The sequence below is a fragment of the Watersipora subatra genome, chromosome 6 (assembly GCF_963576615.1).
Source record: "Watersipora subatra chromosome 6, tzWatSuba1.1, whole genome shotgun sequence".
NCBI classification, from domain to species: domain Eukaryota; kingdom Metazoa; phylum Bryozoa; class Gymnolaemata; order Cheilostomatida; family Watersiporidae; genus Watersipora; species Watersipora subatra.
In genome coordinates this window covers 28,031,839-28,103,927 of record NC_088713.1, presented here as the reverse complement: position 1 = coordinate 28,103,927, position 72,089 = coordinate 28,031,839, and the positions used below count along the sequence as shown (strand labels likewise).

The 72,089-nt window shown below is 36.2% G+C and overlaps 2 protein-coding genes and 1 long non-coding RNA gene across 5 annotated transcripts; 1 reads left to right on the top strand and 2 right to left on the bottom strand.

The window, feature by feature from the left end:
* Nucleotides 1–28,228: 28,228 nt before the first annotated feature.
* LOC137398561 (uncharacterized) lies at nucleotides 28,229–42,284 on the bottom strand. Its single transcript, XM_068084696.1, has 8 exons — nucleotides 42,182–42,284; nucleotides 33,674–33,824; nucleotides 32,495–32,669; nucleotides 31,249–31,347; nucleotides 30,593–30,667; nucleotides 30,300–30,363; nucleotides 29,836–29,892; nucleotides 28,229–28,344 (listed from the first exon to the last, which is right to left on the bottom strand). Exons 1-4 carry the CDS (start codon nucleotides 42,198–42,200, stop codon nucleotides 31,252–31,254), a joined length of 441 nt encoding a protein of 146 aa, XP_067940797.1. The 5' UTR covers nucleotides 42,201–42,284; the 3' UTR covers nucleotides 28,229–28,344; nucleotides 29,836–29,892; nucleotides 30,300–30,363; nucleotides 30,593–30,667; nucleotides 31,249–31,251.
* Nucleotides 42,285–50,524: 8,240 nt separating this feature from the next.
* LOC137398470 (uncharacterized) lies at nucleotides 50,525–59,360 on the top strand. Of its 3 annotated transcripts, XR_010978936.1 has the most exons (6): nucleotides 50,525–50,579; nucleotides 52,468–52,621; nucleotides 54,914–55,008; nucleotides 56,423–56,576; nucleotides 57,047–57,266; nucleotides 59,144–59,360. XR_010978936.1 is itself a non-coding variant. In XM_068084590.1 (5 exons), exons 1-5 carry the CDS (start codon nucleotides 52,563–52,565, stop codon nucleotides 59,181–59,183), a joined length of 459 nt encoding a protein of 152 aa, XP_067940691.1. In that variant the 5' UTR covers nucleotides 52,485–52,562; the 3' UTR covers nucleotides 59,184–59,360. The 3 variants fall into 3 exon arrangements, 1 of the variants encoding a protein (XP_067940691.1); XM_068084590.1 differs by lacking the exons at nucleotides 50,525–50,579; nucleotides 57,047–57,266 and adding an exon at nucleotides 54,097–54,206 and having other exon boundaries at nucleotides 52,485–52,622; XR_010978937.1 differs by lacking the exons at nucleotides 56,423–56,576; nucleotides 57,047–57,266.
* A 4,232-nt stretch (nucleotides 59,361–63,592) lies between these two features.
* Nucleotides 63,593–67,988, bottom strand: LOC137398613 (uncharacterized). Its single transcript, XR_010978978.1, has 3 exons — nucleotides 66,028–67,988; nucleotides 65,803–65,932; nucleotides 63,593–64,614 (listed from the first exon to the last, which is right to left on the bottom strand). It is a non-coding gene; the product is annotated as an uncharacterized lncRNA (long non-coding RNA).
* Nucleotides 67,989–72,089: the final 4,101 nt, after the last annotated feature.

Here is a 72,089-nt window from a genome sequence, read left to right as displayed (position 1 = left end):
GGTAGTCAATAACTATAATATAACAGTGTATAGTGGTAGTCAATAACTACAATAGAGCAGTGTATAGTGGTAGTCAATAACTACAATATAGCAGTGTATAGTGGTAGTCAATAACTATAATATAGCAGTGTATAGTGGTATTCGATAACTACAATATAGCAGTGTATAGTGGTAGTCAATAACTATAATGTAGCAGTGTATAGTGGCAGTCAATTACTATAATATAGCGGTGTATAGTGGTAGTCAATAACTATAATATAGCGGTGTATAGTGGTAGTCAATAACTATAATATTGCAGTGTATAGTGGTAGTCAATAACTATAATATAGCAGTGTATAGTGGTAGTCAATAACTATAATATAGCAGTGTATAGTGGTAGTCATTAACTATAATATAGCAGTGTATAGTGGTAGTCAGTAACTACAATATAGCAGTGTATAGTGGTAGTCAATAACTACAATAAAGCAGTGTATAGTGGTAGTCACTAACTATAATATAGCAGTGTATAGTGGTAGTCAATAACTACAATATAGCAGTGTATAACGGTAGTCAATAACTACCACTATGCAACATAACTACCACTTTTGTTGTCATAAACAAATGTAGAGTCCTTCACATGCACATGCGTGGGTTCATCCAAACATGTGTGGGTTGATTAACACAAGCTCATGTGGTTTTTTTCTCATACTGGTTGTTTTATTGCCACCTGCACATGTCAGTTCCAGTTAACGAGTGATTAAAATTAGCATCAGGCCAGATCACAGCACTGACTTCTTTCGAAATGAAAAGCGACGAGAGCATTAGATGATGAGTAGCTCTATGAGGCTAGTTACATTTGGGGATACCTAGTTAGTTTGTACATAGGATGCTATCGCAGCAAGCTGTTGATGCTTTCCCATTTTAGGAAGAGTTGTCCTCTCTTTGATTGAGTGGTAATAACTCCGATATTTTTAGGAAGCAAGCTAGGTTCACTTTGTGTTCACATAAATTTCAGAAAGGTGGCCAACATCATAGCAGGTGTTTTTACAAACTGTGAGTACAAGATTATAGTTTTTAAATTCAGCTTAAATAAATGCATGCAATAAGTAGCCGGTTAACTCAAAACAACAGAACTTAACTTTTTGCGATAAGTTTTTAAAAATATCAACTCTTTAACTGACAGAAGGCTGTACATACCCTGACATACCCTTTAACTGACTGAATACAGTAACCTGTACACTAGTACAGCAAATCTTCAAAAGATTGTCATATTCCTATTTAAAATTGATGGGCGTACAACAAACAGTTTGAAAAGATATTTGTCTCTATTTATGATCTAATATCTAATCAGTTCTGGAGAACAGCAAGTTCTCTAAGCATTGATGTTTTGTAAATCAGTATATTTGTACATACAGTAACTCTTTCTCATATAGTATATCACATCGTTGTATTTTATTTTTAATACGATCTAAGGAAAAATAGTGCAAGTGGTGGTCATGTAAAAATGAGATAAGGTTTTTAAAACTTAAAAATTTAAAAAGACAAATAATAGAAAAAGCACAAACAAAAATCTTTGTTTATACATGTAACAATCCATTAAAGCACATCAATTACATAAGTGCTGTTTCAGCTTATTCAGGTTCTTCAATATCTTGGCTTTCAATTGAGCCATTGTTTGACATGGAGAGACAGACATTGGTTGGTGTTTATAGGAATTCCCAAAGTTCTACCGCAGAAATGTTCAATGTTATAGGCTCGGAAATTATGACGTCACAATTTTTATATTTGGTATTGTCTGCTCTTACCGCTTATTGATCAACTACAATAATGATGTTAGTTGCAGGCGAAGGTAGGATAACTTCAGAGAACCCATGAAGATGACAAAGGAATCAGTGTCATTAGCTCTATATGTACAGATTATTTTCATGATAAATAACTCAGACTCCAAAAACCATACTATATTTTCCCGATGATATTATGCACTAGCTCTTTATTTTTATTGTGATGTTGAGGGGCGTGACTGAAGCTAATTAATTTCGAGCATTGCGTGATCTCGCGAAGGAGCAATTTACATATAGGACTAGGGTCATGCCACTGCAGGTCACAACTTAATGTGATTTCATTACCTTTATCAACGACAGTATATTTATTGAAGAATAATCATATTTAGAAAGCATTTAGAATCATATATATGAAACGATGTGAAATTACTATAAATGTTTAAAATGAACGAAGGATGAAAAAGCAAAATCTAACAATCACCCAAAATCTATTAACCCAGAAAATTTGTTTGTATTGGTCGGGCGTTACCCCGACCAATACCTAGATGTTATCTAGGTTATCGAGCAATGCCCGATCTCCGGGCATTGCTGATTATCTAGAATCCTAGTTTATTATTTGCGCTCACTGGGTTTAAGAGCTCCGATTGTCACAGAAAAGTGCAGCTTCCATGGCAGAAAATTGATGACCTAAGGTTAAATGATCATTATGTCATCACATTGTGGGAACCACAACCAAGTGTTCTTTTATTGCAGGACATACTTTTGACCCCCCTGCTTTTCATAATTCTATTATTCTTTGTGTATTAAATATAGACTCATTCGAAAGCCTCTGATGTACTAAAATATATAATAACGTTACTGATGTACTGAAAATAATGAGAGAAAGGAAACTGGCCAAAAGATGAATTGAAATGACTTGAGACAAAAGAGAGTATTGTAATAGTAAATTAAGTTAATTCAAGTCATATTAGCTTCATACCTCTATTGCAATACAAAGATAAACTCAAATAAACTTCTATCTTACAGTCTTCAATTCAAATTTCTAGTTGAAACAAAAGCAAGCGGAAAATCGAGAGTCCGAATCACTCAACCACAGCCACTTATTCAAGTCACAATCATGATCAATTATTATGCTGTAAATATTCACTTTTTTATGAGTCTTGTCACCAAAAAGAACTGCTCAGGAAATTCTGAAGTTTACTTTTTGCTATTACAAACAATCAAAGCCAACAAGTAAAGCATTTAGTAGTAGAAGTTGGTGTGAGCCTTAAAAAAAACTTGAACATCTGTTGCATATTCATTGCTTCATTATTTCATTTCATCAACTCATCAACACTCCCTAACTGTTCCCTCAACTCATCAATATTCCCTGAACTGTTCCATCAACTCATCAACACTCCCTGAATTGTTTCATCAACTGATCAACACTCCCTGAACTGTTCAATCAACTCATCAACACTCTTTGAACTGTTCCATCAACTCATCAATACTCCTTGAACTGTTTCCTCAACCCATCAACACTCCCTGAACTGTTCAATCAACTCACCAACACTCTTTGAACTGTTCTATCAACTAATCAACACTCCCTGAACTGTTCTATCAACACATCGCCAATCCTTGAACTGTTATATCAACTCATCAACACTCCCTGAACTGTTCCCTCAACTCATCAATATTCTCTGAACTGTTCCATCAACTCATCAACACTCCCTGAATTGTTTCATCAACTGATCAACACTCCCTGAACTGTTCAATCAACTCATCAACACTCTTTGAACTGTTCTATCAACCAATCAACACTCCCTGAACTGTTCTATCAACTCATCAACACTGTTTGAACTGTTCCATCAACCCATCAACACTCCCTGAACTGTTCTATCAACTCATCAACACTCTTTGAACTGTTCCATCAGCTCATCAACACTCCCTGTACTGCAACTGCATATTAGTATAAAGTTGATACAGTCGATCAACTGACACTGCTGGCTTACCAAGTGTCTGTTCTGCATTGTACAGACACCTGTATAATAGTGTCAGATACTATTTTTAGCAAACTCATGAACTTCAGCTATAATTTCTTCATAATTTCAAAATAGAGAGTCAGGCATTATTACCATTGAGCCATTTCTACGAAACCGCAACGGGGTAGCCGTATTATTTGAAAGCTGTAACAGATTTTTATTTAAATCATTTACAATGTGGTAATTGTGATCAATTTTTTCGCCTTCTTATAATCAAGTTTTGAGCAGCATTTACATCTTGCAATTGTGTTGGGGTTGTGTAAAAGTCAACTCATTACTTAATTCTGTGATGAATTCTTCCAAAAATGTGCAGCACATGTTTGTACATTGTAATGCTAAAGTTCTCACTGCATTTAAAATTGCAAGATGTACTACGAGCAACACTCTCATTGTATCCAACATTGCACACTGTGCAGTAGCCAATATTGTCACTGCGCTAATACTGCTTACTGCGCATTAGAAATAGTCGTACTGCATGTATAATTCACACTGCACAGTAGTAAAAGTACCTAATGCAATTATAATGCATACTGCATGGCTGTGACATGCTTACTACTGCTGCTGCCCTGCTAATGTAACTAGATAGATATCCAGGCAATAATTTATTTCAACAGCAATGCCTTCTACATCTTGGCTTCAGGGAGTTCTTATTAATACACATTTATGGTTCTTCCATAATAGCCACAACCCTATCAGAGAAAAAACATCTCACACTCTTCTACTGTTGTAGTTAGCTGTTTAAACTAATATTAACTAAAGGCCCATGCACACTATCACTCAAATCAACTTTTAGTTGTGTGGTAGAGTGCAACGAGTAGCTGTTTTGACATCATACCAACAATTAGGTGTACACACTACCAACCTAACCTAACCAACCATCATTGCGTAGAAATTTGTGATATCGTGAACAAAGAAAACAAATGTTAAAGGTTGACTTGCAATAAAATTCACATTACAGTTATTTGGTATCAAAAGATTCACCATGTCTTACTCTGTTGTGTAGTCGGTGCAAAACATGTGAAAATGTGATTACAAGCTCTTAAAAGCTCAAAACGAACAGTTAATCGCAGCCAGGCGAGACCGACGTAGTTTGGATTCTTTTTCCAAATCGGCTCAAATGTGACGCAGTTGTGAGAGATGGTTTCTGTTTACTCTTTCATGCAACCTTATTCGTTGAAATATTTTCACAAATATACTTCACGCATTCAATAAAACGATGTTTATAGTTCTTACGCATCTATTTTATCGTCATTGTAATGCTGTCACTTTTAGCAGTGATATCTTATCTTACAGTAAAAATTCATTTAACTTTTCCACTTTACCTCGAAGGAGTACATATCTGTTGTCTGATAATCATGATGAGCCTGTTGGTCATCTGTGATAATCAAAAAGTGCTGCAAAAATTATTTGCGAAGTATTGGGTCACATGATCAGATTACGACTTCCCTATTAGACCAGGCCAAAACAAAACTGTAAAGTAGCGAGCATCTATATTTGATACGGGGTCTTCGGTAAAACCCGAAGTGTTTGTCATAAACTAGTACTACGATAAGTATTATATTGAGCTTTTTATTGGCCTTTCAATTTATGTGAGAACATCACATGACAAGACAATGGCCAAATTTCATGGCTACGTCATCGAAATAAAGATATTCCAATCTACGGCGGCTTTTCATTTTTGAGCTTTTAAGAGCTTGTAATCACATTTCCACATATTTGGCACTTACAACACAACAGAGTAAAACATGGTGAATATTTTGATACCAAACAACTGTAATGTGAATTTTGTTGCAATTCAACCTTTAAACATAGTAGCCACAATTTTTATAGTTCCACGATACAGCAAAACCGGGGAGTGGGGGGTAGTCAAAGCCACAAACTAGAAGCGATTACTATATATAGGTTACTGAGATCACTATAAAAATGCAATCAAACTAATTACAGTAACTGTGGTATCTTGTATCTTGACTAGAAAGCAAATATGTTTTAGCAAATAAATATTTTGTGTATTCAGTACATACATTGACATGTTTAGTTGCTGATGCAGGTGCACAGTGGACTTTGAGGTCTGATTACATGTACATATAGACTTTTCACCCCCTACAAGCAAAGGAATGTTGAATAAACAGTGCTTGTCCCTATTTCATAATTAGTAATACACTTGTAATGCCCTATTGGTGTCAGATCTGGTTGTTAATAAAGAGAGAAGGTAACTCCCTCTGTGCAAGGAAGAATCTAACCTGTCATTAAACTGAGCTGAGAAAAGTTCCTGTAAATCAAAACAGTGAAATACAATAAAATTACCTCTTTTTGTTCATGCTTCATCGACTGATTCTTTAGCACGCAGGCAACTGCTAGATACATCTTTGTAAATGTCTCTACTAAGTGAATGCCTGGTGTTGCACCAGTATTAAAAACAGCTTATAAACATTACCTTACTTGGATTACTTTACGGCATTACCTTTACACCAAATTACCTGCAACTGTTTTTAAGATGTTTTTATTACCCGTGGTAATCGTAGCGGGTGATGCAACATCGTTATGTATATTTAAATCGATGTAATGAATACCTTTGCTATTATTATTCTCCGTGCTCAGTTAAATGCGTTGTTTAGTAGTTAAGCTTGACAGCTCTAAAACTGGAGGTTCTGTGATCAAATCCACTATGAAACGGATTTTTCATTCCCAAAACTTTATCACTATAACTGGACATACGAATTACAGATGACAGACAGACAAACGCTGAGGTTTAATTATATATAGAATATGTATATTATAACTTCAAACTCCAACCATATACCACCATTAGGTGGTATATGGTTTGAGTAAGTAGTAAAAAGTGGGTATAGGTTGTCAAACACAGATGGTTGATTGGAGCTCAGAAATTACCAAAAAGTATCTTGTAGGCTTTTGTGAGAGAGGTTTGTTATAGTCTCCTTTAGTTTTTATTTTATATTTATGATATACTTTGATATATAATTCTATATTGAAATAATAACTATTGCTGTTAATTATATTTGGATAAATATCAGTTCAGCTAAATCATTTAGTTCAAGACATTGTTGAACCTAAAGAGTCTCTTAAAATATTGTGGATTTTTAAGAGAGGTACTGAAAGCCTGAGGATTGTGAAAAACACTTGAATGCCAACGCATCAAGACTTATCACCGTTACTATGTACTTAGTAACTAGCTATCAAATTGTCAACAAAGGCTCAAGTATTATAGCCTTCATCTCCACTGATATGACATAAGCTGTTGAGGGTTTACTTCAATGTGCTGCCTTATCTTTGACCGAGATCAAACTAATTCCATTAGCTCATCAACTTCCTCTCTAACCCTTCTCTGACTAAAATGTTTGACCCTACTACACAGCAGTTATTCAAACGATTAGGCAAGCCTTCAAAATAAATGAAAGAAAACGCAATTCTTGTAAATAGGGAGAACCCTAAAAAGGTCAACAAATGATACAGGATATCTGAAGGAGGCATTATCTATACAGGTATATATATACCATTATTATCTTTATCTATATATTTCTCAAAGTCCGTGTGTTGGAAATCCGTCTGTTGGAAATCCGGCTATAGCTATTATTAGAACAGCTGAGCTGGACAACAATACAGACTCAAAGTCATGGCTTACCGTCATTGGAAGCCTAACCTTATTAACTAGCTTAGTGGAGTTTTCCATTGGCAATATGCCAGGCTACTAGCTTGAAAGGTACAGTTGCTTGACAAAGTTTTAAAACCTTAAAAATTGTTTTTATTTTTCTCTTAATTTATTTCAACTACACAAAACACTTCTCTCATGATATGTACTTTGAAAGTTATAATGGCAAATGTTGTTATATGTTAAATACAAACCAATTTTCTGTTCAAAGATTCTTCTATTACACGGGCAATGCCGGGTGGCACAGCTAGTACTAGTTATAAAAACAGCATTTTTTTTTATAAATATTTTGTATAAAAATTTCTGTGTAGGCAAGAAATATATGACAAATAACTAATGTACAAATAAATGAAGCGTCTAACAAATCAAAATCAGCTCTTTGCTATTTTAACTTATCTTTAAGAGCCCTTAAACTTACCAATCCGTCATCTCTAGGAATATATAGAGTGTAGAAAAGAAACTAGTTAGCATTGCTGAATAAAGGTAATGTACCCTCCATCTCATTGCTGTCGAAAGGAACTGTAGGTGTCACGGAAAATAGTTCAACTAATGAGTTGGTCCATACTTTTGTATAAACCAAACTGTTAATCAAAGTTAGAAGATGTCGACCTCTCTAATGTGAGTACATCTAACTAGTAGGCAATGTTATATTACAGAAAGTGCAAAATCAGGTAGCTCATGTACTGCTAAAAATGAAATTGCTCTAAGTTAAAAACTGCCAGAAAATGCTTTTACTATATATGGCAGTTTTTATAGTAGATGGTGCATATGTACATTTGAATAGGAGACTGTTGTTTAAACCAAAAAAACTTTTATCAGTCAGTGTACAAGATTACTAATAAATGATTAACAACAAGTAGTATTACTATGACATAAAACTAGTTCTTCATCTGCTAGTTTATATAACTTGAAGGACACTAGGTGTATCTACTGATAAATACAGTATTTTCCTTACCATATAGTTCATCATATCACAGGGCGCAGTCTCAATTCCATGGTACTATTATGAGTACTATTATCCCTGGTCCCTATTATAAGATGCATTTTAAAAAACTAAAATTCCCCAGTCATACAGCCTACGACCTGATAATGGAATGAGTGATAATGGAAAACAGAAAGGGTAGTGCTGGTTGTTGAAAAAGTGGCTGTCAGCAGGAATTGACAGAGACTACCAGGCCTGTATTCACTGGTTGCAAGTTGGGGCGGCTAATGTTAGGCGACTAGTTATGAACACCTGGGGGTGTGAAGGGGGCGGTGTAAACCCCCAACCGGTTTCTCTTATGTAGGGCCTCTGCCGGGCCGCTCATGTAAAGTTTTAAAAAATTTTATCGGAAAGTATCAACAATTTTCTATATTTTGAGATTTGTTTTGTTTTAGGTAATGTGACTGACGAGACGTTTTTAAATTAAAATAGGCAAAACTTGACCGCAGTTAAAACGCTCAGAAAAAGACATATTTTTCTTTTGAGCGTTTTAACAATGATCAATTTTGCAGATTTTATTTTAAGTTCATTTGGAGGTTTCCACGCTTTTGATGGGACATGGCCAAGCTAATGTTTGGTAAAACTTGATATTTTCAAACCTTTATAAAAGTCGTTAACAAGAATATTTTGCCACTGATGATGATAATAATTACGCCTAAGAACTACTAAAAGTTGATGTTTGTCTCTATGGCTTAGAATAAAGTGATATTCTACATCGATAAAAATTGTCTCTGTAGCCGTTGGGCAAATAACCTTTCGAATAAATGATGTTGAGGTCGAGTTATCTGAAGCAATTTATCATTGCGTGCGAACGAACCAAACAAATCCGTTCGAGTTAACCTTATGTTTGAGATGAAATGGTACATTTTATCTGAGGATGAGTTATCAGAGTTTGACTGTACTTAGCCGCGAAAAGTTCCTAAAAAGTTGGGGCAGCTCAGCCGGCCAGCTGCCCACGGGAATACGGGCTTGGAGACAACTATCCTATATACTACTACCTATGTTTTACAACAGTAAAATAAATATTAATTAAAGCTGTAGGCCTAACCCACCGTAATGTATGTAATTTAACAACAGCAATAAGGAAATATGTTTATTATATCTCTGAAAGGCAATAATAGAAGCAATTCCCTGGTATTATAAGTATTATTATCCCTGGTCCCTGTTATAAGATGCATTTAAAAACAACAAGTTAAGCAAAACCGTAAACTTCATTGAATAAAATATTCACTCTTCTTTCAACATTCTGTCCAACATTCTGGGTTACTTCTCACCATTGTCTGAGTCAGACTCGATGGTTGGTTGTGGTTCAACATTAATGCCGGCTTTCTCTAAAACTCTGACAATTGAGGCTGGCTTTACCTTAGCCCATGCACCAACAATCCACCCACATATGGTGGCGTAACTTGCTCGCCGCTGCCCCAAGTTTAAGCTGAGCTTCATTTGTGTGTCCCTTTATGGATGCCATTTTAGATGGCTTATTAAACAGTATATAGCAATTAGCAGCACACCTGCGCTGTATACTTAGCAGGAGTTTGATTGTTTTGTCGAGAATTGGTTCGCAAAGTAGTGACCTCGATACAATTACTAAAGTCACCCAACAGATTTTAGAACTCAATCCCCACATGGGGAACACCATATTAAAGGGCAAAGCATCGATTAGGTAGTAAATATTAGGCTTTTCACTGTTCTTTATGGTACAAGAAATACAGTACATGTACCTGCTGTAACTAACAGTATTAGTTGTTGATTAAAACTAAAAAAAAAATTCAAAACAATACAAAAGTCAAGTAAATACCTTGAAGTGAGTCCTATTTCATGCCAAAACAGAGTGGTTGAGGTAGAAAGAGAACATCAGGCAGTAGAGAAACGATCTACCAAATGTAAGCAATTGAAGTGAGCATAAACAAGTGCCTGTCAGTTAAGGCAGATACAAATCAGTTAGGGAGTGCGCCATCTCTTTCTGATTGGCTGTCACACTTGACCCAGTGGAGCATTAGTTTATTCCTATGACAGCATCATCACGTATCCAGTATAGAATTGACAGTGGCATACGAAGACAATCTCCATATTGAAGCAATACTCACAACTGATGAAGACAGCCAGATGACTGTTAATTTCAATTTAGAACATCAGATGATAATAATTTCAAATGCCCAATGATTGTGACATCAACACCTGCACATGCAAACTTCAATATTGATCTACTTCCTGACATTGTTCCATGTTCAGACTGAGTAGTTACTATATGAGACCTATAAGAGTTACTGCCACACTTACATTCAATGAAGTTTAGTCAATTGCTGTATTTGAACAAAGTGTTTATAACTTGTGTATCTCTCAAAGCTCGTGTACTGATCAGTATTACTATTATAGTAGGTGATATGTATCAGAGGTGACTGACACTCTCTGTATGCTCTGTACAATGTGGCTGTATAATGGTAACTGTATACTATATGTTCATATTAGAATTCTCATGTGGCAACCTTATACCTACCTTTATATGATCCCGTCTGTCATATAGCAAAAGGTCGGTAGATATAACCTACCAACCTAAACTACGAACACAGACCTCAGGCTACAGTTATATTTGTGTATCAAAAGGCAGGCACTCATCTAATGCTGTCTATTAGTAGAGTGTTAGTAACAAATCAGGTGATACCCGGAGATGCCGAGCGATAGCCCACAGATGGACGTCGACGAGGCTGGTTTTCAAGAAGCGGATTGATTTTACAAACCAAGTATTTTGGGTAGTCTGGTAGAAGACAAGCAGCATATCCATAGAAGGTTTGGATCAAGTCGGCCAAAAACTGCAGAAATTTAGATGGTTTACAAAGACTAACAGATGCGCGTACATACACACATGCACATACACACATGCGCACATACACAAATGTGAATGGTGATGAAGTGGGATTTATTAATTTAACATTATAGATTTGTTATTCTGATAATAACTATCTCACAGAGTTGCTGGACATCGTTATGTTAGTATTGTAATAGAACTTCATTGAAAACATTATAAAAGCTCGTAGCATATTATACCGACAATCTTTACTATAATAAAGGTTGTTTCTGTTCGTCTATCCAAAATCCCGGTAATAGTATCAGCAGAAAAAGGTGCCTCTCATAGGGCTTGAACTCAGAAACCTTGTTTTACAGACCAGGGAGCTATCCATTAGACTACTCAATTACCTTGTAATTACACAGCCGCCAGATAATTACATGCTGATACATGTATAAGGATATTACTGTTTACTCATGACAATCTCTCATGGTGCTTGGGACTGGCAAGGGTACTAGTAAGGTCATGGTGTAGCTACTCATTATTCCAGTGTCATTCTCATAATGTTCTCAACTGAATAAAGTCAGTCTGTAGGCGCATTGTGATATAGCCAACAGAGTCAAAAGTGTTGTTTCTCATAATGACCAAGAACTGTTGGCAGTATTTTTACACAGCAAAATAATAATGCTTTACACCCACTGCGCATTTAGGGAAAGTTTGGTCAACTGGCATTGCAAAATTTGAACAATTCGTACCCTAACTGCTGTTATCTACGGCAGCATTAAAATCATAGGCCACCATTTAATCACCACACTAATGTAAACAGTTCTTATGCATCAATTATAGTGGTATGATCTACTGATTATGAAAGAGCAGGGTTCACAACAGTGACACTGCCTTATCTTTGGTAGAAAGTCCACTACAGCTCATCAACTAGCTAAGCATGTGTCTGGGCTGAGTCAGCGATTCCCAGAAGCCAATTATGATTTACCTCCTAGTAAGACTCTAGACTGCTACTAAACTATCAACTGTGAGCAGCAACAGAAGTTCACAATAAAGGAGCTGTCATAGAGCTGTTATGGTTGAGATTGTCATGGATGAGTTGTTCTATGTAATGACGAGTATAATATTGTAAAGGATCTGACTCCGGTAGCTGAGTCAGCTTTACTTCCTAACAAGGAAGACGCAACCTGAGCTACTGGCCTGCCTTGTCCGAGGCCTGATTGTCTCGCCAAGAGCAGTCAAGTCAGTCCAAGACAAGAACCTGGTAGTCAGGCTTGCTCTGAAACCAAACCCCGCCTGCCCTCTGGATCTCTATCTCAGGCTAGTCTGAATCCACTAGCGGCTTGCCTTAGGACTTAATTTCTTATGCCGTGGCACACCCGATCAAGTCTAGACAAAGCCGTGGATCAACTCCTAGCCTTATAGAGCCACCCTGGCAGTTCCGTCTGATGGTCTAGACGTCTAGCTCTATAGATGTCTATATATATAGACGTCTAGCTCTATATACATGTATATAGACGGTCTAGCTCCTCCCACCAGTCTATTTATAACACAAAGGATGCACAGGATATAATATGATTTGCACACAGGATAAGCATACGATTATATAATAGAAAGGCAGCTCGGGAATACGATTACATAATGGAAAGGAAGTTCAGGAAATTTAGGCAAGTGCTAGTGAGGATATATATATGTGCGTAATAATCGGTATATGTCCCAGTCTTCCACACTCTCCCCGCCCCAATTGTTTGGCCTAGGGATAAACAATTAAAGGAGTGTTTATCGGTATCGTCGAGCGTGGGCTCTCAATCGTTGGGCCTCCTTATGCCGCTCATTGGCCATTCGGCTATATCGTTGGTAGCGTTTCTCTTTCCGTTCTGCCCTGCAGGTATATTCCTCCTGTCTGAGTTGTGGGTCCTCATTGGTTCTTTCTGCTTTTCTGCCGACAGGGTCATGGGCCTTGGCACCGGTTTCGGAATAGACCCCGGCGATGTCTTCGGCATCGACATGGATCTCTAGGGTGGCCTCGCCTACTCTTGTTATCTCTCGGCTTTCTGCGAGAGCTCCCTTAGGTCATGAGTCTACCCTCCGACTGGTGGGTATCGTTTGCTTCTGACTCAACCTCGGGATTGCATATCTTGGTGGGAGGGGCTTGTCGGCCATCTCTCTTCTTTCAGTGGCTCTGCAGCGGTTTAGGTGGACGCGGAGATCGGGTTGGCCACTCTTCCCGTCCTCCTGGCGGTTCTCCCGGTCAGCCCACCCCTTCCCTTCTAGTGAATTGGCCTTTGACCGTTTTTGTCCGGCCCTCCTGCCTCGAATCCATCCGTTTTCATCCTTCACGGGAAGGCAGGCTCCAAACGGGGGCATTCCTTTTATTTCATATATGTGCAAAAATCAGCATACCACTCTTGGTCTACCTGGTACACGACGCTGGGGTGTAGTTGGGGATTTTTGGCTTTCTTCTGATGTTTATATATGCTGAAGAATGAAGAGGAGTTCTTTTGGCATTTGCACCAGAAGCGCTAATAATGCTGCCGTATGTGTCTCCTAACCACACGACTTTCCTTATTTTGGAAGCAACAGAGCCGGCATTCCCCTTTCTGGCGGTCTTCGGCGGCCTCCATCCTTTCGTAGGAGGCAGGGGAGTACCAGATGTCTTCTGATATTCCCTCGACGGTTTCTCGGTCTTTCCTTATCTCGAACAATTTGTCTTCTTTTTTCTTGTTGGCGGGAATTGTTTGTAGATTTACCGACCAGGCCCGCATCGGCCCTGGTCTGCTCTTGTTCGTTGTTAGCGGAGTGTGCGATTGGCGTTTCTGTCTGGTCTCTAACGGAAAGCTACCCTTGGGTGGTTCACTTCTACTCCTGACCCAAAAACTCTGTCCCGCAGAATTAGGCCTGTGTTTGTTTGACTTGGCCTTGTCCCGGGGAGCCCTTTTTTCTAACAATTGTACCACTCTAGTGTTGGTCGCTACCGGTTTCCCCAGTCTCTCTCCATTATAAGTAATGGATACTGCGGAGGTTGTTAAACACTGCGTGTATGGTCTGCCCGTGTTCACAGTCCTTAGCCTGCTCTCGCAGTCTCTCTCGGATGTGTAGCAGCGCGGATCCTGGCCCCCAGTCATTTGCAATGGCTACGTCGTTGAATTGTCTGATGAAGGCCTCTACATCGCGGCTCCCATCGTATTTTAGGGCTCTGAACGTTTCTCTGGGTGCAGGTGGTCCTTGGGTTCCCTGGTTGGTGAGCAGTCTTTCCAAGACGCCTGTCAGTCACTCTAGACGTCCTAGTCCTTCCGTTCGAAAAGCTTTCGGTCGTTCTGCGCTGCGAGCCCGTCTGGCCATACTTGCGTCTTCTTTAGTCCCTGTTAGTTGTCTCGTTGTGGGTTCAGCATACCCCACTGCTGTCACCAGTGTAAAGGATCTGACTCCAGTACCTGAGTCAGCTTTACTTCCTAACAAGGGAGACGCAACCTGAGCTACTGGCCTGCCTTGTCCTAGGCCTGATTGACCTGCCAAGAGCAATCAAATCAGTCCAAGACAAGATCCTGGTAGTCAGGCTTGCTCCAAAACCAAACCCCGGCCTGCCCTCTGGATCTCTATCTCAGGTTAGTCTGGATCCACTAGCGGCTTGCCTTAGGACTTGATTTCTTATGCCATGGCACACCCGATCAAGTCTAGACAAAGCCGTGGATCGACCCCTAGCTTTATAGAGCCACCCGGGCAGTTCCGTCTGATGGTTACAATGAGCCTGCTTGTGTAATCGTTGAGCCAACCGGGCAGGCGTCAATATAATCAGTTCTTGCGAGTATATAATAGTTTTATTAATGATAGCTTTAAAAACATGCGTTCACAAGATCGAGTGATATCAAGCACAACTTGTGTACTCACTGCGCTGGCTTATATAGTGGTCTAGTTTTGCCCACCTGTCTATTTATAACACAAAGGATGCACAGGATATAATAGGATTTGTACACAGGATAAGCATACGATTATATAATAGAAAGGCAGTTCAGGAATACGATTATATAATGGAAAGGAAGTTCAGGAATTTCAGGCAAGTGCTAGTGAGGATATATATACGTGCGTAATAGTTGGTATATGTCCCAGTCCTCCACAATATTGGGGTCTTTCCCTAGAGATATCATAGGAATAATTCTCAAATGGTTTTATTACTATACTTGTATCTACTTATCTATTTGTTTATTTGTCTAATGTACTTTTCGGACTATTAGTCGTTACTTTTTTTGATGATTTGAGCCATGCGACTTATAAAAGGCTGTGGCTATTCTGTGGCTTTTCTTTCACCGCTAAGGCGCATTAACAGAAATCTCTGGTTAGTGCGCTTCTAGCGGTAAAAGAAAAAACGAAACAATACCTGACGATACTGTTCTGTTAGACACTAGGTTAAAAAGCGTCAGTTAATACGAAACAGTGTTGTTAGGCACTGTTTTATTTTAAACAGGAAAGTTACTGCCGTGTTAAAAAGCACCAACCCGAGTTCTGTAGCCTATACAAAGGTGCGGCTTATGTATTGTTTTATTATCATTTTTTGGAAAATAAAGCAGATGCAGCTTATATAGGGGTGCGGTTGATAGTCCAAAATGTATGGTACATATTTATTTATCCATCCATATCTCTACCTACCAGTACCTACCTGTACCTACCTGTAATTTCCTGTACCTACCTGTACTTTCCTGTATTTACCCAAACCTACCTGTACTTAAATATATCTACCTGTACCTACTTCTACCTACCTGTACCTACTTCTACCTACCTGTACCTACCTGTACTTTCCTGTACCTACCCAAACTTACCTCTAGTTAAATCTATCTACCTGTACCTACCTGTGCCTACCTGTACTTTCCTGTACCTACCGAACCTACCTGTACTTAACTGTATCTACCTGTACCTACCAGTACCTAACTGTACTTTCCTGTGCCTACTCAAACTTACCTGTGATTAAATGTATCTACCTGTACCTACCAGTACCTACCTGTACCTACCTGTACTTTCCTGTACCCAGATATGTTTAAAGGCTTTAAAAATGGCTCGACTGAATTCAATTCTCTTCAGGAAATTGACAGTTTAATTCTTAATTATTTTGTATGATAAAAAATGCTAGAATTGATTCAATTCAGTATTGAATTACTAGCTAAGTAGCTGAAGTAGCTAAATTCTATAGCTATCCTAACTTAAATAAATCAGTTCAATTCACTCAAAAATACAAAATCAATTCTTTTTCAATACTGACAAATATTTATTGCAATGTATAAAAATAAGAATAAGCCACAACCACTAACTTAACCACACGCATTAGCTAAGCCATTTCACTGTTTGTGTAACAAATATTAACTCTTTCACTGTGGGAATTTTTGCTCATTCAGACGCATTTAAGTTATTGCGAACATTTGATATTTTGTTACTAGTTTGGTATATAAGTTTTTCAAGTTCGATAAACAATTATCTGTGAGAATCAACAAATTGAACAAACAAAAGCAATGTTTAAGTTTTTGATAGATTTTTTGAAAGACAAATGTTATTATTTTTACAGTAGGACTAAAATGCATACACCCATTTCTGTAATATAAAAATATATCAGTAAGAAATATTTTAGGCCTAATGTTGAAGAAGCTCACTAGTAGAAGTTGAGTTAGTTAAGTTGCTGCAATTTAAAACTGCATCAAGTTTACTTAATGCAGTTTAAGTTATTGTATAATGCAGTTACTTATCAAGTTTACAACTCTTCAACCTAAACCTCATCCTAAACCAGAAACAAAGAGGTTTGGAAACCGCCATGTTCTGCTGTGACTTTTAAATAGAAAAACACTTACTGGTTCGTCTTTGGCAAAACAATAACCATTTAAATTAACAATAATATTTGTAATTTGTTGGGGAAAAAATTATGTGATCTTGTTGACACTGTTATCTGCGATCAATATTTTGTACATGTAGTAAGGCGAGCCTTTGTAAAGGCTTTCTGGTCAATTGAAACATACATGGGTAGTGGCCAGCGACCACCATTAAGGGGAACAATTACTACTTGACTTAGCTCTCTTAGATAAATGGAATGTCGAGTTTGACAATGGCCACTATGGGTGTTAATAAATGGCTTATAGTTAGTATTCAAGTTCCACCACTAGTTTGTTTGTTTGTTTTATTTCATCAAAAAGTATGAAAACAGAAAAAAAAAGAAAAAGAAAAGAAATAACGATGAGGCCCAAACTGCGCAGTAGCATTGCTAGTCAAGGCGCTGGGCCACAAGTTAACAGCAAGCAGCCAGAAACTATTTATTCACCGCTCAACAGGTACAGCATGAGGGCACGTCTAAAGCTGTACCTGTTGAGCGGTGACTAAATAGTTTCTGGCTGCTTGCTGTTAACTTGTGGCCCAGCGCCTTGACTAGCAATGCTACTGCGCAGTTTGGGCCTCATAATTATTATACTAGTGGACGGGTAGTACGAAGGTTTCCTTGCTGCTTGAATTGCACGCGCTCAAAAAGAAACAACTTGTTTCTTCTGAACATTACTCATCTCCAAGTTAAAGGATATCAATGAAGCTCCAGAACCATGCGTTGATCACCTGAACAGCCACATGTACGAATCATTACATGGCGAGCAGTTATAAAAGCTTTCCTAGCAGATGAGTTCAAGTGGGTAAATACAGTACATATAAGCATGACATTGCAAGCATAAAAATAAATGCACCCTTATGGATGATTAGCCCATATTGACCTAACGAAATGATACGTAACTAAAATAATAACATTTAGTTGAACTGCAATAAAAACAGAACAAGTAAATTTATTGTCAGTGCAAGGTAAACCATAGAATGATATTATATCTGTATGCAGCACATATTATTGACCAATATAATATACACAATGATATTGAGGTATTCTGGAGACATGTGTGGCTAATGACATAGTACTGCACTCATAGCCTTGCTTCTGCACGTTTCAAATAAGTGATCCATTTACTTAGGATTTAACTGTCTATAATGCATTTTTCTCGATGCAGCAATAATAATAGATATATTGTAGTAATAATAATAGATATATTGTAGTAATAATAATAGATATATTGTAGTAATAATAATAGATATATTGTAGTAATAATAATATATATATTGTAGTAATAATAATAGATATATTGTAGTAATAATAATATATATTGTAGTAATAATAATAGATATATTGTAGTAATAATAATATATATTGTAGTAATAATAATAGATATATTGTAGTAATAATAATAGATATATTGTAGTAATAATAATAGATATATTGTAGTAATAATAATAGATATATTGCAGTAATAATAATAGATATATTGTTGTAATAATAATATATATTGTAGTAATAATAATAGATATATTGTAGTAATAATAATAGATATATTGTAGTAATAATAATATATATTGTAGTAATAATAATAGATATATTGTAGTAATAATAATATATATTGTAGTAATAATAATAGATATATTGTAGTAATAATAATAGATATATTGTAGTAATAATAATAGATATATTGTAGTAATAATAATAGATATATTGTAGTAATAATAATAGATATATTGTAGTAATAATAATAGATATATTGTAGTAATAATAATAGATATATTGTAGTAATAATAATAGATATATTGTACATGCAGTAATAATAATAGATATATTGTACATGTAGTAATAATAATAGATATATTGTAGTAATGATAAAGTAAAGCATTAATGCATGTTGAGTCATTTTGTTTACTAAAAGTAGAGAATGAATAATTTCAATTCGCCTATGATGACAGTAAAGAGCCGATCCAATTCAATTTTTACTGGTAGGATGTGCCGAGTCAATCAATTCTAAAATCAGTAAAAGGGACCAGAAAATCTATTCAGTTCAATTTGTTTAGAGTTGAGCTGATGAGCTCCCTTGAGTAAGCATATTAATTCAAGTGCTCATCTCTGCCTGTACCTATTCATCTATCTATCTTTCAGATATTCAGATCGCCATTTTTAAAAAACCTAATAAAAAGGATGCCTCAATTAGGTTTCCCCTATTATTTGCTACAACAAAACAAAAAAAGTTATAGTTTTGCCAAAGACGAACCAGTAAATGGTTTTTCTATTTAAAAGTCACAGCAGAACATGGCGGTTTTCAAACTTCTTCGTTTCTGTACACGTTTAATGAACTTCTTGTAGGTAAGTGCCAATAGTTATGATTGACAAAGGCAGGTTGGTTTAGCTCTATTCTTGACAATAGATTTATGCTTTGCTGTCGTAGTTTAGTTTGTCAGCAAACAGGGATCATAGATAAAACATTTTTGGATTACAGCTAGATTTTAGTTGAATAACTTGCTAAAATACATTAATATGTTGAGAACATGCTTAAAAGGACAGATGAAACGTTAGATGTTCTTGAATGTTTCAAACTTACGCGGGTGAACAAATTACCTATATCTATTGCTACAAAATCTAGATATACTAGATATAGCCGTTTTAAATTATTAATTATTACAAAAAATTTTGCATCTGTTAAAATGTTTTTTAACAAGGGGATGAAGGAAACTCCTACAGGAAATCAGAGATAACAACTGTTGGGTTATAACTCCAACAAGAATCACATTAGTGATAGATGAGCTTTTAGGCACTTCTCAGCACCAAAATATTTTATAAGTGGAAAGTGCTTGCAGGTACAGATGAAACATCCACAAATGAAGACCAGTTTACTAGCTGCAATCTACTAAATAATTCTTATGTGAGGCTGTTTATGTTTAACCTTTTGCTGTTTCTCGATGTAAGCAATTGCACAATTCGTCAACATGCCATAGCAAATCTTCAACATGCCATAGCAATTCATCAACATGGCATGAAAGCTTCTTACTATACCATAACAAGTCATCAACATGCCATAGCAATTCATCAACATGCCATAGCAATTTGTCAACATGCCATATATTAATTTGTCAACATACTATTGCAATTCTTCAACATGTCATGGCAATTCTTCAACATGCCATAAATATTTCTTAACACTCCATAGCAATTCGGCAGCGTGCCGTAGAAATTGCACAACACACCACACAAATTACACCAAATACCCTAAACATTTCTCAACATACCATAGAAGTTTCTTAACATACCATAGCAGTTTCTTAACATACCATAGCAATTCATCAACATACCATAGCAATTCATCGACATGCCATAGCAAATCATCGACATATCATAGCAACCCGTCGATATTCTATAACAACTTCTAGCTGGGCGCCGACCTTTTTACAATGCTGTGTCTGACAAACCAGGTCAAACTGTTTTGGAGTTACCAACATTATTATATTGGTATTATAAAGGAGACCTTAGACACAACTCCCTTGAATACATTGAATAGAGCTTGTGTAATGGTGTGTAATGGATGACCGGACAAAGAGGCAAGTACCCACCACATGGCTAGCCGACCAAGCAGCTGATAGGAGACTGGCCCGGCACAGCTGAGCAGGACTCATGCCAGCCCTAACGAGATGCCATTGAGCCGGCAGGGCGTATGAGTAGCCAGTTGCCAGACAATAATAAAACAACCGGCTGGCGCCAAAGACCGACCAGCTGCAGGGCTGGCGGAAGATGGCCATCCGACCCCGAATAGAGGGACGCAGAGCCTAGGAAACGCAGAGCAGTATAAGAGGCAAGTCAAGCAATGGAAAGGCAGAACCAAGGAAAGCCTCATCATATGCAGTTGGCTGTACTCGAAAACTTTGAATTGTATCTCATATATATTTATTGTATATTAATATTTATTCCATTATACATGTACTTAAAGATGTAGTTGCGTCAAAAATGAAATTAGGACCCATAAAAGGCTAAAACATCAGCTACAATTTGATGCCATTTTTGTCTTTGTAGACCAACCCTGTCCAGAGATATATGCGTTTGAATGAGGCCCTCTGTTAAAAAGCTCACGTTCCAGCGGGTGCCAATTTCGTGACGTCACAAGCTTGTTATCTGAAACGAAACCACGAGCGATAAAAACGAGGTCGATTCGTTAGCCAATCATGCGTGCGAAATTTTTATATAGGCCGTAATAAATGTTATCACTCGTAAAACGCGTTGTCTGTGATCTCGAAGATTCTCATCATAGAGAATTCATTCTCATTGTTTCTGATTCAACGCGTTTCAACAATTACTAAGTTATACATAGTTTTAAAATGGCTTCAAGTTCGAGCGACCGCTACTCAGAGTTTTCTGAGCAACTTTAAGTAAAATATTAGAGTAGACAGCCTATGGCCAAAGCTGACAGGCGTCAGCAGCGTTTTGCTGCAGAAGAAGACAGAATAGAGGTAAATTAACTTAGAGTCTTCTATACTTTAGTAAATGTAATATTTCTTATAGTCATAAATACATGTACTAATTAATAAAATGATAATTCTTTGCTATCTCCAATCATCGTTTCATAGCTTATCTGCCGTTTTACCTAGCTATAATATTTTTTTCGAATTTTCTTTGGTAAATTAGAGTCATGATTACAAATTATTTTCACTCGTAGGAAGTGGGTAAAATCGATTGATCATTGCAAATCTTTAATTTCCAGAACCAAAGCTTCGAATCGTTGGCTTGGCGTGCTTGTGCCTTTATTAAATGTTTATTCGTTTTTAAAATTACACTCGCAATCTATTCAACTCCCAATTTGGAAGCTGTCAATAGATACGCTTTAGAATGACATATCTATGAATGACATATTTATTGCATCTACTTTGTTTACATTTACTTGTTTTACTGATTACAGAATGTTTATGTCGTCCCACCAGCCGAAGAAGCTTTGTCAGTGTGGAAACTGCCATAAAGGAGAGATCGAGACTTGAATGCGTGCTGGATGATGTTTTGTTTGAGTTTGTTGCAGTAGATGAATTTGTCTTATTGTATCAGCTAATACTATGTGAGTGGCCACGACTTGATGAATATTTTTAATAAAAGCTTTATGCCGAGATGAAAATATTTTTGCTTGTAAAAATTATATAATAAAATAATATTGTTGAAGATAATGCAAAACATGATTTGCAGAATATTGTAGTGAATCGGATATGGTATATGGGTGTCCGCAGAACTGGAGAATGTGAGTTCAAATCCAGTTTGCAGCAGACTTCTCATCCTTAAAACTCTTTCCCTGTCTATATTCTTTTCAAAGAGGTGGCTTGCTTATTTTCACTAATTTAGTATTCGGTAAGAATACTACTAGCAATGATATACAGCAATGTATACAGCTGTATATCATTGCTACTAGTAAGAAACTAGTACGTAGGCAATATGTAATAGGCGACATAATGTGGGCGGGGCTTATGGGAGGCTGTATATCGTTTGTATGGGTAGCTGCAAAACTGCTGATACAAAGACCGCGTTCTACATAAAGTGACTTGACAGAATTACCATAGACCGGTAGAATTGGTAGTCGGTACCCAAATGTTTAAACAACATTTGGAGAAAGTGAGTAGAACAAATTTTCAATTTTCGTTATTTGAGGCCTTTGAAACATTCATAAAAATGCATCTGTAGCAGGATTTAAAATTTTATTCTAGCCAACATGAGCAAATACAAAATAAGATATATGCCAATAGAGCCGCGTTAGACTAGACTTTTATCGCAAATAGCCGATGTGAATACGAGAGATAGAGACAGGTTGCCAAACGCGTGACATCATTTTTGGTGAGGCTGGGCACGTTTTTGTGGCCTGAGCGTTTTTACGGCGATCAGATTTTTTCGGTTTTAATCTTCAAATATCTTGGCAATGCGATCGCGTAACACAACAAACAACATATCAACTGATAGAGAAAAAAAAATTCTTTCTTTTAAGATCAACTTAAATTTTGACTCAACTACATCTTTAAACAATGCAGTTGGTTCAATGTGGGAGAGTAAAGGGTTTGCGGTGAATCCTTCACAGGTGTATGGTGTTGGAGTTTAAATTGCAAGCCCTTTATGGTTATAAGGACTATGGCAGTTTGTGTCAAGGCCAGTAAAAGATGGTAGGACAGCATTGAGTGGAAGTTGATGCATAAGGTGAGGCAAATGATGGCATGCTAGCGTCAAGTGATAGACAGTGGATATGTCAAAGATACCTCTATGTTGAATCATTGTCAATGTGAGGTGACATTTTCATCAGTATGTAATGTTTGAAGGTGAAAATAATCGCTTGCAGTATAACAGATAAGTTCAGCAAGTGTCAGACATGTTACTAGGTCAGGCACCATCTAATTCCGTGTAGACATACAGGCTCCAAGAATGAGTTATACATTATGTCGGGGCAGTATAACACTAGTTGGTTAGTACAGTTTATATAGTGGCATTAGTAAGTAGACGCCATGTTGGTAATTGCTTATCATTGTCTCAATAATGTATAAGTGCCGACTGTCGCTATAGCGACAATGGGTAAAATTTAGTCATACGCATGGTCTCTTCTACAATAATTAAATTCATTTGTTTTACCTTGGTTCCCTCATCAAAAGCTTTATTTTAGGTATAGTACATGAAATAGTCTCTAGTAAGGCTGAACTATTACAGTGGATCAGTGCATGAAATAGTCTCTAGTAAGGCTGAACTATTACAGTGGATCAGTACATGAAATAGTCTCTAGTAAGGCTGAACTATTACAGTAGATCAGTACATGAAATAGTCTCTAGTAAGACTGAACTATTACAGTGGATCAGTACATGAAAGTCTCTAGTAAGGCTGAACTATTACAGTAGATCAGTACATGAAATAGTCTCTAGTAAGGCTGAACTATTACAGTGGATCAGTACATGAAATAGTCTCTAGTAAGGCTGAACTATTACAGTGGATCAGTACATGAAATAGTCTCTAGTAAGGCTGAACTATTACAGTAGATCAGTACATGAAATAGTCTCTAGTAAGGCTGAACTATTACAGTGGATCAGTACATGAAATAGTCTCTAGTAAGGCTGAACTATTACAGTGGATCAGTACATGAAATAGTCTCTAGTAAGGCTGAACTATTACAGTGGATCAGTACATGAAATAGTCTCTAGTAAGGCTGAACTATTACAGTGGATCAGTACCAAAAAGTGAGCTTTTGAACAAAACAGGAAACAAAGACCTGTGAGAATAAGTGCTATATATGTTGAAATTTTAAAAATATAGTTTTTTGAGTAAAATGAAAACATTTATGAGAAAACGTGGTTTTAGAGGTTCTGATTTGTCTTTGTGTCTCGCTGGTGGACTTAAAATATGGTTAAGTTTTTTTGAGCGTAAGGAAAATATTTGTGAGAAAAGGTGGTTTCAAAGCTCATGATTTGTCTTTGTGCCTCGCTGGTGGACTTTTAATAAATTTTCAACTTGAGAAGCCAGGTTACGCGTCTCGATTAAGGGTATACGCAAGTCAGGAAGCTATTCTGCTGAATGCATATTTAACTACCATTGGAAATAAAGGAACCAGAGGTTGATATTATTCACCTTCTTATTTTATAACTTAATACGAATCAAAAAACAAATAATATATAACTATCAATGTAAATTGCATTTCCACTCTGTTATATAAAGCGACCACAACCTTATAGATCAAGATCCAAGTCCTGAAATCACGCAGAGCATTGAAGTTCAAAATTATACAGAAATTTAGTAAATATATTAAAACAACTTCAGCATAGATATAATCATGGATAAATATTAAAGTTCACGTAACCCACAACCATGTTAGAATCAATATTCATTCCAATTGGCTGGAAAGTTAAACCATATATGCACCATAATTATATAAAACATATTGTGGAGGACGGGACTATACTAAACCATATGTTTGTGCTTGAGACTACATTATGCCTAGTCACTTATGTATATTTCTTAACCGGTTATATAATACCCTGGTAAAACTGTTACATAATACTACATTTTTGGGCCTGCTTCACAGGCCTGCTAGCACACCATTATGCCTATTGTCTGGGCCTGCCTCACAGGCCTGATGTGAAACAATGAATGTTATATAATTGTGGGCGGAGCAAATAGTATAAAAGGAGAAGGCATAAGCCAACCCTTTGGGATTCTGCTGACGAATTTTATACTGTCAAAACGAAGTTATACATGTACTGATATACGCTAAATACACTATACTTATTCTTATAAACTGCCTACGCTTGATGCCTGCCTGGTTGGCATAAGGAGGATCCTTCCGCCAGAACTGCTCTGGCTTCGAAACACGAACTGCTTGGGGGAGACACCTAAGGAAGGCTAGGGGTGGGCTACGTTACGATCGGACCTGATCAGAAATGCGATAGCATTGGAGATCAGGCCCTCCAGTAAGTAGTCGGGACCTAAACTAGCCAAGATAGGGTCTCAGAGAGCAGGCCGTGCTAGCCTTCCAAGTGAGCCTGAACTGCGGATACCCAGCCGCGGCCTGACCCGACCACTAGGTGTGTCAGGCAGGCCGACGAGGGGAAGGCCCAGTGTTCAGACTGCACTGCCTTGCTAGGAAAAGTAAAGCTGGCTCAGCTACCGGGGCCGGACCTTTACAATATTTTCTATAAAATATGTTTTATAGAAACATGAAAATTATTGTAGACTGCCCAATAAAAAACATTATATATATATAATAAAATACATATGTATATTTTATATACATGTATGTAATTTTATATATATAAAATTATATTATTATTATATTGTATTTTATATATATGTATATGGCATGTATATATATAATACGTGGAGTGAAATGTTGTTCCCTGCAATTCATAGCAATGAAAATTAAAAATACATTATAAATCTGAAAAAAGCTGACACATGAATATAGCATGAAGTGTTCCAATATCAAAGAATTTGAATCATACATCAAAAGATGATCGAAAAAACAGTTTTCCCAGTTCCCTAAATAGCAGATACAGAAGTGTTAGTAATTATTTGCTAATTTTAATTTGTTAATGCTTTATAAAATAAGGAATAATTAAATGTACCAGCTTTAACATTAAACTGACTGTCATTAATAAAAATAATATATTTTGATAATTTGGTTGCGCAAGTGAAGGTTGTTTTAAGCCTTGCATATGTTTAATAAATAAAAACAGTATTTTTATATTTCAGCTGGCAAGAATACAACTCATATGAACCCGTATTGCAACTTAAAAAATAGATCACAATTCGCAAAGAATAATTTATAATAAAAATGACTACAGCGACGGTCTATTATCAAAAATAATTTGTTAATCTTTAGATAGAAATTTGGCGCTTTAAAAACCTGAGAGAACAACTCCAAATATGCATACTTTTTTTCAAGTGCTCAGCACTCGATAGTCTCAAGGCGATTTGATGCCTGAGCAGTGCTAGAGAACTTGGATGGAGTCAGCTCAGAGCACATGAAACTGTCCTCAGATGATGAGACAGAGTGGAGGTCAATGCTGCCTTGTCTGCACTCAGGGTCAGCATCCACAGAGTCACCAGTGAGAACTGTCAAATATTAAAGATTTGATGAACGATCTTAAAATAAACAGAGACTGGGAAATGACTCATCTAAACCAACTCCTCATAACAGATCATTTTACAAAAAAAATAAAATAGATTTTGTAATGAAATGGTCCTGCAACGGAATAGAAAACAAGTGTATGTTTTAAGCTTGACCATCTTTAGTCATAAACTTGGTACATGGTTCACTAAAAGATATTTTTATGATATATGAACGAGAGAGCTGGCCTTACCGCTATTCGAGTTTGCTTCATTTATGATAACAAGATGAGCTGGCGGAGCAGATGGCATCCCGACACTCCTGAAATATGACAAACTCCTAGAGTACTTGATGACAAGCTTCAACAATATGTTACAGGAGTGAGAAGTTGAACAGAAACTTATCTGTTCAGTAACTAACTGATCAAATTTATAATATGATATAATATAATAATATGAAAGCTGCCATATTTTAGGTTCTAATTATAACCCAAATCATCTCTTGATGCAATTTTAATAGATTTCAGTATCTAGAAAAAGGCTTGTAGAACGGAAAACATTCAATATATTATATTATAATTATATTGTATGTAATAAATATATAACTAATAATAAATATTTCATAAATATCTATAAAATATTTATATATAATATAACTTACTGCATATTAATATAATTAAAATCTATTACATGTATATTAGATTATTATATATGATCAATAGATAAAAATATATTGTAAATAAAATATAATATTATTATTCATTTTATGTATATTAAATTATTATTCATTAAATAATATATTATTTCAAAAGCATCTATTTTTCTTGTTTTGTTACCATAACTAAAAATAGTAAGTAAAGATCATAAAACCAGGGCTCATTTGCCTTGCAAAACAGTAGTTTATTACAAAAGCTCAACAGACATGAAATTAATTCAGCGACAGTAAGTCTGCAGCACTTTATTTCTATGATGTTGTTAATTCAGCGACAGTAAGTCTGCAGCACTTTGTTTCTATGATGTTGTTAATTCAGCGACAGTAAGTCTGCAACACTTTATTTCTATGATGCTGTTTTTCCCCAAAATCAAAATCCTGCAAGTCAAGCAAGTTTTGTTACTCGCTTGACTTGCAGGTTTCATTATTGCGAAAGATGGAACCGGCACTTGCGAATGATGGGCAAGAAAATGCCACGCAAGCCATTCCATTTTAAACATTTTCCACACTTAACTCATTTTTATTATGATTTGAGCATGTGTTACTAAGCGAGCCAGGAGTGTGACATTATGACCTCTGGCCCAGAATTCCTTAATTTTCACAAAACTCCTGCATTAACCCGCATAATGGAAAACAGTGTATTGACCTAGAAGCATGCAAGACAGATTTCTAGAATATTCATGCACACAAGTATATCGGTTAATAAATTTACGGCAATGCCCTGTTTGTCTATCGCCACCATATGTCTCATGATCACTGTTATGTAAGGTGAGGAATTAACACAAACAGCAAATATAAGGCACTTACAAATATTCATGAACTGGTTGGGATGGAGTCTGGGAGAGCTGTCTAGCCTCAGAAAAATCCTGGTGATCCTGGATATATTGCTGCTCAAAAACCATAGAGGTAGTAGAGTTTGACACTGAAGCTGGGACATCCAGCTCCACAGCCATTTCTGTATGACACATTAGAAGCTTTGTGGCAGTGGAGCTAATGAAGGTTTCACAACTATTGTACCCATGGAATTTCTGTAGCTACTGTAGTTATAGAATACCAACGGCTATTGAATTATTGATAATAAATATTTTTAAATAAGTAAGACCAACACTAAAAAAGCCATCACTATCTTTTACAAGTAATACAACGGATACCTCAACAGCTGAAAAGGTAATTTGCTACAAGTGCTACCTCAACAGCTGAAAAGGTCGTTTGCTAAAAGCAAACTGAGGCATCTTTATCATAGACTAGCTGAATACCCGGAGTTCCACAATAATATAATAATTACCTAATGAAGATGAGTAATGTAAACTAGTAACTTAAGCTAGTCTAGATACTTACTATAAAGTCATGACTGACGTCAGCTTAATCATAGTTTTTGTACCTCATAATGATCTCTAACACAATCATGATGTTCAAGCGTACTATCAACAACCAATAGTATTTTTCTAAGCGCTTTAAGCTTGTGTTGTGTAACTGATGTAATTAGGATGACAATTATTCCATTGTATAGCAATGTACCCGCTTGGCCTAATGGTTTAGCATGTATAGAACAGATTGGCCAACAAATGAGCGGCTATTATTTCGTGGCAGTCTCGCTACGCTGTTGTATTCTCTTATCTTCGCTCATGTTGCTTAAGTTCAAGGCCAACACTTTGATGATACGATAGAGAGATGGCTACATGGCGCGAAGGAGCCCAGACACAAATATCGAGGAAACTCGGCATGGAAACTTAAAAAATCATGAGCATACTAGTGAATTAGCAGCAAACCCATCAGAAATAGGTACAGACCAGCTTCAATATACAACATCAATCCATTACGCTCTTAGGCGGAAATATTATTGTAAAATTTCAAATAAATAATATAAGATATTTGTTATATCATATTATATATTAGATTAAATTTTGTAGAACTCATTCCAGAGTTCAAACAAAAACAGTATGACAGAACTAAATGTAAAACTTCATTAACACAGCAACAACTAGTGAAGAGAGGTTTTTTAGTTGCTATGGAAACAGGTAAATAGAGGTGCAGGTTCAAAAATGCAGTTTCAGAAAATAAGTGAGGATGGGTGACTTGTTTCAACTCACACTAGATACAGTCCAAGTTGCATGTACTTATTCCAATACTTGTTACTATTTTTATGTCTGATTTGAGATTTATACCAGATTTGTCCCTTTTATAACCAGAACTGTTGTTGTAGGCAATCAAAAAATCAAAAAAAATATTTGTCAAAACATTACGCATATATAGTTCCATCTATAGTTTCACATTCTAAATATAGTACATATTACTCTCAACATTTACTTTGAGAGTAATATGAATTGATATTACAATCATGAAAACTAAAAATATAACATGAACTAATAAAAGTAAAATAGAACTACTAACAGAAAGAATAGTGAGAACAAACTAAAGACATGATCAAACCGTATATTCCACAAGCACCTAAACGCATCACATAACAACTAGCAAACTCACCAATCTGGTCATCTTGTTGGTCAACAGTTCTAATAGTACGGACATCCTCTTGGACTTCTAAAACAATAACTTAAATGATAACTCAATGTATGATAAGTAAATAGGAGCAGGACTCCTGGATGACAACTCCATGCATGCAAACTCGTAAATATGCCAGACTAGTCTATAAATAACCACTCTATGATATACAGTTCTACTAATCCTTTGTGGTTGATACATCTATGAATGATAAATCTATGGGAAATAAATCTATAGACAATGAATCTATGAATGATACCTCTATGAAAAAAACTCTATGATTGACACATCCATGAATCATATCTCAATGAATGATACATCTGTGAATAATAACTATGAATGATAACTCTATGAGTGACCAGTAACAGTTGAGCACAAAAGTTTACAAAAACTACGATATAGAGATTTTTCTGCCTAAAATCCTAGTGTAGACTAAAGGCAGTTACCTCCTCCTAGTCCAGAGTCAGTGATGGAAGTAACTTTAGACATGGCATCCATGAGAGGCGTCTTCTGCAAGAATAGACAACTGTTAAAGGATGCTTAACTGGCTCCCAAACATTATAACACAAAATAGAGAAATGCTGATGTTTATGTCTATGAAGGTTAGTAGTATTCTTGAAAATATTAAGATGCCTATGTCTTTGAGAGCTAGCATCCTTGGATATGTTCAGATGCTTATGTCTATGAGAGCTGGCAGCCATAGAAGGGTTCAAATGAGTGCTAGCTAAATTGTACTTACCAAAGGTCCATCTTCAAAGTAGGTCATAGATTGCTTCAATGTGAGGTTACTTCCCTTATGGTACAACTCAGCTAGCTACAAAGAGAGTGTAACTCCCATAAATCATAAACATTTAAAATTTAGAGACGTGAGTAACCCCAGAGCTTTATGGATTACCATAGAGCAACCCTACAATACAATGGAATATTAAACGAATTATGGATGTCTATAAAGACAACTGGAATAAAAAATACATGAGCTGTAAATAATATATCAAATAAAACAAATAATAATACATAATAGTGTATAAACAATAAATTAATCATGTAAATAAGTATGATAAATAACATAATAATATAATAAAATAATATACATAGTAAACATATATAGTATACAGTATATATTATATAAATGTTGAAGTAAATAATAATTGTCTAAAGCATAATGACTTAAATAAAACTAATAATAAGTTCTGAATATGAAGTATGAAACTAAAGCTATAATTAGGTCAAAGAATAATTAGGTCGAAGAATAATTAGGTCAAATAATAGCTTGTACTTGACACAGTTTCAAGTCTCCTTGATCTGAATGTAGCTGAAAGCCAAGTACATGATATTCTTTAAGCTATCCATAGGTTATATATAAACATGTCTCTATGTATGAGTTTAATAACTTACGAATCATCGAAGGTCATTCGGAAATCTAAAAATAGCAAGACTAGAGTTTTTGCTGACCAAATCATTGACATTCCTGAGTGCGATGTTCTCGAACGCAACCTGAAGAATAAACGTAATGTTCGTATTTACTACGATGAGACCACTCAAGCATGTTTTTGTAAACATAGAGAAAACTTGTTTGATTGCGAGATGTAAATGTGGCATGGTGTTAGTGAGCACTCTCTGCTATTACAAGCCAGACTGCATATCTTATCCACCAGAATTAGCTGAAGATGAACTTACCAAAATGTGTAGTAAATTAGTAGATTTTATCAGAAAGTATCGGTATTTTTCTATCATTTGTGATTGTTTTTAATGTTTGAGGTCATCTGACTGTCAGGATGTTTCAAGTTTAAAATCGATAAAACTACATATCGATTAAAATAATCAGATCAATCGAAAGTGCGATCAACTGACAGAATATACATGTAGATGCACAACATTTCAACTTGAACACAATAGAAGATACCAACTATCACAACCATAACAACTAGTGACATCATTTCTCATGTATTTTTCTTCTGAGCATTTTAATCGTGATCAAGTTTTATCAACTTTAATCTGAAACATTCTAGTAATCAGATCACCTCAAACATCACAAACAATCACAAATGATAGAAAATACCGACGCTTTCGGATGAAATTTACAAAAACATTTTGTAAATTTATCTTTAACAAAAAGTGAAACAAAGCAGAAGCCAAATGAGGTAATTATCAGTTTCTAGTTTCTTCACAAGGTCATGTGTGAGACGGTATCGTTTTATTGAATTTTAAAACACGGAACGTGAATATGGCCAAAAGAGAATGACTCCTGAGAGAGAATGAATGGATACAGAGAAAGTTTTGGTTTCATGGTTACCTAACAAGAGACCTAACTGAACGGGTTTCCCCTCGTTGACTCATCAATTATCTGTATAGCCTTGGAACTTTCCAATTGTTAGATTGAAAGTAAAAGTTGAAAAAGAACAGAAGAAAAGCTGATCAAGCAATCACTTTAAGGTGAATATGTTTAAAACAAAAAATCTTTTACAACTGAATATTCAGCGCATAGAAAGTGATGTAATCTAAAAGGAAAAAGAGTCTGAAAGGAAGGGGTCGAGTCTACAACGAAGGGGTGGGTGTACGAAACCTACAATAAAAGCAGCTCACAAATAAAACAACAAGAGCTGAGGCTAGCTGAGAAGTAGGTACAAAGACAATAACTCACAAATAATACAGCTGGAGTGGAGGATGGCTGAGGAGTAAGCAAAAGGTCAAGGACAGCTTTGTCTCTCATCTGTTCCATTGGAACTTCTTCTGGATTCCGTAGAAAGAGACAATAGGTGATGAGAAGATTGGGAGAGTAGAGCACCACCACATAGTCGCAGTTCTTGTAAGTTTTCCTACAAGATTAAGCAATCAAGTACAGTTTGTTATCTCCGACATGATTGGCTAGGTATAAGCGGCTTTGGTCAGCTGATTGATGCTGTAATGCTTACCATATTTTCTGAACTATATGCCGTGACTTCTTATAGTTCGGCCGGGAGTGCATCTTATACTTCTGAGTGAGTTATGTGTGAAACTATTGACAGATTATTTACCAGTTCTAAGCAAGTTATTTATGCTATATCTAACAGAATAATTCTTATCATGCTATATTACCATGTTGTGTTAACATGTTACGTTAACATGCTCAGTTGTGTCATGTAGTGTCTGCATACTGTTCAGCCTGTTGTTGGCTCCATTATAATTGTGAGTAACTTAAATTTTTAACGACATTTGTTCTTGGTGTTTAGGAAATAAAGTCATCCAAAGTGGCCACTTATACTCCACTGCGACATATATGGTTTTTTCTTCATGAGAGTACATATCATGGCTAGTACTACTTACATTCTGGACTGACTTATACAGTGCACCAAATACAGAATGTCTAAGTGTGAGCAATCCAACTTGAAGAACGACAGCTACTGGGCATGACTTGTCTGGATATGTCTGAGTCCAGTCAACAACTGGAGACATGCCCAGTAACTCCAGCTGTCATTCCTGTCACAAGGTGTGGGAATTGAACCTGTTTACAGATCAGGCATGCTAGACCACTAGGCTACGACTGCTCTCTGCTTACATCGACATTGTTTGTCAAGATAGTGTTCGACTCTAAATCTGCATCAAAGAAATCTAGACAGATTTTATTTGACCAGCATATGGTGCTGACTAGGGAATAGAATTTCTTGAGCTTTTCATACAATCAGTAACTGAGTAGAAATCCTAAAAACTGAGAAAAGGCCAATCAGAGTTGAAGTCGCTAGTATACATCAATGCTCAGTATCAACCTATAGCCCTACACTATATCAAATATGGTGCTCATGGAATTAGAATGCCGGGCATCACTGAACACTGGGATACTCACTCATCAGACAGATCTCCTGTATATAGAATAACCTCTGCATTGAAGTATTGTTCAAGTACGGAACGGAGAACCGAGTCAAAGTTACGATACTCTGGCGGCATATCTGCGGTATGGGCGATGCAAATAGTTACTTTATCTCCTCCCACCATATCTACAAAAAACAACTACTAACTGAATAATAATAATAATAACAACTACTGAGGTTAAAAGATAACAATATCTCACAACTTCATTAAAACAATAAAATAAATACATAAGAACAAATTTATTATAAAATACTAGGAATTTTAAAGACATAAGAACAGCTTATCTACCTATAGTAAATCTTTCTTTCAAAAGTTTACCATCCATTAAATGCCAGGCATTCAGCTAGTACAATCATATTTATGTTAAAAATAAACATCCACATATTTAATTCAGCAAATGTATATAACTACAAATATTTATATTTAATTCGTTAGCTGTGTAATCTGACACCGACACAAACGTTACAAGACAAAGGAACAATGATTTCTATGACAAGAAAATTAGAGGTCATAAATAAATATGTAGAAAGAAGGCCCTGTATTGTTAATATTGCCAAGAAATATGGTTGCAATCAATTACCAATTGCGACTATTGATATGAAAATCAAGAAATTCGTTAAAGCAAACACAAGGAGCTTAAAACTGCCGATTTGAAAGAGTTCGAGGCCATGCATGAGATCAGCATTCAAGAGGAGACAACCATTTAGTAATGGCAAGGAGGTAGAAGGGACTGAAAAACCTACATTGGCAAAAGAATTTAAAGTGTTTAATTTACTGGTGTGGACTGGTACATAAAACAATACTGTACAATGTATGTATAATGTATATTATTAATTTATTTAATTAATTTGTTTTTCATGTTTTATTCATTTCATGTTTTATTTTAAATCATGCTTTATTTATATATACACTGGTCTACCACATATAGATACACTGGTCTACCATATATAGATACACTGGTCTACCATATATAGATACACTGGTCTACCATATATAGATACACAGGTCTACCATATATACATACGCTGGTCTAACATATATAGATACACTGGTCTACCATATATAGATACACTGGTCTATCATATATACATACACTGGTCTACGATATATAGATACGCTGGTCTACCATATATAGATGCACTGGTCTACCATATATAGAGACACTGGTCTACCATATATAGATACACTGGTCTACCATATATAGATACACCGGTATACCATATATAGATACACTAGTCTACCATATATAGATACACTGGTCTACCATATATAGATACACTAGTCTACCATATATAGATACACTAGTCTACCATGTATAGATACACTAGTCTATCATATATAGATACACTAGTCTACCATATATAGATACACTGTTCTACCATATATAGATACACTGGTCTACCATATATAGATACACTGGTCTACCACATATGGATACACTGGTCTATCATGTATAGATACCCTGGTCTACCATATATAGATACACTAGTCTATCATATATAGATACACTGGTATACCATATATAGATACACTGGTCTACCATACATAAATACACTAGTCTATCATATATAGATACACTAGTCTACCATATATAGATACACTGTTCTACCATATATAGATACACTGGTCTACCATATATAGATACACTGGTCTACCACATATGGATACACTGGTCTATCATGTATAGATACCCTGGTCTACCATATATAGATACAATGGTCTACCATACATAAATACCCTAGTCTATCATATATAGATACATTGGTCTACCATATATAGATACACTAGTCTACCATATATAGATACACTGGTATACCATATATAGATACACTAGTGTACCATATATAGACACACTGGTCTACCATACATAAATACACTGGTCTATCATATATAGATACACTGGTCTACCATACATAAATACACTAGTCTATCATATATAGATACACTAGTCTACCATATATAGATACACTGTTCTACCATATATAGATACACTGGTCTACCATATATAGATACACTGGTCTACCACATATGGATACACTGGTCTATCATATATAGATACCCTGGTCTACCATATATAGATACAATGGTCTACCATACATAAATACACTAGTCTATCATATATAGATACATTGGTCTACCATATATAGATACACTGGTCTACCATATATAGATACACCGGTATACCATATATAGATACACTAGTCTACCATATATAGATACACCGGTATACCATATATAGATACACTAGTCTACCATATATAGATACCCTGGTCTACCATACATAAATACACTGGTCTATCATATATAGATACACTGGTCTACCATACATAAATACACTAGTCTATCATATATAGATACACTAGTCTACCATATATAGATACACTGTTCTACCATATATAGATACGCTGGTCTACCATATATAGATACACTGATCTACCATATATAGACACACTGGTCTATCATATATAAATACACTGGTCTAACATACATAGATACACTGGTCTACCATATATAGATACAATGGTCTACCATATATAGACACTGGTCTACCATATATAAAAACACTGGTCTATCATATATAGATACAATGGTCTACCATATATAGATACACTGGTCTACCATATATAGATACACTGGTCTACCATATATAGATACACTAGTCTACCATATATAGATACACTAGTCTACCATATATAGATACACTAGTCTGCCATATATAGATACACTAGTCTACCATGTATAGATACACTAATCTACCATATATAGATACACTGGTCTACCATATATAGATACACTGGTCTACCATATATAGATACACTAGTCTACCATATATAGATACACTGGTCTACCATACATAAATACACTAGTCTATCATATATAGATACACTAGTCTACCATATATAGATACACTGTTCTACCATATATAGATACACTGGTCTACCATATATAGATACACTGGTCTACCACATATGGATACACTGGTCTATCATGTATAGATACACTGGTCTACCATATATAGATACAATGGTCTACCATACATAAATACCCTAGTCTATCATATATAGATACATTGATCTACCATATATAGATACACTAGTCTACCATATATAGATACACTGGTATACCATATATAGATACACTAGTGTACCATATATAGATACACTGGTCTACCATACATAAATACACTGGTCTATCATATATAGATACACTGGTCTACCATACATAAATACACTAGTCTATCATATATAGATACACTAGTCTACCATATATAGATACACTGTTCTACCATATATAGATACACTGGTCTACCATATATAGATACACTGGTCTACCACATATGGATACACTGGTCTATCATATATAGATACCCTGGTCTACCATATATAGATACAATGGTCTACCATACATAAATACACTAGTCTATCATATATAGATACATTGGTCTACCATATATAGATACACTGGTCTACCATATATAGATACACCGGTATACCATATATAGACACACTAGTCTACCATATATAGATACACCGGTATACCATATATAGATACACTAGTCTACCATATATAGATACACTGGTCTACCATGTATAAATACACTGGTCTATCATATATAGATACACTGGTCTACCATACATAAATACACCAGTCTATCATATATAGATACACTAGTCTACCATATATAGATACACTGTTCTACCATATATAGATACACTGGTCTACCATATATAGATACACTGGTCTACCACATATGGATACACTGGTCTAACATATATAGATACACTAGTCTACCATATATAGATACACTGGTCTACCATATATAGATACACTGGTCTACCATATATAGATACACTGGTCTAACATATATAGATACATTGGTCTACCATATATAGATACAATGGTCTACCATATATAGATACACTAGTCTACCATATATAGATACACTGGTCTACCATATATAGATACAATGGTCTACCATACATAAATACACTAGTCTATCATATATAGATACACTGGTCTATCATATATAGTTACACTGGTCTACCATATATAGATACAATGGTCTACCATACATAAATACACTAGTCTATCATATATAGATACACTGGTCTACCATATATAGATACACTGGTCTACCATATATAGATACATTGGTCTACCATATATAGATACACTGGTCTAACATATATAGATACACAGGTCTACCATATATAGATACACTGTTCTACCATATATAGATACACTGGTCTAACATATATAGATACACTGGTCTAACATATATAGATACGCTGATCTACCATATAGTTACACTGGTCTACCATATATAGATACAATGGTCTACCATACATAAATACACTAGTCTATCATATATAGATACACTGGTCTATCATATATAGTTACACTGGTCTCCCATATATAGATACAATGGTCTACCATACATAAATACACTAGTCTATCATATATAGATACACTGGTCTATCATATATAGTTACACTGGTCTACCATATATAGATACAATGGTCTACCATACATAAATACACTAGTCTATCATATATAGATACACTGGTCTACCATATATAGATACACTGGTCTACCATATATAGATACACTGGTCTATCATATATAGATACACTGGTCTACGATATATAGATACAATGGACTACCATACATAAATACACTAGTCTATCATATATAGATACATTGGTCTACCATATATAGATACACTGGTCTACCATATATAGATACACCGGTATACCATATATAGATACACTAGTCTACCATATATAGATACACCGGTATACCATATATAGATACACTAGTCTACCATATATAGATACACTGGTCTACCATACATAAATACACTGGTCTATCATATATAGATACACTGGTCTACCATACATAAATACACTAGTCTATCATATATAGATACACTAGTCTACCATATATAGATACACTGTTCTACCATATATAGATACACTGGTCTACCATATATAGATACACTGGTCTACCACATATGGATACACTGGTCTAACATATATAGATACACTAGTCTACCATATATAGATACACTGGTCTACCATATATAGATACACTGGTCTAACATATATAGATACATTGGTCTACCATATATAGATACAATGGTCTACCATATATAGATACACTGGTCTACCATATATAGATACAATGGTCTACCATACATAAATACACTAGTCTATCATATATAGATACACTGGTCTACCATATATAGATACATTGGTCTACCATATATAGATACACTGGTCTAACATATATAGATACACTGGTCTACCATATATAGATACACTGGTCTATCATATATAGATACACTGGTCTACCATACATAAATACACTAGTCTATCATATATAGATACACTAGTCTACCATATATAGATACACTGTTCTACCATATATAGATACACTGGTCTACCATATATAGATACACTGGTCTACCACATATGGATACACTGGTCTAACATATATAGATACACTAGTCTACCATATATAGATACACTGGTCTACCATATATAGATACACTGGTCTAACATATATAGATACATTGGTCTACCATATATAGATACAATGGTCTACCATATATAGATACACTGGTCTACCATATATAGATACAATGGTCTACCATACATAAATACACTAGTCTATCATATATAGATACACTGGTCTATCATATATAGTTACACTGGTCTACCATATATAGATACAATGGTCTACCATACATAAATACACTAGTCTATCATATATAGATACACTGGTCTACCATATATAGATACACTGGTCTACCATATATAGATACATTGGTCTACCATATATAGATACACTGGTCTAACATATATAGATACACTGGTCTACCATATATAGATACAATGGTCTACCATATATAGATACACTGGTCTAACCTATATATAGATACATTGGTCTACCATATATAGATACAATGGTCTACCATATATAGATACACTAGTCTACCATATATAGATACACTGGTCTACCATATATAGATACAATGGTCTACCATACATAAATACACTAGTCTATCATATATAGATACACTGGTCTATCATATATAGTTACACTGGTCTACCATATATAGATACAATGGTCTACCATACATAAATACACTGGTCTACCATATATAGATACACTGGTCTAATATATATAGTTACACTAGTCTATCATATATAGATACACTGGTCTACTATATATAGATACACTGGTCTACCATATATAGATACATTGGTCTACCATATATAGATACACTGGTCTAACATATATAGATACACTGGTCTACCATATATAGATACAATGGTCTACCATACATAAATACACTAGTCTATCATATATAGATACACTGGTCCACCATATATAGATACACTGGTCTACCATATATAGATACATTGGTCTACCATATATAGATACACTGGTCTAATATATATAGTTACACTGGTTTACCATATATAGATACACTGCTCTACCATATATAGATACACTGGTCTAACATATATAGATACACTAGTCTAACATATATAGATACGCTGATCTACCATATAGTTACACTGGTCTACCATATATAGATACACTGGTCTACCATATATAGATACAATGGTCTACCATATATAGACACACTGGTCTACCATATATAAATACACTGGTCTATCATATATAGATACACTGGTCTACCATATATAGATACAATGGTCTACCATATATAGATACACTGGTCTACCATATATAGATACAATGGTCTACCATACATAAATACACTAGTCTATCATATATAGATACATTGGTCTACCATATATAGATACACTGGTCTGCCATATATAGATACACTGGTCTACAATATATAGATACAATAGTTTACCATATATACATACACTGCTCTACCATATATAGGTACAATGGTCTACCATATATAGATACACTGGTCTACTATATATAGATCCACTGGTATACCATATATAGACACACTGGTATAACATATATAGATACACCGGTGTACCATATGCATACAAGACACTAGTACATCAAGTCTGCAACACTGCTATTCACCTAGGCAGCATGTTTTCATTAGGCAGCTAGAGGCCAGCTATATAACGCATTCAGTTAAGCAGCTAGATGCCAGCTATATAACATATTCAGTTAAGCAGCTAGAGGCCAGCTATATAACATAGTTAAAATACACATGCTAGTATCTATTATATAAACGGCAATCGTTGTCTGTCTGTTTGATTGAGTGTCCACCTTATAGAGCGGTCTTTTCTTTTATCGTCGTACGAATTTCGGTCATACGAAGCGAACTGAATTAATATGTGTAGTAACAGTAAATAAATTATAGAGCGGTCTTTTTTTTCCATTCGGTCAAACGAAGCCAACCGAACTAATATGAATACTAATTATCGTAATATGGACTATTAGCCGCTACTTTTCTCTGACGATTTGAGCCAAGCGGCTTATATAAAGGTGTGGCGATTCTGTTGTTTTTCTTTCACCGCTCGGGCGCATTAACCGAAATCCCCAGTTAGCACGCTTTTTAAACGGCAAATTTTCTGCCGTGTTAAAAAGCACCTTTCCTGAGTTCTGTGGCCTATACAAAGGTGTCTATACAGCTATACAAATGTACTATTCATTAAATAAAATAAATTAACGAGTAGTTATTTACATGCAATTAATATTTACTGCCAACGTGTACCGAGGTCACGTAAACGTTTGTTTCTTGGAGCCACTGGAAAAACGCATTTCTCACCTACTAAAGTTCCACATCAAAAAGGTAAGTGTTTCTTATACGATGTTGTATTGTCTATGAATTGCCACATCTCCACTACTTAATAACGTTGGATTTGCCGCTGTTCGTGATAGTGGGTCATGTTCATTTCCTTCAGCAGCCGAGTAACCAATTTTTTTCCAGCTACGAGTAAGCCTACTGTAACTTACTATTACAGAACTTTCACGAGTACTCCGAGGGTTGCGATACGCTATTGTGAAAAGAAAGAGAGCAACTGCTATCGACTTACTGTCACCCTGCATCAGCCATGACCAGCTATACGTCGCCTGCTCAAAAGTAGGCACACGCCGAAAACTGTTTCTTCATACGCCCGACAGAAAAACCAAAAATGTTGTCTATCCGCAAGTGTTGCGTTGAACTAAGGGAGAGAAAGAGGGAGAGAAAGAGGGAGAGAAAGAGGGAGAGAGAGAGGGAGAGAGAGAGAGGGGGAAGAGGGAGGGAGAGGGGGAGAGAGAGGGGAGAGACGGAGAGAGGGAGATGTAACTGCATATTTGGAGTTGTTTTACAGTATGAAAGCCAACTCTCAATAAACCTTATGCTGCACGTGAATCTGTTACTGTAGGCGGGTAATGCAGCTAGTACAAGTATACAATGACACATGTTAATACACAAGGGAGGTGGTAACACACAAACCGAACACTCATGACCGTAGAATTCTTAGCTTACCTTCAGGATTGGGAGCCATGTAGTTAGATCTCTTTGTAAAAAAGAAATGTCTAGGTATACAGTCATAGTCGTGATGTGAACGGGGCCTCCTCCGAATGAAGATGAAAGCAATTAGGCCAAAAACTACTATGACAATGAACATGAGGACTGCTGCCACAATCCAAATTGTTTGTTCTCCTGTACTGTTGATCACCGGGTGAGTCATGTACTGAGGTCTCTTTGCTTACCTTCAGAATTAGGAGCCATGTACTGGGGTCTCTTTGCTTACCTTTAGGATTGGGAGTCATGTATTAGGGTCTCTTTGCTTACCTTAAGGATTGGGAGCCATGTATTGGGGTCTCTTTGCTTACCTTCAGGATTGAGAGCCATGTACTAGGGTCTCTTTGTTTACCTTCAGGATTGGGAGCCATGTACTGGGATCTCTTTGCTTACCTTCAGGATTAGGAGCCATGTACTGGGATCTCTTTGCTTACCTTCAGAATCAGGAGCCATGTACTGGGATCTCTTTGCTTACCTTCAGGATTAGGAGCCATGTACTGGGATCTCTTTGCTTACCTTCAGGATTAGGAGCCATGTACTGGGATCTCTTTGCTTACCTTTAGGATTGGGAGCCATGTACTGGGGTCTCTTTGCTTACCTTCAGGATTGGGAGCCATGTACTGGTATCTCTTTGCTTACCTTCAGGGTTGGGAGCCATGTACTGGGGTCTCTTTGCTTACCTTCAGGATTAGGAGCCATGTACTGGGATCTCTTTGCTTACCTTCAGAATTAGGAGCCATGTACTGGGATCTCTTTGCTTACCTTCAGAATTGGGAGCCATGTACTGGGGTCTCTCTGCTTACCTTTAGGATTGGGAGCCATGTACTGGGGTCTCTTTGCTTACCATCAGAATTGGGAGTCATGTACTGGTATCTCTTTGTTTACCTTTAGGATTGGGAGCCATGTACTGGGGTCTCTTTGCTTACCTTCAGGATTGGGAGCCATGTACTGGAGTCTCTTTGTTTACCTTCAGGATTGGGAGCCATGTACTGGGGTCTCTTTGTTTACCTTCAGGATTGGGAGCCATGTACTGGGATCTCTTTGCTTACCTTCAGAATTAGGAGCCATGTGCTGGTATCTCTTTGTTTACCTTCAGGATTGGGAGCCATGTACTGAGATCTCTTTGCTAACCTTCAGGATTGGGAGCCATGTACTGGGGTCTCTTTGCTTACCTTCAGGATTGGGAGCCATGTACTGGGGTCTCTTTGTTTACCTTCAGGATTGGGAGCCACGTACTTGGCTCTCTTTGCTTACCTTCAGGTTTAGGAGCCATGTACTTTGACCTCTTTGTGGAAAAGAAAAGTTTAGGTGTACAGTCATAGTCGTGATGTAAACGGCGCCTCCTCCGAATCAAGATGAAAGTGATTAGGCCAAAAACTACTATGACAATGAACATGAGGACTGCTGCCACAATCCCAATTGTTTGCTCTCCTGTACTTGTGTCTACAGAGAGAGAGAGGGAGTGTGTGTGTGTAGATGGAGTGCTTTGCGTACTTCCTGGAAGTAATGGTGAATACCATTTAGCAGAGCTATATAAAGCATTATAATTGGGTATTCACAGGCAGATGGAAGGAAAGAAACAAGCACTAAAAGTCTAGGAGAGCTCAATGAGACTTACCCTTAGTTGGTAAGAAGGTGTCTACAATTTAAATATACAGTACAAATTAAACTATCATATATAGACAAAAGTAATACTTCAAACAGAGCAATAACATAACTATACACAGTACACTATTATATATAGACAAGGGTAATACTTCAAACAGCAATAATATAACTATGTACAGAAAACTATCATATATAGACAAAGGTAAAACTTTAAACAGCATGCTAGCATATAGCAAAGCATACATACATCATAATAAATAGTAGTAATCAGGAGTAGATAATTCACAAAATTCAAACAAATTTACCTTGAACTATTTCTCCTAAAGACCTGCTTGTAGAACAAGGTCTACACTCTCCAGCAATATCACAAAGGCCTTCGACAGGACATAGTGCCATCTGTGGTATTACCTGCATACAGAGTATAGACATCTATAATTATAGGTGATTATAGTTATGCTAGCTATGCAACCATGTTAGTTCTTAAATACATGTACAAACAATTCATACAGATTTGAGTGACATGCCTATACACAGTAGATAAAAGGCAATCGGGTATGCATACAGCTGGCCTACACATGTTTTATGTTTTCCAATGCGTAGTCTGCAGTTTGATAGCTGTAGGTGTCATATATATGTATATATATTTCTCAGTGTTGGTGTGTGTATATGTCCTTTGGTATGTCAGGCTATAGCTGTTAAAATATTGGAATGAAGAATCTGTTTTGCAGAATATTTGATCACGGAACCTCCCGTTCACCAGACGACGCTAAACCATTGCGCTGCGCGAGATTAATAGATACATTTGGGGTGATATGTGTGACTATTTGTGTGAAAGTACCGCTATGCTTTACGCAACATGATTAAAGCTTGCTCTAATTAGTAAATTGCTAGTCTACTCAAATTAGCCATTGACAATGTGCCAGGCTAATGGCAAGTGGTAGTCAACTACATTACCTTTCACTGTTTATAAGCTAATTTTTAATACTCACGCAACGTCGGGTATTCCGTTAGTATATATACATAAAGTCAGTGAAACAGACTATTACTTTAGATAAAGCATTTTGTTACTAACAGTTTTATGCTTGCTGAAAGCATTGAACAGTACTTTGACAGCAAGTATGAAACTATAAGTAATAAAGTAACTAATATGAATTTAGATTAATAAAAACATAATTGAAAAAGGTTTTTCGTATACATTTTAGTAAACTTTTAACTAAAATTTTATCACTTATCTGGAGTTTAAACTTGCGGTGGCAATCTTCGTGAATTGAAGTTCAGCAGAATGTGAAATTCTAATTCCAAAATTTTAACAGCTATAGCTGGACGTACCGAAGGACACGTCACAGACGACAAACTTTGAGAAATATATATACAGATATACACCATAAAATCTATATTTGAACGCCATCTTTATTTGCATGCCGTTTCCAAATTCTTCCATCATTACGAACCCATAGAAAATGATCAGTAAAAAAGTTAAATTGTCAACAAAATCGTACTAATAATGAGTTAGTTAAATCAATAACAATTATTCCCTTCGTTGTTGCTGTTAATATTGAAGTCCATTTTCTAACTCTAAACCTTTACGATTTTTTGTTATAAATTTAAAAGCAACCCTACAGAAATAATTAACATCTGTAACAAGCTAATAGTAGCTTCCTAATTAAAGATGTGGTTGCGTCAAAAAGGTCAATTTAATGAAATTGAGACCAATAAAAGGCTAAAACATCAGCTACAGTTTGATGTCATTGTTGTCTTTATAGACTAATCCTGTCCAGATATATATGCGTTTGAATGAGGCCATCTTTTAAAAAGCTCACATTCCAGCGGGTGCTTCATTCGTGACGTAACTAGTGATACATCTGAAGAGAGTTCACGAGCGATAAGTATAAGGTCGCTTCATTAGCCAATCATCAGCACGAAATTTTTATATAGGTCGTAATAAATGTTATCACTCGTAAAACGCGTTGTCTGTGATCTCAAATTTAGGGATTTTACTCTATTATTAAATCGCATGGACATCGATATTTACTAAATTAATTAACATCGTTACTTTAATGAATTACTCGATCGACATGTTTTATTGACGAATAACAAAATTGAATTTGTTGGAGTTACTAGGATAGAGTGTTTACGAGCTGAGCCTGCCTTTTTTGCATTCTCTTAACACATTTAATTCAACCTAGCCATGCGAGTCATTTGTCAAGTCTACTTCCTGTGTCTGTTGTCACATGTTGGCTGACAATCAACCAATGAGAGTTCTCATCAGTCCAAAGAAAGTGTTACGCATTCAGTAAACTGCAGTAAACAAGTACCAAATCTGCAAGCACATTTTTTAACTCATGTCATGAAGTAGGTCAGAAACGACGCCTCGATTTAATTTGAAGTTGTGAATGTAGCTTTGGAAACTACTATGCGACATTCTTCTGCAGTTTTAGACAAAACATCAAAAAGCAGTTCGACGACAGGAATCCAATGCTGGTGATGTGGCATGACATTAACCTCAACTAATGATCTCATTACACGTGTACAAGTACTGGATAATTCCTAGCGTTTTATTGTTGAATAAATAATTTTTAATCTTTGCACGTTTTGATGGATAGTTAAAATTGTATTAGCAACCATATTATAAAACAATCTTATTTAAATTTATTAATATTGTAATAACAATGAGCGGGACTAACTCTCTAGTCTAAGCTATAACAACAATCACCAACTGTTACAGCAACTACCGGTCTTCATCAACATACGGACAGACAGACAGACAAAGGTACGATCCAAACCTTTGTAACAATAGTAACTGTTTCAGAACCAAGACCATTTTTGGAATCATTCTTCTGGAATTGGAGAATGTAGAAAAGTATATAATAGAATTTGGGAGCTACTTTGAATCTCACGAGAGCGTCGTTTGTTGCTGAGATAGACAGGTTGGGTCGCTCCTCAGGTTTGTAGTCAGCACCTGCAATGGAATCATTTTGTTTCCTGAGTGGAGCTTAACAGCGACTTGATGAAATATTTGAGTATTGAGATTATCAGCTTTACAATAAAAATACGAACTCACTGAGCGAGCAATTAATTCTGGGGATGTTGAGTCTTTCAAACAATTAATGAAAAACTAAACACTTGCAACCTCAGATTGAAAAGACTTGTTTTCACCAACATTATGATCACTTTCGCTAATTCATTTTACAAGTAAACATAAATGTACAATTACATATAGGACCAGTAAAGGAAAAGTAGATATACATATACAATTACATATGGGACCAACAAAGGATAAGTAGATATACATGTACAATTACATATAGGACCAGTAAAGGATAATTAAATATACATTTACAATTACATATAGGACCAGTAAAGGATAAGTAGATATACATGTACAATTACATATAGGAACAGTAAAGGATAAGTAAATATACATGTACAATTACATATAGGACCAGTAAAGGATAAGTAGATATACATGTACAATTACATATATGACCAACAAAGGATAAGTAGATATACATGTACAAATACATATAGGACCAGTAAAAGATAAGTAGATATACATGAATGACTACATATAGGACCAGTAAAGGATAAGTAGATATACATGTACAATTACATATATGACCAACAAAGGATAAGTAGATATACATGTATAATTACATATAGGACCAGTAAAGGAAAAGTAGATATACATATACAATTACATATGGGACCAACAAAGGATAAGTAGATATACATGTACAATTACATATAGGACCAGTAAAGGATAATTAAATATACATTTACAATTACATATAGGACCAGTAAAGGATAAGTAGATATACATGTACAATTACATATAGGAACAGTAAAGGATAAGTAAATATACATGTACAATTACATATAGGACCAGTAAAGGATAAGCAGATATACATGTACAATTACATATATGACCAACAAAGGATAAGTAGATATACATGTACAAATACATATAGGACCAGTAAAAGATAAGTAGATATACATGAATGACTACATATAGGACCAGTAAAGGATAAGTAGATATACATGTACAATTACATATATGACCAACAAAGGATAAGTAGATATACATGTACAATTACATATAGGATCAGTAAAGGATAAGTAGATATACATGTACAATTACATATTAAACCAGTAAAGGATAACTAGATATACATGTACAATTACATATAGGACCAGTAAAAGATAAGTAGATATACATGAATGACTACATATAGGACCAGTAAAGGATAAGTAGATATACATGTACAATTACATATTGAACCAGTAAAGGATAAGTAGATATACATGTACAATTACATATAGGACCAGTAAAGGATAAGTAGATATACATGTACAATTACATATATGACCAACAAAGGATAAGTAGATATACATGTACAAATACATATAGGACCAACAAAAGATAAGTAGATATACATATACAATTATATATAGGACTAGTAAAGAATAAGTAGATATACATATACAATTACATACTGGGCCAGTACATGATACGTAGGTATACATGTTCAATTACATATAGAACCTACAAAGGATGAGTAGATATACATGTACATGTGATAACCTGTTGCTAATGTCTTTCTTAGCAATGTTACCCTTAGGGGGCTTCTTCTGTTTAAGCCAATGTTTGTAGAACTGTTTTTCTACCACAAGGTTTAATACTGCGATAACGAGACAGTGGTTGTATTTAAGAACAGTATATTTAACGATCTATATTACGTATTGAGAATATATCATAGTATGTATGTATGTTGAACTAAAGACTTTTCACAAACAAGATGGGGTTCCCTTATATAGGAGAGAATGACTTGCATAAAATATGTGTGGCATGAGTCAAACACAAGATACGAAAAGGTTGCAGAATATTATTTACACAATTCATTTTGTTCCAGGCACACAGACAAAGATAAGCAAGCGGATGCGGACAGATAATTAGCGTAGTTGGAATGTTTATGGAGGCTGACACGAATGGTGACACAGACAGTCTTGGCAGGAAAATATGTTGGTCTTGTAGTAATTGTCAGATGTCAAATGATGAACTGTTATAAAAAAATGTTACGTTCTTATCTTTTGTGTATACTAAAATAACAACTTAATGTATAAAAGATATGTAGCTCTGACATGAGAGTTGTTCTGACATCGGTATGTAGAAACCGCAGCTAGGCAGAGGCAAGATGAAACTAGGTCATAGTCAAGATACAGGTATCTTACACCTTCCTCCTTAGACGACGATACGGCGGTAAATCTTCTTAAGGTAAAAGGAGAACTTCATCACTGGCTTCTTTGGTGATGAAGTTGGAGGTTCGACTGTCTATTTCTTGAACGATGCAAAAGGAATGGGGGTAGAGTGTTGGTGACGAGGGGTTCTTCTTTGTATTGCTACCATCGTTCCATGTTTTGGTAATGTCTTTGTAAATGTAATCTGCGCTTACAAGTCTCGCATGTGGCCTGGAGCAGATCGCTGCTACCAAATATATCACAACCAAGGCTGCACCTTCATGTATCTTGTCGATGACTCCCAGTTTGCAGTACCCGCTATCCATCAGCATATGTGGTTACTGCTCCTAGCAACAAAAATCAAAATCTCAGCAAAAGTTGTATCAAAATACAATAGTACATTGAGTGACAGCCTAACTAAATGAAGCCTTACCTACTAATCAGGCCTCTGACTAAGGTCACTCAAGTGAACATGAAAGAAAAGGAACATAAACTGTAAAATATTAAAAAAAATTTACAACATGATAAAATACAATGGCAAATAGGTTGCATATGTTGCTCCTCTCCCCTTCGGTTAAGAAAACTTTAGGTGCAATAAAGAAAAATATTAAGGGAGAGAGTGCACCTAACACTCAAGATCAAAAGTTCAGCACTAATAATAGGTGTAACATATGCCACGATGCATTTACAGGAACACAGGAAATGCGTTTTCTCTTCTTTTTTTTTTTTTTTTTTTTTACTCAATTATATGAAACTACTTAACTTTGTGGAATCGAGTGAGTATAGTCTCCGGGCAGCGGCAGTGAACCGTTGATGGCGTCTCCTAGATGCAATGGGAAATCCTAGTCGGTGTCAAGGTTGTAGTAGGCTGGCTTCTTTGGTTGATGCAAGGGGAAAACGAATTTTGAATGCTAATTCAGCATTCAACAAGAGTTGCATGCTCGCTAATGCATGCTAATTTTGAGGACCAATTTAGAAAAGGTAAGCCAATTCCTGTTTAGCCAAATCAAATACTCTATGCAATAACCAGATATTGATAAGAACTCAATATGTTCTAGCAGACTATAGTACAATTTATCAATTTTGTACTCGTGCATCCTTACTATTTTCCACTTATGTTTTGCTTATTAATTACCGTCTGCTTTTGTTCCAATTGTTCTTTCAATTTACTAGACATAACCGAAAATCCAAATTTATTATTTTTAATTGTATCTCATCGTCTCCAAGTAATTACTGACAATCCGCATCTATTGATCCAGAGAGGTATGTAAACTTATAAACTAAACGAGATTGACATGATTGCTTGTACGGTAATATCCACAACATAACTACTATCAACTCGTGAACCAATTAAGAAGTTAAGAAGTCACCAATTAAGAAGTTGCTTCACCCTAGCCCAAGTTCATGATTAAGACTGATAACTGCATCATACCTGCGCAAGGGCTATTTCCGTTTCATCACATTGGTTTAACGAAAGTCATCAACTAGCTGAGTTATTTCGGAATTTTAATGACAGGTAAACTACCCATTACTAATCACTCTAGTTTTACTTGCAGCTGATTCACTGAGTGATTACTTCCCAACTGATCGAACTGTCATTATTACGAACGTTTCCACTACTGATTATCTCGATCGTAACTACCAACATCACTTCTATCTACATCCACTCAACTGTTTTTGCAACGAACGGTCTCGACAAACTTTCAACTATTTTATTATCAACGATTCTACCAATCAGTATTTTATTAATTTTAATTACTATTTTTCTTACTTTACAAATTTATTTACCTACGGCATCGAAGAGACAATCAACTTCCCAGTATTGCCGAACTGATTAATTTAGGTGAAGTGAGCAACTTGGCAACAATTGACGATGACAGTGAAGATTCTTTGTTTGACGCAGCTTCAATTATTAACCAAACTAATAATTCTCCTGTTTGATTCTTCTATTACATTTCTTATTACTTACTATTTACTAATTTTCCATCCTGCCAGCCATCATTACAGTCTGCATATTTACTGTTGATTTAATTTCTTTCACAATCAGATTACGAATTTATTACGTACATGTTTTACTCACAGTTACTTAGTGCTGTGTATAACTGGAACTGTCTACTTACTAATATAGTTACGTTAAAGTTATTACCATCGATATTTAGGAGTTAACACTATTGAGCAAATGGGTGAACAATAGTGTTCTCTAGTTCCATGCACTTACTAATACAATTTTTTTTTTTTAACGCACAATTTCGAGTACAAGATTGTCTATTCACAAAACTAACAAGGAAAAGCATGAAATATTGATGGTACGTAGCAACTAGGCGCGGGGTCGTAGGTTGTATGTATGACGGGGTTGAGAATTACTTGTGTCTGAATCAGTGTTAGTTTGGGTGTGATCTGGTACATCGCCAGTACTCGTTCTAGAATCAGTAGCACGCTTTACTGATACGTACTGCGGAGTATCACTACCAGGGAGCAGAGGCGGTTTGCACTTTTTAAGTCGCTGCAGGTGAGTGACGAATTCCACTCCTACTGGCCTTCCAGCAGCACCCATTGCTCGGATGTATGCGTTTAGATCTCGCAGTTTCGTAATCACATAAGGTCCGTAATACTGACTCGTAAACTTTTTCACTTGTCCGGTAGTTACTCGAGGTACCAGGGTATACACGCAATCGTTAACAGCATAGTCATGCCCTTTCACGTGCAAGTCATGGTAATACTTGTAACTGGCTTGAGCACATTCGATGTTGTCGCGGGCTTGAGCCCAAGCAACGGCTAGGGATTCTCTCATGATATCTACACTTGACTTATCCTCGGCATAACTTTTCGGGATAGTTATTGGCATACACAAATCAAATGGTATGTCCAACTCTCTGCCATATAACATGTAGCTAGGGCTGAACTTGGTCGAATTGTGTACAGTGTTGTTGTATGCGTGAAGTACATATTTAGTCATCTGGTCCCAATTCGTCTGTGACCTGTTAATTACGGTCGACATCAGATTACTGAAAGTACTGAAAAATCGTTCAATTCCACCATTGGTTGAAGCTTGAAAGCTTGAAATCGTTTTCTTTTCAATATCTAACGTTTTGGCCAAGTCATTCATTAGATCGGATGCAAATTCCAAGCCGTTGTCACTTAAAAGGACATTCATAACGCCATGTGGTAGGATGACAAACTCAATCAAGTTTTCAGCAATTGTTTGCGTTTTCTTATCAAGAATAGGACGAGCTATCGCAAATTTTGTGAAACTGCATTGAAAAGCTACAAGGTATTTTGCACCTCGCTCAGTTAAAGGAAGGGGTCCAAGTAGGTCCATGCTTACACGAGAAAATGGTCGTTCGCATTCGATGGGTTGTAATGGGTATACTGGATTAACGTAACCACGTTTCCTTTGATTGCAGGGCACACAAGCGGATATGAAATCTGCTACACATCGAGACATTCCAAGCCAATGGTACCGCTGAGATAAACGTTTGAAGGTTCTCGATCTGCCTACATGGCAACCAAAGAGAGACGAATGATATGTTGCAAGCAGGTCAAGCTGCAGCGCTTCAGGTACACATAATAGGGCTCTTACCGAGTCGGATGGGTTGTAATACAACACCTCCTCTTGCAAGAAATAGTTATCCTTCTGGTTTTCGAAGTGTCTGTGCTGAGTAGGATTGCAGTCGGTCGGCTTTTCGCCATGAGTAAGAAAACGTATGATTTTAGATAGGTAGTCGTCCTCTCGCTGAAATTTCTTGAATGCCAACAGGTCTTCCTTGGTAGATGACAGGTGTGTTATTGTAGAGCCTACTACGCAATTGTCTGAAATAGAAACTCTTGATAGAGCATCTGGCACAACATTGTATTTACCAGGCTTGTGTACTATCTTTAAGTCGTATTCTTGTAACTTTAGGGCAAATTTTGCTAATCTCGAACACTTGTGTTGACAGGTCATTAGCCATTTTAGTGGAGAGTGGTCTGTAATAACTGTAGTTTTATGTCCAAGAATGAAATGACGAAAGGTTTTACATGCATCCACGATTGCCAGAGCTTCACGTTCATAGGTGGAATATCGCTGCTGAGCTGTGTTTAACACCTTACTGTGATATGCAATGGGATGGTATCCATCCTCAAACATTTGACAGAGCTGGGCTCCTAAGGCAAATCCACTGCAGTCAGTATGCACAAAGAAAGGTCTTGTAAAATCTGGATATCTTAGCACGGGATACTCCGCCAACTTCCTTTTCAGCAAATTAAATCTTGTCTCACACAATTCGGTCCAAACAAATTTTCGGTCATGTTTCAAAAGTTCTAAAATGGGCTTTATCAAATCGCTGTAATTTGGAATGTAGGTCCGATAATAATTAACTAGCCCAATAGTCCTACGCAGTGAATTGAGGTCATGAGGCGAAGGAAACCGCAATATTTTGTCCACTAGCTCAAAAGTAGGTTGACTGCCTTTACTTGTGTACACATGTCCTAGATATTGAACCTTATCTCTGGCAAATGATGATTTCTCTGGATTGACCTTTATACCATGTGCTATAAAACGGTCCAACACGACACCCACTCGTTCAATGTGTGTGTCCACGTTATTCTCGCTAAATATTAAAATGTCATCCAAAAAGGAAAGGCAGCTTTTCCAGTTCAGATTTGCCAAGATGGTGGAAATTGCTCTCTGAAAAACTTGTGGAGAGTTTTTCCAACCAAAAGGAATCACCTTGTACCTAAACACCCCATTATATGTCACAAAGGCGCTTCGCTCTCTATCTTCTTCGCTATCTAACCCAATTTGCCAATAGGCTTTCATTAAATCAAGCGTTGTAAAAAGGGAGCTCCCTGTGAGCATCTCCTTGACACTGTCTTGATGAGGTAATGGGAAAGAAAGAGTATGTGTGCATGCATTTACCCTACGATAGTCATTAACTATGCGCATACTCGTACTATTCTTCTTCTTCACTAAAATAATTGGTGACGCCCATGCGCTTTGTTGGGCAGGCTCTATTAACCCAGCTTTAAGCATCTTGTCTATTTCCTCATCTAAGGGGGCTTTGTGTACTACCGGTATTCGATATGGTGCATGCCGGATAGGGGCAGCATCCCTAGTGTCACAAACTCTACCAGACAACCCAGATACTCTGCCTAAGTCAAAGGAGTGAGTAGCAAAAGCATCTCTTTTAGACTCAAGAAATCTTTTAAATCGTTTCTGATCCTGTGTATTCAATACAGATTTTGTCAAGTCAATTTTACTTATAGGGTCAGTTGGCTCGGTATTAACATCTTTAAAAACTTCATTAGCATTAACCACATCCATGTCATCTGCAGGTAATGAAAAGGCAATTCCAAGCGGAGTTCCTTTGAATACTGTAATGTAGTTTTCAGAAGTATTTACTACACGGCACCTCAAATTACTGTCGCTTGGATTGAGTGTCTTTGCAAATAATAAGTCTTCGTGTACTATGGTTGGTTCAAAGACCACATGGTCGTTATAATAAGTTCCGCTTGAGTTGCAAAAGTTATTGTCACTGTACGGTGGAAAAACTAAATCCCTGTCTGCAAACACATTGCAGTACATTCTACTGTCAGCATGTTTAATCGTAGCGCAGTTATTAAACAATTGTTTTCCATGCCTCACAGGCTGTATTCTTAGTCTTCCCAAGTGGTAGTCAACACAAAACCTTCCCAGTTGTTTTAGACTGTCAACTCCTAGTATTAGTGAATATTTGCATGTGTCTATTACTAGAAGAACTGTTTCAATAGGTATATTACCATGGCATCGTATTGGCACAAAAACCTCACCTAATCCTAACACTACATGTCCACTCATCGCTCTTACAGCTCGAGAAGTTTCTTTTATTTTAGTCTGGATGCCAAGTTTTCTACACAAGTCCATGCTAATTGTGGATACCTGCGCACCCGTATCTATCAGAGCATCATGTTCTTGACCAAGAATTGTGGTACGTATTAAAGATTCATGAACTAAGTTCGACACATTGCACACAATATCTGCTAAGGTGGGAGCATGTTGTCGTGTGTATACTCGTCTTGCTTTTGTCCGCGAGGCTATATGCTTAGTGGTCTGTCTAGTAGATCGTCTGTTTCGTGTTTTAAGTTGGTCAGTTTCCCTAGGTAAATTTCGCTCAGGTGTTTTGTAAGATACTAGCGGAAGGGAAGCTGGCTCTCCTGGAGCCCTAGTGTTTTCCTCTATGTTAGTCATTTTATCTGATAGTATGTCATTGCTATTAGATGGCAATTCATCGACCTCAATCTCCTCAAGCTCATTTTGCTCTAATGGAATTTGGGTATTCCCAGTAGTTTGGTTCAAAGCGATAGATATTTTGGTATTTCTATCAGTTTCCTTAGAGCCAAGGAAATATCCACGCAAATTTTTCTTAGGATCTTTTGCAAATGCTTTCAGTCCAGTGCACATGAGAATGCATCTCCAAACTAAATTTAAGGTTATATATAGACAGCACAAGAATATCCAAAACTGCTTTATGTCCCATGTACCATAGGTACTCAGGAATGAAAAGGTTCCTTGATTGACTATATTGTTTGCCAGTTTGCCGGATTGCAGTAAAGGGTCACTGTGAAAATTAGAAGTTACGCCTAAATGCTCCAGAATTTTTGCTTGATGTGAAGAGGAACTAGCCCAGTCATTTAGTGAGAACTTGTCTCTAAATGTATCCCAGTCATATAGTAATAGTTGATGGATTACCACCTTGTCATGTTCGATGCCAAACGCTGAATAGTCTAGAAATATCAAGTTAAGAGAGTCAGTCTTGGTAATAGGAGTCAAGTCACCGCTGCTATGATGATAATAGTACAACTTGTTCTGTAGCGAAACAGGAATTTCCTGGTTCATTGCACACTCACCGTAGTCCCTGTCATGAAATACTATATTTGTATGAGTGTCGAGCCAAACAGTTTTATTAGCGCTGGCAATATTAATGTTCAAAGGAATCCTGCTAGAGCACGTTTCCGCAGACATTATAGAGTAGTTCTCAATTGGTTCGCATGGATAAACAGATAAAAGGTTGTGAGTCAGCATTGCATAAACGTAGGTATTATTTAGTAGGTGCCTAGCAGCCAATGTTGGGCTTCGCTCAAGTGAACTTGTGACCAATTGCACTAGTGCTTGCATGGCATGACAATTATTCAGAAAGAACGCTTTGAACATGTGATTGTAATTTTGGTGGATTCGTAATTCAAGAGCTTGCAGCTTGGCATTTACTTCGCTATCCGTTACTCGTCCATCAATATCTCGTTTCCCTCGGGTTACATTGTTTACACGGCTGCAAGCTATGCCTTGGTCAGACAACTCCACATCGCCACCACATTCGCTATCTTGACGCACAATCTGATTTTTAGTGAAACTTAAGGCTAACTCACCACTTTCTGCCATCCAGAACCGATCTTGGAACTGGCCGTGGAAAGTCTGGTGTGGCAGGTACTTGCACTCCTCCCTCTCGTCTGGTTCCCAGAGAAGAGCAGAGCCATCCTTCAGGTTGCAGAAGCCAGCGAGGTAGGTGCAGTGGTCTACCACACCAGCAGGGCTTTCCACATTCTCGGCTACTCCATGTCGCTTGAATACACTCGTCTCATACAAATAAGCATTAAAGACAGTGAACTCATAATCTGCGCAACATTTAAAACCAGTGTGATATTCCGGTTCCGCCACATTATCTGTTTGGTAGATTGAACCAATTTGTACCAGATCACCATGCGGGGAGGTATGCCATTTATACATTGAATAGCACGTGTCTCGTGAAACAAGTTGGTCAAGGTAGTCGTCTGTCCTTGTCTGTCCCTCACCAAAAAATCCTGAATGCGTCACAATCCTAGTTTGAATGATTTTGCAATGAAATGCTCCGCTTTTGTATTGGACCAAATTGGGCTTATATAACGTTAATGTCAAATCGTAGGGGTCGTGTGAGGCAGTGGTGTCTGGCAGTATGCAAGGAAGCAATTTCGGTAAATGAAATTTTGCTACAGTATGCCCAGTCCGGCAAAGCATTGGGGACTGAGCTTGGCACATAGTCAAGAGCGCAAGGAATGTAAACAAGAAACTCATGGCATATGACATTCCAAGTCCACTACCAACATTCCTTCTAGTTACACTAGGCGGTCTAGAAGGGTGATAATTAGCCTTACTATCGCTATTCAATTGCCTCTGCAAACCGCTTGCACTCACTTCACCTGCACTACCCTTAAGGTTAGTCATCACTTGCTCAGTTTCAGCTACATCAAGTGAAATCAATTCGTAAGCTTGTTCCCTGCTTACCCATTCGCTAGGCACAGTAGGAACTACCTTAGTTGTCTCAACATTTACCTGCGAAACCTGTGCTACTTCAAAAACAACCGCGGGTACTATTGTAGCTACACGGTAAATTATTGGACCCATTACTTTTGCTTTAACTTCCTGTGCAACTGGTGCCTCAACGTATTCAAAAGCCATGTTGTCAAAAACCACAGTTGTATTATCTCGTGCCTGGTTGAGCGCTACACTAGCTGGCTGTCTCGTAGAATTTGCAAGGGGCAATTCGGCCGAAGCATATGCTGCTCGCGGGGGATTTGTGACAGGTTGCTCAGTAACTGGAGATTTTTGACTCGCTAGCCAATCCTTGAACCATTTCGGCATCTCATTTTGCTGGCTATTTACTCTATGCTGGCCTCTATTGCTGCTATTGTCAAAGTTTGGTCTGGGTTGTTGGTACAACTGAAACCTACCCTGCCCTGGCCTTGCCTGGCCTTGCTGACCTTCCCTACTACTCACAGCCTTCTTGTCACAAAATCTAGCTAGATGTTTGTCGGACATACACAAAAAACATTTCCTAACTGTCTTGTCAAATCGTTTGTTTTGAACTGGGTGAGGCCTGCCACTCTGGTAATTTGCGGAAACGTCAGAAACATCAGAAATATTTTTATCTGCTAGTAGCGCAGTTTCTACACCAATTGCAGCTCTCAAAATATCTGATAAGTTTTTGCATGGTGTGCCCATTATTTTGTCTCTAATAGCTGAATGCAAACCCGCTCTGAAGTGAAGCAAAATATAAGGGCTGTCTTCCCCAGCGCTTCCACTCGCAACAATTTTTCTGAAGCGTTCATAATACTTGCGCACGCTTTCCGTGCTTCCCTGTCTCACTGCTGAGACTTCCAACGCTACTTGCTCATCGCCTTTGCATGCATTCAACTTAGTTTTCATGAGCCTTTTTACTTTTTCATAAGTTACCGAACTGCCTTCTGCCCTAACAATTTCCTTTAAATATGCCGCAGCAAGATCTTTAAAATATAGCTGTAAAACCAGCACATAAGAAGACTTGGGCACCTCATTCAATAAACAACACGTTTCAAATTGCGTTGAGAAACTATCAAAATCTTCTTCACTTTTCCCAGTAAAACTTAAGCCAAACCTCACCCAGTCGCTCCTACGAGATTGCCCTACCTCATAGCCATTGCGATCTAATAGGTTGCCACCAAAACTTACCTCTGGATCTTCCGCTGGAAGGAAACGACTCTCTCCCCTCATTGCCGGTCCTCTGTCAGCTATCTCTGACATCCTCTCTGTCAACGTTCGAATCATACGCTCAATACTGTCAGTTTTCCTGTCCACAGCGTCTAGTGCATCCTGCTGCCGGTCCACGACATCACCCATTTGCGCAAACCTCTGGTCGACCCGCTCCATTGGATCTTGAAGACTCACCAATGAGTTTTCCTCACTGTCTCCCATCGCACGCAAAAACTTCTGACACCAGTGTGATAACCTGTTGCTAATGTCTTTCTTAGCAATGTTACCCTTAGGGTGCTTCTTCTGTTTAAGCCAATGTTTGTAGAACTGTTTTTCTACCACAAGGTTTAATACTGCGATAACGAGACAGTGGTTGTATTTAAGAACAGTATATTTAACGATCTATATTACGTATTGAGAATATATCATAGTATGTATGTATGTTGAACTAAAGACTTTTCACAAACAAGATGGGGTTCCCTTATATAGGAGAGAATGACTTGCATAAAATATGTGTGGCATGAGTCAAACACAAGATACGAAAAGGTTGCAGAATATTATTTACACAATTCATTTTGTTCCAGGCACACAGACAAAGATAAGCAAGCGGATGCGGACAGATAATTAGCGTAGTTGGAATGTTTATGGAGGCTGACACGAATGGTGACACAGACAGTCTTGGCAGGAAAATATGTTGGTCTTGTAGTAATTGTCAGATGTCAAATGATGAACTGTTATAAAAAAATGTTACGTTCTTATCTTTTGTGTATACTAAAATAACAACTTAATGTATAAAAGATATGTAGCTCTGACATGAGAGTTGTTCTGACATCGGTATGTAGAAACCGCAGCTAGGCAGAGGCAAGATGAAACTAGGTCATAGTCAAGATACAGGTATCTTACATACAAATACATATAAGACCAACAAAAGATAAGTAGATATATTTGTACAATTACATATAGGACCAACAAAGGATAAGTAGGTTGCAAAGGCAGCACACATTATAGAAACAGGCTAAAGCAAAGTTTTATTCTGGTAACTTTGTGAAGCTTAGTGATGCTTTACCTACAACATCTGAGAAATAAACGTTGACCTAGATTGTGAACTTTGACCTCTGGTTCACAGTCTAGAAGAAAAGTTTTTGGTAACTCAATTTGTACATAATTTATATGACATAATCATTATTTCAGAAAAGTTTAAACTTGGCAAGTAAATTTGTCTACACTCTGATAATCTGTTCAGTTGCTGTTGTACACATGGTAGAGATTATACTACTCTGGTCAAGTGGAAGACTCCTCAGTAGCGAATACGGAATAGCTCGGCTAATTTGATTCAAGTCATTGGATGTCAAGGTCAACTTGTGTACCATGCAATGGCTTTTTCTACCTCATAGCATTAATAGGCAGTATGATCACAATGGCCATGTTGACATTAAAGATTTAGCTGATATCAAGATGAGATAGTTTGTAAAGTATTGGGTGACCAGGTGAACATGTGTATATCTGTTACTTGAGTCACATTGGCTTAAATTGATTTTCTGATTCTTCTGATGACATGATAAAAACTTTTTTGTTGTGTTGCTGCCGATGACTATTTTGGAGGGTTTTGGAAGTCCTGAGGCAGCAATGACTTAAGTTTCTCGTTTACACGCATCTGGAATTTCAGGTTTGTGCTAATTTCCTATCTTCTTTTTAAAACAGTAAAAATTACTAATTCTTTTTAAATAAAATTTACATAAATTAATTTTTAAATAAAAAAATTAAGAAGGACCTGTTTTTGAGTCTTACATAAATACACTTTTATGATTTGTTTCTTGTATGTCATCATGTACCCTTTATTGGAAAAGTTACTGTAAAACTTAGGGTTAATATGTCATGTTTTTGTTGGCTAGTCTTTCACTATTCCATTTCTTTTTATGGCTAGATTTTTGCTCTGCTATTTGTTCAGTGGCCAGTCTTTCACAATGTCATTTGTTCATTGGCTAGATCTTTATATGTCATCTCATCATTGGCTATTCCGTAACTATTCCATTTGTTCACTATCTTATTAATCACTTAGCAGTTTTATATAATGAATACAAGTACTTTTTGTTAATTACTTGAAAATATCAAGTTTTCTGCCACCTGCTGTAGCTGCCACTATATGCTACTACTGCAATACTTATATAGTCTTCAACATGCATCACTGACACTTTATCATTTAATTTATTAATTATTGTTCATGTGAGAAAACAATAATTAATCAATAATAGTTAGTAATTATTAATTAATATTATTAACATTAACTATTATTAATATTAAGTATTAATATTGGCCAGATGGAGAGATGTGCTGCTCCTTTCTCTGAGTTGGATAGGTTATGCTCTCACAAAGAGCCGTGAGAGACCAACTCCAACACCCTTTATTTAAAATAGACTGAAGAAAAGATGATAAACGTCATTAACGGGATTTGTAAAAAATTTGTACGCGATGAACATTTAACAAGTTTACTTTTTACTGTTCACATGTTCGAAGAATTTATTTATGTTTATAATTGTTTATCAGAATAATCTATCTGTTCTAATCAAGCACTAGCCGTTAAAGTCGTTTAAATAATATTTTTCAGTTTTTTTGTTGTTACTGTTTGTCGAGATAACATTTTGTATTTAGTCTTTTTCGTTATAAAGATGTGTCTGACTGTTTCTTAAAAATATTATGTTCTAGCTAGTACATCTAGAATTTTATTAAAGTTTTGATTATTGGACTGCAATGTTTAGTTTTCCATCAATACTAGTTTTCACATCAATCAATGTGATTGGTGAGTTTGAATAAGAACGTAATGTCAAGTCGTTCACTAATAAGAGGTGTCTGTGAAATTTTGGTTTAAAAAAGACAGCTAGTGTTTTGCTTTTAAAAGAGACATAATATTATTACTGTAATAAAGTCGTTTATTCGTTGGATCAATATCATTTTTCTTATCGTTATTAGAAGAATATCAGCAAGCTCGGACAAGATTACAACCAATAATCAGATAACAAGTGAGTTGGTTTCAGCTTCTTCCTGTTGAGTTCCGCAGGCTGTATCATCAGCAGCTTTTGGTTCAGCGCAGATACGTTAGAAGTAAGAGTTGTCTCCACCCTACTCCTGAAAGTTTTCTTTACTAGTCCATATTTCCTGCAGACCCATTCTAAAATCTTTGTTATAGTAAGAGTTGTGTCTGTCTATTCAACTGTCTGAAACCATGCATAAATCAATAGGAAAGAATATTGCACCACGTATTCGGATTCACAGCCAAGCCCGCGACCAATGCACTGCTCAACAACCGTTCCACACCATAAGAATAATTGTGTACATATCGTTATTACACATGATGACTTCTTACAGAGCATGATTCTAGTCTACTAGTCACAGTACGTGAATCAACTCGAATGTTCAACTTACCAATCACGCACGCTACCAATTTTACTACTCAACCACCTTGCTGCATTTTTGCATAGCTGTGTGTATAACTATTACACCTGACAATCTTTCATAGCACCCTGGACTGGCAGAGTACTAGGAAATGTGAAAAGTACAAAGCAGCAAAAACTCAGACATGTAAAACAGCACTTTACTTACAATTAGTGATACCAGCTATTTCTATCCATTAATTTATAGACAGCCGTAAAAGCAAAGAATTATAGCTTTTATAGATGATCAGTTGATGAGTAGTAGTTTTTGCTAGTTTTTAACTGATTTGTGTGTATAGATTGTCCGTACTATGGTCCGACTTTGGTTATTATTTAGGTAGCTAAGCTTTTGCTTCAATCTCTGTTGTTGAAGCTTTTATTCTTTAGCCATCACTAGTGCTGGGACGATATTACGATATTTCGGTATACCGGCGATACCACTTTCTGATACCGACAGTACTGAGTGCTTTTTGTCCATATAGAAATATCGGATATCGTCAATACTTTCAAAGTACATATCATGAGAGAAGTGTTTTGTGTAGTTAAAATAAATTAAGAGAAAAATAAAAACAACTGTAAACGTTTTAAAACTTTGTCAAACAACTGTACCTTTCAAGCTAGTAGCCTGGCATATTGCCAAGGAAAAACTCCACTAAGCTAGTTAATAAGGTTAGGCTTCCAATGGCGGTAAGCCATGATTTACCATTCTGCATTGTTGTTTGCATTGTTGTACAGCTCAGCTGTTCTAATAATAGCTATAGCCGGAAAACCAACAGTTATACGGACTTTGAGAAATATATAGACATGGACTCATTAGGGAGTTGTTCTCTCATGGCAGCCTTTTTCTGGCAGGTAAGACAACTCCGAATAACATACCCGATATATCGGTTAACCACGCCATCATATCGTACCGAAACGGATTTTTAAAATCGTCCCAGCACTAGCCATCACATGAGATTACTAGAACATAAATGGGATGTATAATTAAGAAATATAATCTGCAGAGGTGGTAGGACAAACTGTCAAACAACAATATAGAATAAGTATATAACATTTACATCCTAAAAATGTGTAAGATTTGATTATTAAAATCTTTCTATAATTATAGCACTTGTGCATGATATTGGATGTGTAAAGTGAAACTCCTTCCTGCTGTGGGTTCTGTACGGCTAGTGCCATACTAAAATACAGTGCCATACTAGTGCTTTAGTTGTGTACTTACTAGTACCCTGGCAGTTTTGTGTGCGATAACAGATCCTTAGGTGAGCCGATAAACATTAACTAAAAATGCCAACAGCTATTCAATGGTTGATGATCAGGGCAGGTGCAAAAGTGTTGTGCTGACAAGCGGAATGTCAAAAGTTTAAATCACGTACAATGCAATATTATGCTAACCTCCAACCATGACTTTGGATAAAGGCACGGCATAGCTCTATAGTAAATATTGTAGTATGAGTTGTCTTCTTTGGCTCTTTTGAATGACTACCACGTCAAGAAGCAAATTCACAATCCTAACTTCAACTTTGGTGTTTCTCATTATGTTTTATACAAGTCATTGCAAAAAGGTCATGACAGAGGTCAGGCAGTTTTCCAAATGTTTTTGAGACGTACATATTTTTATATTTTATAGTTTTATGAAAAAAAAATCAAAAAAGTTTAGAAATGGCAACAATAAAGTAATGCATAAAATTTTTAGTAATCAAGCACTTCGCATATCTATCATAGAGAGTAGGCAGCTAACAACTCTTTTGAAAGTACAAATAGACCCTATATATGGGGGTTGATGGAAAGGTTTTTCATTCAAACTGTAAATCATAGACTGATGTTTACAAGGTTCTAAATTGGATTACCTCAAATATTTTCCATATTTTTCTGAATGAAATCATTATATTTTCTTTTACATTTCCTTTTTTTCTGTAACAAGCTATAGAAATCTATAGATGCGAGTGTATGCATTAGGCAAAGAGTTGTCTTCCCTTTTTTCTAATAACGTATGCCTCCAAGTCAAAGAATACAGCTCTACATAATAATAATAATAATAATAATAATAATAATAATAATAATAGCATAAATAAAATCAAGAAAATGACATGATGATAGGAGGGCTTGGTGCAATGATGTCTGTGACCGTGGGTTGGTCACTCAAGGTTCAAATCACAAAGCTCTTCTAAAACAATACATCTTATCAAATTCAAAAGAAAGAGTTAATAAAAGAGTAGGGAATGAAAAACTTCTTATAGAATATCTAGTCAATTGACGTACAAAAATCAAATACTTACTTTTCATACACGTACTATATTGATGAAAAACCTGCAGTTCGTTCTGAGAATAAAATGAAATCATGAGTAAAAGACCAAATACAAATACCACTAGAGCATCATCATGCTGTTTGACTCCTACTGAATATGCAGGGTGTCAGCAACTTGAATATCGCTATGCGATGACGAAACAGGCGTCCAATCTCAAAATGTTCTTGTGCCTCAACAGAATACAAAGTTGGAGCTTCATTAAGTTGTTAACTGCTGCAGGGCGGGTATTTTTCAGGAGCTGCTGCACGTGAAATTCCCCTCAGATGTATCGGATGTACTTTTTTCTGGTCTAATTGCGAGAGAAGCTTTTGATAAGTGCTAAAACCACACGAGGCACCATAGTACTTGTAGCTGTTCATTTCAAATTTTCAAATATATACTACAATTTGGGTCCATAAAGGTACAAGTTGGGTTCATAAAGGTACAAGTTGGCTCCATAAAGGTACAAGTTGGCTCCATAAAGGTACATGTTGGGTCCATAAAGGTACAAGTTGGCTCCATAAAGGTACAAGTTGGCTCCATAAAGGTACAAGTTGGGTCCATAAAGGTACAAGTTGGCTTCATAAAGCTACAAGTTGGTTCCATAAAGGTACAAGTTGGCTCCATAAAGGTACAAGTTGGGTTCATAAAGCTACTAGTTGGCTCCATAAAGGTACAAGTTGGCTCCATAAAGACACTAGTTGGGTCCATAAAGGTACAAGTTGACTTCATAAAGGTACAAGTTGGGTCCATAAAGGTACAAGTTGGCTCCATAAAGGTACAAGTTGAGACCATAAAGGTACAAGTTGGGTCCATAAAGGTACAAGTTGGCTCCATAAAGGTATAAGTTGGGTCCATAAAGGTACAAGTTGGGTCCATAAAGGTACAAGTTGGGTCCATAAAGGTACAAGTTGGGTCCATAAAGGTACAAGTTGGGTCCATAAAGGTACAAGTTGGGTCCATAAAGGTACAAGTTGGGTCCATAAAGGTACAAGTTGGGTCCATAAAGGTACATGTTGGCTCCATAAAGGTACAAGTTGGCTCCATAAAGCTACTAGTTGGCTCTATAAAGGTACAAGTTGGGTCCATAAAGGTACAAGTTGGGTCCATAAAGGTACAAATTGGGTCCATAAAGGTACAAGTTGGGTCCATAAAGGTACAAGTTGGGTCCATAAAGGTACAAGTTGGGTCCATAAAGGTACAAGTTGGGTCCATAAAGGTACAAGTTGGCTCCATAAAGCTACTAGTTGGCTCTATAAAGCTACTAGTTGGCTCCATAAAGCCTCAAGTTGGACTCATAAAGCTACAAGTTGGGTCCATAAAGGTACAAGTTGGGTCCATAAAGCTACAAGGTGGCTCCATAAAGCTACAAGTTGGCTCCATAAAGGTACAATACTCATTACAAACTGGTTTAGAGGTTTATATTAGTCATGCGTACTTCTTATTCAGTTCTAATAGAATAAGAAGAAAAAGAGTAAGGATCAAAATCAAAAAAGAAAAGAATGAGGAGGAAAGACAATTCCTTACCTGTTCGTGTCCCACCTCTAAAAGATAAATGACTGTTTGAACAATGGCACCAGCTGATGAGCCAGAAATTAGTCTGTCTAAAAGGAGTTATCGTCTCCCTTCTTTCCACCATCTTTGTCAGTCCTTACAACTGCAGAGAATGAGATATCCTTAAAACTGCAAGTTGATCCTTAGAAACAGCCCAATCAATTTACCAGTATATAGGAGAAAAAGAGAGTTCCTTACCTGTTCGTATGCCATGAACTTCATGGCAGTTTCTGGGGCTATCTTTCTTACATTCCCTCCATTTCCTCTCCAGAGACCCTTGACAGCACCTTCAGATAGGAGATCCTTGAGACCAGATGTTATAGAGAGTTTGTTCTTTGGTGATCAGTTCACCTGTCAGCAATGTCATAACACACTTTGAGTACCTTGCTATGAGTATTTTCATTAAAAGCTGGTTCACTATATTGTTTTATCATGGCGTTGATGCCACAGTACTTCGGTGATCACCAGTGGTAACAAAGTTCACACTATCATAAACCCAAGCTGTTGTTTGTTTCCGTTTCCACGTTTCTGTTTAATTTAGCATGAGGAAACGTCTTTCTTGTTGTAATACTAGTCTCGCAGCAACTATCACAAACGGAAATATATAGATGAAGCTATCCACGACAGCAAATCACCACCACCAAAATGATGGACATTGTACAGGCTATCATTGATGCTCGACAAACTACATGCATTGCAAACTGTTGTTTGCAATGCATGTAGATTGCAGTTGTAACTGCAAAACTGTAGCTGCAATTGCAAACTATATAGTTGACTATATTAATTAATTAAATTCATTATTTAATTTTTTAATACAAAGAAATTCTTTTTAATTATCTTTTATTTTTCTTTTCTCAGAGAAAAGAAAAAATATCTTTATTTATTAAATTAGTTGATCAATTCAATAATTAAAAAGAAAGAGAAAGAAAGTCTTCCATTTCCTTGCATCTACGGAGTCAACATGCAAATATGAACAACCTGATGATAAAATTTATGTTTTGCTATATTATATAATATTTAGGATATGTTAAATTTTATAGCAGTTGTCTCTAGTCACATAGTCACTCCATAGTCGCTAAGATTAGCATTACCAATTATTTAATTAAATCATTAGTTATTAATTAATATTTAATTAGTAATTAATTATAATTCGTTAATAATTGATTAATTGGCAGTTAATAATTAGTTAATTACCAAATCAATTAATTAGTTTTAATTCAATAATTAAAGTTACTTAATTTTATAATTGAAAATTAATAATAAAATTAATGTATAACTGTGCTAAATAATGTGTGCAGTAGTACATTGAGATACAGCTTTAATGTGTTTCAGGATGAAGCTCGTCAATTCACTTATATTTTGTACTGATACCAACTTTGTGGAATATTTATGTATTTGATCAACAACTGATAGAATAATGTTTGTTGATGGCACTACACTTAATCAACATGTTGAAAAGAATAATGTGCTAATAGACAATAAATCAGGGAGAGAACGTATAATTTCATTACAAAAGAACCACATGCAGGACGTAGCTAATGAAACAGTTTCCTGGTACAACAACTCAAAACTACCAAAACACAGTACATGGTCTTTACTCTACAGCTAAACATGTTACTGCACCAACTACTGTACTAAAAATCAATGACTTTCATATCTATCAAACTCGATCCGCAAAGCTTCTTGGACTGACCATGGATAATAATTTGCACTTCAATGAGCATATTAATTCAATCATAGATAAATTTAGGTTTGTTGTTAATAGATTACTTACCCTGAAACGTCATAAAGTAAACGCCAAGAGCCTTGTAAGATTTTATCAAGGATGGATAACTCCAATAATGTCTAATGCAGCTCCAGCTTTGTAGACCCATGTTTCACAACAATCAACAAACCTACTACAGGCAATAAAACCTCTGCCTCCATATCGTATACCCATGGATAGAATCATATACTGACCAGTTGCATATAGCAAACATTACAAAACTAAAAACACCTAACTAGAGTCGATGTGTGCAAAACATGTGGTCAAGGTCAAACAACTCCACAACATCGTTTAAGCTATCATATCTCTGCTCGCCAGTCCTCCAGACTTCACTGTATAAGATTGAATGACACATTTGCTATTTGCAGCTACACTACTCTGATGTGCAAATTACTATTTTATTTTTTCCTTCATTGACAGCAATCACCTTTACCATTTTATCATAATTTCTATGACCTTATTGGCTTTATGCACTGCTAGTAAATAAAGTTAATATTCATTTCTATCTTGAAGCAAATTTTCCAATATAAAATAGCTAAAGACAACTTCATCTGTTCCCACACTCTGAAAAGCCCCTAAAACAGTATATTACAATATTCTAGTATTCCAATCACCTAACTTGGTGCAATATTTTTTTGCTATTGCTGGCTTCATACAGACAAAAACAGCTGTTATTATAGTCAAGATCTAAACTACCTTAAGTTACTCAAATTCATTGGGTAAAGAAACTTAGCCAATGACAACTAAATTAACTGTCACTGTTTACAGGCTGTTTTATATCCTGCACAAACGTGAAGCATAAGAAGCAAAATTGTTGATTGACAAAAAATTGTTTGAAAACTTTTAATAACCCATGTAACATCAGGCATTCATCTAGTGTACGTATTTTCATAGCTTTTTTAATGGTTTATTCAATTTAGTGTTCCCAATCACGTTAGTAGTATGTAGAGAGCAGATCTACACAAAAAAGTGACGGATCCAGCGGGGGGATAGAAAAAGGGGGTTGCGAATTAAATTGGCTAGGGGTGTAGATTGAATTGCGTGGAGTTGAATGAGATGTTGGGGTTTGGGGGGAAATTGTGGTGTAGAGTAGGGGGTTGAATTCGAGGGGGTATGGATCCGCTCCCGGCGTAATCGGCGGATTATCTGTGGATGAGTCATCCGATTAGTGGGGGATGAGTCATCCGATTAAACGTGGATTATCGCGGGATTAGTCGGGGGAATCGTTGCGGATTAGTCGGCCGAATCGTCGCGGATTATCGGTGGATTAGTGGGGGGTGAATATCTGGGACATCGAGGGCTGGTTGGTTTTCCGGAGTGGATCTCGGGGATTATCGAGGAGAGCGAGAGATTACCGGATGAGTGAGGGGGTTAATATCTGGGACACCGAGGGGTTGATTTTCCGGAGAATGTTATATATTTGGTTGAATGAGAGATAAGTTTTTATTATAAAATATAAACTATAAATGTTACAAAAAAATTCAAATGCGAAATTCACTTTCGCGAAATTCAATTTCGCGAAATTCAATTTCGCGAAATTCAATTTCGCGAAAGTTGACTATATAACATATAATGTGTAATTTCGCGAAAGTTGACTATATAATATATATAATGTGTAATTTCGCGAAATTGAATTTCGCGGTTGGAGCTCGATATTCTCGATAGGGTTTACAGACGGATTAGATAATTCGGTTAAAGTAAGAACCTCTTATTATTCACTTCGATTGTAAACTTCATAAATTTCTGAAAATTATCCACCACTGTTATGGATCCACCACTTTTTAAAAAGAAAATATATAAATTCCCGACACGTTACTAGTCAGTGCTGAATGTTATTGGAGCTTCCGAGGACTCAACTTCACGTACTATGAAATTCGACAATATTTCTGAAAGAATATCCCAATTGAATATAAAACAAAGACGATGTAGAAGACCAACCAAGTCTAGATCAAATAAACCTATGTTATTACGAAGTTCACTCAGGAAAAGTTCGGTAGTAAAGCGGTTATTTGAAACCGAGGATAGTTATACGGAAGGTGTGAAGAAAACATCGTCACCCACTTCAACAGTTTTTAAAACCGAGAACGTGCAAGAACCATGGAAATGGGTTGATCTAAAAGAGTTGGATATTCCAGCCTCTTTAGAAGTAATACAAGCAAATAAGACTGATGAAAATAACAATAATGAGATTGCTTTGCAATTCGTTATCGAGTGCAAGGGGGAGCGTGTGACATTATGTTCAATCATCAATCCTCAAATGTATAACATTTCCTCATCGTTTCAATGGAGCGTACCAGCTCTCATGATCTTGGATCGAAATGAGATTTATAAGGAGTCTAGGTCTTCTTCAGAATTGAAACTATTTAAGATTGATGGAGCCTGCAATCTGAAGGAATTTAGAGAGAAAATAAGCAAGGATTAAAATCTCTGTATATCAAGACATTGATTACTTGAGGAAACTGTTCGGTGATATAATTTTGGTGAAGGAATTGTTAATATGATTGAATTTTATAGTGATTATATGTTGTTATATCGTACAGGATTGAATTTACTATTAACGGATGATTTACCGAATATAAGTTTTGTATAACTTACAATATTTTGCAATTTCGCATGAGATGAATCTAAGAAAGATTCGGTTGATTGTACAATTCTCAATGTTTTAAAATGTTGATTGGAATAAATTTACAAAAGATTCAGTTACTCTCACTACGAAGTCTATATACAACACAATTTTTTTTTGATTTTCGAAGTTGAGAGATCATCATGAGTAATCAGTATATTGAGAATTATTCCATGAAGTGGTAAAGCACCCATGGATCTTTTAATTAGATTAAACTAGTAGACTCGCTAGTTCCATGCACTGTGAGAGATCATCATGAGTAATCAGTATATTGAGAATTATTCCATGAAGTGGTAAAGCACCCATGGATCCTTTAATTGGATTAAACTAGTAGACTTGCTAGTTCCATGCACCGTGAGAGATCATCATGAGTAATCAGTATATTGAGAACTATTCCATGAAGTGGTAAAGCACCCATGGATCTTTTAATTAGATTAAACTAGTAGACTTGCTAGTTCCATGCACCGTGAGAGATCATCATGAGTAATCAGTATATTGAGAATTATTCCATGAAGTGGTAAAGCACCCAAGGATCCTTTAATTAGATTAAACTAGTAGACTTGCTAGTTCCATGCACCGTGAGAGATCATCATGAGTAATCAGTATATTGAGAATTATTCCATGAAGTGGTAAAGCACCCATAGATCCTTTAATTAGATTAAACTAGTACACTTGCTAGTTCCATGCACCGTGAGAGATCATCATGAGTAATCAGTATATTGAGAATTATTCCATGAAGTGGTGTTAAATGAAGTCGAACATTCTAAGCAGATATATTTATTAGCTGAAACGGATGATGCACTTCTTTCCCTACTTCTGCTTCTTTCTCTATTATCAATTGAAGTGGAAGGAGTAGAATTTTCCGATGAAATTAAATTATGCTCTCGTGAAAGCTTGAACATCTTTGAGGAAGATTTCCAGCTGCCAAGAATTAAAAATCTCATTTTACTATTCTCTCTACATTTATTCATTCATTAAAAAATTTTTTCCACCAATTATTGTAAATCAACTTACCTCATCAGATTTGCTCCAGTCTCCTTCTGAATGGGAAGATGCCGGATACATTTCCTTGTTGTATTCAAATTTCGGAGATATATAATCCGGTGAAACAGAGATAATCCAAAGTTCTGAGAGAAGATTATACGTAGATATCCAAATTGTAGAATTAATCCAAACTTTTGTGAGATATATAATCCAGTTAGGTATAGAAATAGTTCGAAGTTCTGAGAATTTCATGTATAATAACTCCAGGAAAAAAAAAGTCTCGATAATGGTGAGCCCATCAAACTTGGCTGTATTTATACTAGTCAAGTTCAAGGAGGTGGAACCCGGACAAAAGCTATAAATCACTTCTAATCCATCTTGTCTCACTCAACTTTCGCGAAAATTGAATTTCGCGAAAGTGAATTTCGTGAAATTGGATTTCGCGAAATTACACAATATATATATATTATATAGTCAACTTTCGCGAAATTGAATTTCGCGAAAAGTGAATTTCGCGAAATTGGATTTCACGAAATTATATATTATATAGTCTACTTTCGCGAAATTGAGTTTCGCGAAATTGAGTTTCGCGAAAGTGAATTTCGCGAAATTGGATTTCGCGAAATTACACATTATATATATTATATAGTCAACTTTCGCGAAATTGAATTTCACGAAATTGGATTTCGCGAAATTACACATTATATATTATATAGTCAACTTTCGCGAAATTGAATTTCGCGAAAGTGAATTTCGCGAAATTGGATTTCGCGAAATTATACATTATATATATTATATAGTCAACTTTCGCGAAATTGAGTTTTGCGAAAGTGAATTTCGCGAAATTGGATTTCGCGAAATTACACATTATATATATTATATAGTCAA

Excerpts from the sequence above, each read along its gene's own strand:
- LOC137398470 (XM_068084590.1), top strand. The coding sequence starts at position 52,563 with ATGGCAACCAAAGAGAGACGAATGATATGTTGCAAGCAGGTCAAGCTG. Across the intron at positions 52,623-54,096 it reads TCAAGCTGCAGCGCTTCAGG|GGGGCTTTGTGTACTACCGG; the intron begins TACACATAATAG and ends TCCTCATCTAAG. Across the intron at positions 55,009-56,422 it reads GTTCTTGACCAAGAATTGTG|TGAAACTTAAGGCTAACTCA; the intron begins GTACGTATTAAA and ends TCTGATTTTTAG.
- LOC137398561 (XM_068084696.1), bottom strand. Across the intron at positions 32,670-33,673 it reads ACAGGAGATCTGTCTGATGA|GAAAACTTACAAGAACTGCG; the intron begins GTGAGTATCCCA and ends TTAATCTTGTAG. Across the intron at positions 31,348-32,494 it reads CCACTCCAGCTGTATTATTT|GTTGCGTTCGAGAACATCGC; the intron begins GTGAGTTATTGT and ends TTTATTCTTCAG.